At 39.0% G+C, this 71,904-nt stretch overlaps 5 protein-coding genes, 1 non-coding gene and 1 pseudogene across 8 annotated transcripts; all 7 read left to right on the top strand.

Annotated features, from left to right (window-relative positions):
- Positions 1–36,258: 36,258 nt before the first annotated feature.
- On the top strand, positions 36,259–40,869 carry LOC104222976 (putative late blight resistance protein homolog R1B-16). 3 transcript variants are annotated; one of them, XM_009774326.2, is made up of 3 exons: positions 36,259–36,454; positions 37,574–40,035; positions 40,409–40,869. In XM_009774326.2, the coding sequence occupies exon 2, from the start codon at positions 37,655–37,657 to the stop codon at positions 40,028–40,030; it is 2,376 nt and encodes a 791-aa protein (XP_009772628.2). In that variant the 5' UTR covers positions 36,259–36,454; positions 37,574–37,654; the 3' UTR covers positions 40,031–40,035; positions 40,409–40,869. The 3 variants fall into 3 exon arrangements, with proteins under 3 accessions (XP_009772628.2, XP_009772626.2, XP_009772627.2); XM_009774324.2 differs by having other exon boundaries at positions 37,567–40,035; XM_009774325.2 differs by lacking the exon at positions 36,259–36,454 and adding an exon at positions 36,856–37,290 and having other exon boundaries at positions 37,567–40,035.
- A 2,304-nt stretch (positions 40,870–43,173) lies between these two features.
- On the top strand, positions 43,174–43,387 carry LOC138872294 (small nucleolar RNA U3). Its single transcript, XR_011400757.1, has one exon. It is a non-coding gene; the product is annotated as a small nucleolar RNA U3 (small nucleolar RNA).
- A 405-nt stretch (positions 43,388–43,792) lies between these two features.
- Positions 43,793–44,438, top strand: LOC104222979 (putative late blight resistance protein homolog R1A-3; annotated as a pseudogene).
- A 2,904-nt stretch (positions 44,439–47,342) lies between these two features.
- Positions 47,343–48,798, top strand: LOC138872021 (uncharacterized). The gene is made up of 2 exons (XM_070149964.1): positions 47,343–47,504; positions 47,662–48,798. The coding sequence occupies exons 1-2, from the start codon at positions 47,343–47,345 to the stop codon at positions 48,796–48,798; spliced, it is 1,299 nt and encodes a 432-aa protein (XP_070006065.1).
- A 447-nt stretch (positions 48,799–49,245) lies between these two features.
- Positions 49,246–50,784, top strand: LOC104222978 (putative late blight resistance protein homolog R1B-12). The gene is made up of 3 exons (XM_009774327.2): positions 49,246–49,510; positions 49,650–49,898; positions 49,946–50,784. The coding sequence occupies exons 1-3, from the start codon at positions 49,246–49,248 to the stop codon at positions 50,782–50,784; spliced, it is 1,353 nt and encodes a 450-aa protein (XP_009772629.2).
- Positions 50,785–56,587: 5,803 nt separating this feature from the next.
- LOC104233548 (glucuronoxylan 4-O-methyltransferase 3-like) lies at positions 56,588–57,540 on the top strand. The gene has a single exon (XM_009786959.2). It carries the CDS (start codon positions 56,616–56,618, stop codon positions 57,423–57,425), a length of 810 nt encoding a protein of 269 aa, XP_009785261.2. The 5' UTR covers positions 56,588–56,615; the 3' UTR covers positions 57,426–57,540.
- A 1,344-nt stretch (positions 57,541–58,884) lies between these two features.
- Positions 58,885–62,258, top strand: LOC104233550 (uncharacterized). The gene is made up of 3 exons (XM_009786960.2): positions 58,885–59,204; positions 61,305–61,419; positions 62,060–62,258. The coding sequence occupies exons 1-3, from the start codon at positions 58,980–58,982 to the stop codon at positions 62,131–62,133; spliced, it is 414 nt and encodes a 137-aa protein (XP_009785262.1). The 5' UTR covers positions 58,885–58,979; the 3' UTR covers positions 62,134–62,258.
- The last annotated feature ends 9,646 nt before the right edge of the window (positions 62,259–71,904 follow it).

Genomic DNA, 71,904 nt, shown 5'->3' with positions numbered 1-71,904 from the left:
TTGGGCCCCACCACCCTGAACTACATCTTTGGAATGGCCTGCTGCTGGTTGCCCTCCACCTTTAGCGGTCTGAGCTCCACCTCTAATACCTCTACCTCCACCTCTAACACCTCTACCCCCACCTCTAGCTGGCTGGGTGGTCTATGGAACACCTGGTGCCTGAACCATGACATGGGAACCCTGATGCTGAGAGCTACTCGGTGCTCGAGGGCAAAACCTAACAATGTGATCCATATCACCACAAGTGTAACAAGCCCTCAGCTGTTGAGACTGCCGGCCCTGACGACCTGAATGACCACCTCGAAAACTCTAAAGTGGCAGTGCATTGATATGAGCAGGTGGTGCACTGTAGGACTGCTGATCAGAATACTACATCTGAGGACCACGACCACCTGAAGTACCGTGAGAAACCTGGAGTGCTAATTGAAAAGGCCTAGGAGGATGGCCCCTACCATACGAATCTCTACCTCCAGACGAGGTACATTGAATCGGCCTGAATGACGCGGCCTCTTGTCCGACCCATGACCACCTCCCTGTGATAGAACCATCTCAACTCTCCGGGCCACATTGGCCGCCTCCTGAAAAGATATCTCACTCCCAGCCTCCCTAGCCATCTGAAGACGAATCGGCTGAATAAGTCCATCAATGAATCTTCTCACCCTCTCTCTCTCGGTGGGAAGTATGATAAGGGCATGACGATCCAAGTCGATGAATCTGGTCTCATACTAGGTAACAGTCATAGAACCCTGTTGGAGGCGCTCAAACTGCCTCTGATAGGCCTCTCTCTGAGTGATGGGGAGAAACTTCTCCAGAAATAGCTGAGTAAACTACTCCCAAGTCAAGGCTGGTGATCCGACTGGTCTAGCTAAGTAATAATCTCTCCACCAAGTCTTGGAGGATCCAGATAAGCGAAAAGTAGCAAAATCGACCCCATTGGTCTCAACTATCTCCATGTTCCTGAGAACCTCATGAAAGCTGCCTAGATAATCCTGGGGATCCTCAGAAATGCACCGCTGAAAGTAGTAGTGAAGAGCTTGGTAAACCTATCCAACCTCCACAAAGCGTCGACAAACATAGTTGCTTCATCATCGGTCTGAGCTACCACACCCGACTGAACTGCTCCAACTGGTTGAACTGTTGGAATCTGAAACTGGGGAGCTACCTGCTCCGAAGTTCGAGTAGCAGGAGTCTGGACTTCTCCTCCAGCCTGAGAGACGGTTGGTGCTACAGGAAGCAAGCTTGCCCGGGTGACGCTCTCCATAAGACCCACTAGACGGACTAGAGCATCCTGGAGTACTGGGGTAGCAATAAACCCCTCTAGGACCTGAGCTGGGCCCACCAAAACTGCGGGGGCCGAAACCTCATCATCAAAGTCAACCTGAGGCTCCGCTGTGGGTGTTGCTGCTCTGGGCTGAGCTCTGCCTCTACCTCGGCCTCTAGCACAGCCTCTACCTCGCCCTCTGCCCCTCATAGAACTATTGTTGGGGGCTCGTGCTACTGGTCAGTGGATGAGAAATCACGTGTTCTCGCCATCTGGGAAAGAACAGAGTAGAAATTCAATTAGCATTGAGAAACCAAATCGCACGACAAAGTGTGAAGTGTTTCCTAACTCTGTAGCCTCTGGGGGATAAATACAGACGTCTCCGTACCAATTCCTCAGGCTCTACTAAGCTTGTCTATGAACTGTGAGACCCATGTAACCTAGAGCTCTAATACCAACTTGTCACGCCCGAATTTCCCACCCTTGGGAGTCGTGCTGGCGCCTACTAATGTGAGCTAGGCAAGTCAATCCTTTAAACCAATTACTTCATTATCCAATTATTTCCTTTTAGAAAACATAAAGCGATAACGTAATAACAGCGAAAATTTAAATTTAAGCGGAAGAAAACAATAAAATAGCCGAAATCTGTATCTATTACAACTTCTTAAACCTTAATTGCCCAAAACCTGGTGTCACAGTGTCACAGACGGTCTAAGATTCACTACATACAAAGTCTGAAGAAAAATAACAATACACTGTTTCTGAATTAAGGAAAATGAAACAGGGAACAAGGATAGAGAGAGACGCCAGGGCTTGCGGACGCCTGCATGTCTACCTTGGATCTCCACGTGGACTGAAGGTAGCCTCCAACTACGGTCCAAGAGCTGCTCCGGGATCTGCACATAGTGCAGAGTGTAATATCAGCACAACTGACCTCATGTGTTGGTAAGTGTCTAGCCTAACCTCGGCGAAGTAGTGACGAGGCTAGGACCATACTATCAAATAAACATGTGCAGTTCAAATATATATATACATCGGAAAAGAAATACAGAAATAACCAGTCAAGTATGGGAGGGGGAGCATATTGTGGGGAAGATGTTCATTCCAAACAGAAAGACAATCGGTAAATGGAAGAAGCAATAAATCTCATATATCAACCAAAAGAAACAGAAAGCAATAAATGCACGACATCACCCTTCGTGTTTTTACTCTCATCCTCACCAAAGCAGTCATATAATGAAAACATGCATGACATTACCCTTCATGCTTTTACTCTCTTTCCTCACCATATAATCAATATAATTGGCACGAAATAGTACATCATGCGGCACAACATCACCCTTCGTGCTTTACACTCTTTCCTCACAAATCATACACAGTACCACCCTTCGTGCTTTACACTCTTTCCTCACAAAACAATGCACGACATCACCCTTCGTGCTTTAACTCTCTTCCTCACCCAAACAACAATCACAAACAATAGGGCAAGGGAATAAATGAAATCATAATAAGAATCCTGGCAAGGGAACAACAATTCAACAATTTAGTCCCGGCAAGGGAACAACATCAATAATATCAACATCCCGACAAAGGGAGATAACAAATAAAGCAACAATAACCCGGCAAGGGTGGAAACATAATGATCTCTTCTCTTTCTCACTTTTACTTCACAATTCACTTCATAACTCAAGCCAATGCTCTAAAGGTTCAATTGTCACTTATACTTTCATAATTCGTTATACAACTTGAGCCAGCGCTCCTTAATGTTCATAGGTCACAATTCCTTCCACAAACTTTATACAATAAATAGGAACCATCACCAAGGCATGGAAGATACAACAAAGTCACGATAATCACAATGTAAAGACTCACGGGCATGCTAGACACCAATGTATAGATACTCGTCACCATGCCTATACGTCGTACTCAACAATTACCACATAGCAAATAGGACTCGACTCCTAATCCCTCAAGCTAAGGTTAGACCAAACACTTACCTCGAACTTCCACGGCCAACTCAAGCCTCAAACACCGCTTTTCCTTTTGAATTTGGCTCCAAATCAATTGTATCTAGACATAATCAACTTAATAACATCAATAAATGCTAAACAATCCAATTCCAATGCTTAATAATAGCTTTCTTATCATTCTTCCCAAAAAGTCAAAAATCTACCCCGGGCTCGCTTGATCAAAACACGAGGTTCAGACCAAAACCCGATCACCCATGTCACACCTCCTTTTTCACCTACACCCTCGTAAGGGCGTAAAGGAGTTTTTCCATTTAAAGGACAATCGGACCGAGGTTTAACTATTAATTATTCAGAGTCGCCACTTGAGAGATTAATGGTGTCCCAAGTCACCGATTGAACCCCGAACCGAGGCAAAATATGACTCTGTTAACAGTCCGCGAACCAGAAATCTGAGTAAGGAATTCTGTTAACCCGGGAGAAGGTGTTAGGCATTCCCGGGTTCCGTGGTTCTAGCACGGTCGCTTAACTGTTGTATTTGAATTTATCTAATTTTAATACATGCTAGCTCATGTGACTTTTATTAATTTTACACCGCTTTTATTATCATTATTTTTAATAATTGCGACGTCATGAAAAACGCATTTCGAACCACGTCGCAATCAATGCACCCGTAGTTGTCAACACATTTCGACTTCGTCGAGATTTGGATTTGAGTCGCATCAATGCGCACTCTAATTTTAAGAAGGTTATTTAATTAAATCGTGCCTAAAGATACTAACGTAGTGTTATTTTGGGGAAGAGCCATGATGTTCGCTAAACGGCCATCCCAAATTCTAATTGTTTCGATAATTATTTACTAAAGGCCCGCATTTATTTATATTTTTTTTCGGTGAGGCTCGTCTCAATTTGTGAAACTTTTTTCTATCATTATTTATTTTTAGGAATTACGACGTCATGAAAACATGTTTCGAACCATGTCACAATCAATGCACCCGTGATTTATCAACACATTTTGATTTTTGCCGAGATTTGGATTTGGGTCGCATCAATGCGCACCCGAGTTTAGGAAAGTAATTTTTTAGTAAGCCGTGCTTAAAGATTCTAACGTATTGTTATTTTGGGGAAGGCGGTAAAATTCACTAAACAACATTTCCAAGTCTACACAATGAAATAATTATGCTATTAATTACTTGAGGATCCTAAATGATTAGGCCTACAATTTGTTGAATTTGACTTTGAACATCCGGGCATGAATGCCGAATAAATGGGCTCTGAGCCCACAAAGCCCAACTCCTGCCATTGCACATGCTGCGGGCACAGGCCCTTAGAGCACTTAGGCGTTAGGTATAAAGCAGGCCCAAAATTTGGCTTGCAATCGTACAGCCCAGGGATCGAATCCTTGGGCTCCTTTTGATTTAACTAATTTCTTGGGCTACCTGCTAGTATGTCAGGCCCAAAACTGGCCCAATATGAAGCTGTTAAATATGCAATGCATACTAGACCAAACTTAAAGTCAGCCATACGTATGGACCTCCAAATCAACTACAACTTTGCAGATTTGACTTCAGCATACTATGGAACTTAAACAAATTGAAAATGACAATTACATAAACATGAAATGCATAATTTAAACAGTCCACAGCCTGGACTATATACATGAGTCTAAATACCCAAATATCCACTTACTACTCAGAATGAACATGCTTATACTTGACAGCTTATCAGCCCAATTCATACAGACCAAAATTAGTACAGTACCTAAATGACAAGGGTAAACTAATTGTTTCATACATTCAATTTGACAGTAACAACATAAAAATTTAGAGATCAACTTCAGACAGCATGTTTACTTCAATTTTCACAAACTTGAGAGTTACAGAACCAGTACCTGAAAATTGAAATGAAAATAGAGAAAAGGAGAAGAATCAGCTACTTTCAACAGCAACAACAACATACTCAGCAATGTTACACCACAGAAACACAGGCAGATTGCTTTGAAAAACCAAATATGCAAGCAGACTCCCACAGATCAGTTTAACATGCTTCAAATATACCCTTGACCCTTACAGCTGCACCTGAGTACCTCTGTAAGCAGGCTAAACCCCAAAGCCAAAATTGAAATCCAGGACTAGTGATGAAACTGTGAAGTTGTTTCGAATTTCTCCATTTTTGAGGTTTTTATTTTCTGAAAATCTTAGAATTGAAATGCTGACTGAAATTAAAAGTAGGAATGAAAGCCTAAATTGAAACTTAGGGCTGAAGGCAGGAAAATTGAGAGCAGCCCCCTTTCCAAGGCATTTTATGCCCTTTTATAGGCAACCCTAAAGAGAATAGACTAGATTCTGATTTTCCAATCAGTCCCTCCCTATTTTCAATTTGGTCCCTCTATTTTTATCTTGCTAAACAAGTAACTGCATTACAATTATCAAAATCTACACTTGCACCCCATTCTAGAAGGCCCTAAGGTATTCCTCTACCCATACAATACTTATACTTCCCTTCCCTATACCTTGATATTACTATTCCTATCAGAACTACCCTTTTCCCTACCCATATTACCCCTGAAAGCCTTTCAAAACCACTGAACCTACCCTCATCCTTAACAGCTATACCTAATATCCTAAACCATTCTGAAACCAACTGAAATTAATCAACTAGCATTCAGAAACTAGCTAATCAGACTGACTGGACCAATTATGTTCAATTATACCACTCAATCAAGCTAAACGAAATTAAATTGAGATTAAGCTACCACGATTAATATTGGATGAACTTAAAACTAATTTTTTAAACCATGAACTTATAATCATTCAACCAAATATCAAGCTCAGAATCAACAGTAATTAACAGAACTTAAACTAACCCATTCAAACCATAAATTTAACCGAACAAATAACGAAACAACAACTGTAAATAATACTTCAATCATGCGAGTAAAAGAAGCAGTAAAAAACTCACAAAGGCATAAGGGATCCCGGCCAGTCATAAACATCAGAATCCTTTCAGATTTTTGACGCGTAACATCCCTAACCATGTGTTATGACAAGAGAACACATGGTTAAGGATACTACGGTTCGAAATCAAAAGGATTTGGTTTTAGGGTTTGGCCAGAAATTCTTAGATCTAAGATTTGGGCCGCTTCATGGTGATTTGAAAGAAAACAACCGCGGATTAGTGTTGAGGAAGGGCTGGGGGTTGTGGGGTGTGATTTTGGACTGATTTGGACGAACTTGTCACTTGGCCGGAAAACTTCAAATTAAGATTCGAAGAGTTCCGGCCTTGTTCGAGGTGAACCAATGGGTGCAATGGAAAGAGGAGAGTGGGGGGGGATCTGTGGTGTTAATCTCACGGTGAACGGCATAGTTTGTGTTCACCGCCGGCAAGGGATTTAGGGCGGCACAGATTAGGGTTTGAGGAGAAGGGGTGGGGTGAAGAAGACGAGGCAAATGGGGGTAGGGGGAAGGTTCGGACACTTAAATACCGGTAACCTAGTTAGTTCCGGACCGTTGGATTGATGAGATCCAACGGTCCTGATCCTAGGACCCCGAAACGACGCCGTTTCGTTTAGAAGGGGGGCAGACCGGGTAAGGACCTGGGCTGGATTGAATTAAAATGCTTGAGGCGTTTGGGCCTGAAATGTTTTAGTGCATTTGGCCCAAATTTTGGGTCTCAAATAAGACCACTTTTATACTCTTATTATTTTTCATTTCCTTTTCTTGCTTTTACAATTTTTATAGTAATTTTTATAATTTTTATAAAGATGTAAAACTTAACACGAAATCCTGATTGTTTTAAAACAAAGACTAATTAATTTCTAAAATTGTTCAAAAACTATTTTGTGACAAATTCACAATAAAATCATTAAAATGCAAAAGTGAACTATTTTTGTGATTCTTCATGTTTTGTTCTAAACAAATTAATCCCTAATTGATAATAAAATATAAAACTAAAACCTAAATGCAAAAAATGCGTATTTTTTGTATTTTATAAAAATTAACACGCACAAATAAAATGCAACAATTATCAGAAGATGACACCAAAACGCACAAAAATTGTAAAAATAAAGAAAAATTATTTTGTTTGGGATTTTGGGAATTATTCATATATAGGGCAAAAAATCACATGCTCACAGCTGCCCCTCTTTGCTCGGAAATGCGAAAGGTTTCCGGGCAAAGACAAGTGAGCAAATACGAGCGATTTTTGCCCGTTCGAAAATTCTGTGCGAAGCATTTTTGAAAAGCTTGACCGCATCCTGCTTCGGAGGTTGCCTACATATCCTGAGCTAAACAGGAATCAGGTCAGTGTAGTTCGGGAGTGTCTGGTAGCTGGGACTACCAGGAACTGTGATTGCACTGCGCTTGTTGCTGTTACTGCTGCTGTTGCTGCTTGCTGACCTCACTTATTACATCGTGTCAAAGATAAAAGAAGCTAAACTAACTATGTTCTATGAATTGTAAAAATCCTATCTAAATTCTTCAAACTTGCTCTTGTACTTCCTTGTTGTCTTGTTCTTTCTTGTTGTCTCATTGTCTTGTGCTTTCTCGATAAAAATCTATATTGCCATTCCCTTAGGCAGACCCCCAACTTCCGAAACTTGAACTTTATGTATTCCTCTGTTATACATGCGGGCTCCTGACATGCTGGACTTAAAATCAAAACTACTCCTTTATTATCCAGGCGGGCTCCTGATTTCGACTGCTTAAAATATTCAACACCTCCATTTTTCAGGCGGGCTCCTGATTGCTGAACTTAAAATTGAAACTGCTCCTCTATTATCCAAGCGGGCTCCTAATTTCGACTGCTTAAAATATTCAACACCTCCATTTTCCAGGCGGGTTCCTGATTGCTAAAATTGAACCGTATGTCTCTATTCTCCAGTGGACTCCTGATTGCTAAAATTACATTGTATGTCTCTATTCTCCAGGCGGACTCCTGACTTTCCAAAATTAAATTGTATGTCTCTGTTTTCCAGGCGGACTCCTGATTGCTAAAAATTAAAATGTATGTCTCTGTTTTCCAGGCGGACTCCTGATTGCTAGAATTAAATTGTATGTCTTTATTCTCCAGGCGGACTCCTGATTGCTAGAATTAAATTGTATGTCTTTATTCTCCAGGCGGACTCCTGATTGCTAGAATTAAATTGTATGTCTCTGTTTTCCAGGCAGACTCCTGATTTTCGGGTATCTGAACTACATACTATTATCTAGGAAGGTCCTGACAACTTACACTTATTCTAATCATGCCAACTTTGTAATCAAATTCGATTCCCCTTATGCATTTCAGGGTTATCTTGTATTTAATCAAACCGCACTTTGCAATTAAACCGGGTTACTGCTTGTTTTCCTTCTTGGAGAGTTCCTTTTCAACGACTAACTTTCTGCACCTGTTATAATCAAAGAAAACTTCGTCAGTTTAAAATGGTGGTTAGTTGATGGCATTCTTGCTGAAAAACCCTTCCCCTGCATTGCTTTTGTGTTGACTGATTTCCACATACTGACCCTAAACCGCTTGACTTCCTGACCAAATTTTAAATTTTCCAACATCTGGCGACCGAAATGTTTTACACCCCTGCTGTTGTTTTACTTTTCTGACCTTTTTGTTTGAGCTTTTGCCTTTCCCACGACATTCCCCAATCATTTACCCGATGAAACTTCCGTTAATTCCCTGTATTCCACTTTACATCATGTTGTTTTTGACATGCTCTGACCACGTTGTGCTTTACAATTCCGGAAACTGGTAGTGATCTTTGAAGTCCCTTCTGCTTGCTTTGACCAAAACTAGCACTGGAATATCTCAGTTAGATAAAACCCTCAACAGAAAAATGAAATGCGACGATTTTTGAGTTAAGGATAAGAAGAATCCAAAACCAAATGATTGTTTTAAGAAGAGAAGGAAAAGAAACTTATCTGAGCGAGACAACTGGTACCCATGGTCATGACATGCATTTTGGATTAATCGGCCCAATCTGTCCAAATAACCAACTTTCAATTACCGTACTTTGTTGCCCAGAACTCCCATCAATGGTTTGAATCACCCAGACCTTACCCTTGTTTTCTTGCGGTACCTCGAAACATTTTTCGACCCACAAACCTTTTGCCTTTTAACCTTCTTTCAACTCCCTTTCGCCTCAAAGTGCCCGCGCGGGTTTTCACCAATAAGACTCTCACATTTATTTTTCTCTCGGCTCCCGTCGCCTTACGGTGCCCGTGAAGGTTTTCACCAGTAAGACTCTCTCATTTTACTTTCATTTTTTCTTGCTTGAACCAGAGTGTCGCCACTGATACGGATTACCGTCACATGCTCGCCCTGGCATTTCTTAGAAATTGATCAAAAGGTCTTTCTTTGGACCGTAATGTAGGCTTTTGGATTGGGTTAGAAAGAAAGGTATAAAAGGCTCAAAACAATTCGAATGGGTTCAAATTACAACTTTCGGAATCCAACTTTCATAACAATCACAACTTCTGCCCCAGTTTCTTGCTTGGGGATTTTAGGATTTCTATTTGATATGACTGAACCTCGGAGTAAGGCTGCCTACGTACCCTTTCGGGATCAAGTCAAACGTAGTTCGTATATTTAACCTTTGTTGTTGTGATTTTCTTTCTTTCCTTTTCTTTCGCTCTTCTTTCTTTTCCTTTTCTTCTTTTCTATTCTTTTCCTTCTTTTCTTTTTCTTTTCTTTCTTTTCTTTTCTTTTCTTCTTTTCTTTTTCTTTTCTTTCTTTTCTTTTTCTTCTTCTCTCTTTTTTCTTTCTTTTCTTTTGTTTTTCTCTTCTTTCTTTTCCTTTTGTTTTTCTCTTCTTTCCTTTATGTTTGGCACCTGTGTTACCTGATAGTGTCGCTGATTCCGAAAGAGGGGTATGAAAAATAAGTAAGGCTCGAAGGGGATAACAAGGGATAAGAGTGTTTGGATAGCAGAACAAAATGCCTTCATCATTTCAATCTTTAAGATATGCCAAATACGAACAGATACATTCAGAAAATAAAGAAATCATACATAATATCTCTTGACCGCATCGGAATTGATGGTCATTTCTACACATTTTCCTTCCACATCTGTCAAATACAATGCTCCATTAGACAACACTCTGGTTACCACAAATGGTCCCTGCCAGTTTGGGGCAAATTTTCCTTTTGCCTCAGCCCAATGAGGCAAGATCCGCCTCAGTACTAATTGCCCGACTTCAAATTTCCTTGGACGTACCTTTTTGTTGTATGCTCTTGCCATTCTTCGTTGGTACAGTTGGCCATGACACACTGATGCCAATCTTTTCTCATCGATCAAACTCAACTGCTCAAGACGGCTTTTCACCCATTCATCATCATCGATCTCAGCCTCTGCAATGATTCGCAGAGATGGGATTTCCACTTCTGCGGGTATTACTGCCTCGGTACCGTATACCAATGAGTAAGGAGTCGCCCCTATCGAGGTACGCACGGTGGTGCGATATCCTAACAATACAAAAGGCAATTTCTCATGCCATTGTCTAGATCCTTCAACCATCTTCCGGAGTATTTTCTTTATATTCTTATTGGCTGCTTCAACCGCACCATTTGCCTTGGGACGGTACGGAGTGGAATGCCTGTGAGTAATCTTAAACTACTCGCATGTCTCTTTCATCAGATGACTATTAAGATTAGCCCCATTATCTGTGATGATTACCTTTGGGATCCCAAACCGATAGATGATATTTGAATGCACGAAGTCAACTACAGCCTTCTTAGTCACAGACTTGAACGTCTTAGCTTCCACCCATTTGGTAAAATAATCTATAGCTACCAAGATAAACATGTGCCCATTTGATGCTGCTGGATCAATTGGCCCAATAACATCCATGCCCCACGCGACAAAAGGCCATGGTGCGGACATCGTATGTAATTCTGATGGTGGAGAATGAATCAAATCTCCATGTACTTGGCATTGATGACACTTACGCACAAAACTGATACAATCCCACTCCATCGTGAGCCAATAATAACCCGCTCGGAGAATCTTCTTTGCTAGAACATACCCACTCATATGAGGTCCACAAACTCCAGAATACACCTCAGTCATGATAGTTGTGGCCTGCCGTGCATCTATACATCTCAACAAACCGAGATCTGGATTTCTTTTGTACAGCACTCCTCCACTAAGGAAAAACCTGCTTGCCAATCGCCGAATCATTCTTTTCTGATCACCGGTGGCCTGTATCGGATATACTCCTGTTATAATGTACCCTTTGATATCATGGAACCATGGCTCTCCATCAATTTCCTCTTCTATCATATTACAGTAAGCATGCTGATCACGGACCTGAATCTGCAATGGATCAACATAAGCCTTATCTGGATGGTGCAACATTGACGCCAAAGTCGCCAAAGCGTCAACAACCTCATTATGAATCCTTGGGATGTGCCTGAATTCTATGGCCTGAAAGCGCTGGCAAAGCTCATGCAGACACTGCCGATACGGTATAAGCTTCAAGTCTCGTGTTTCCCATTCCCCTTGAATCTGGTATACCAGTAGGTCCGAGTCACCCATGACCAAGACTTCCCGTACACCCATATCCATAGCTAATCTCAATCCCAATATACACGCCTCATATTCTGCCATGTTGTTTGTACAGTAGAAACGAAGCCGAGCTGTAACAGGGTAATGCTAACCTGTTTCCGAAATAAGTACCGCTCTTATTCCCACGCCCTTCATATTTGCAGCCCCATCAAAGAAAAGTTTCCATCCCGACTTCTCAGCTTGTTCCAATTCATCAATGTGCATCACCTCTTCATCAGGGAAATAGGTTTTCAAAGGCTCATAATCTTCATCGACGGGGTTCTCAGCCAAATGATCGGCTAATGCCTGTGCTTTCATGGCAGTCCGTGTCACATAGATAATGTCGAACTCTGTGAGTAAGATCTGCCACTTTGCAAGCCTTCCTGTGGGCATGGGTTTCTGGAAAATATACTTCAATGGGTCCAAGTGAGATATAAGGTAAGTGGTGTAGGATGACAAGTAATGTTTCAACTTCTGTGCCACCTAAGTTAGGGCACAACATGTCCTTTCCAGATGAGTATACTTAACCTCGTAAGATGTGAACTTCTTGCTGAGATAGTAGATAGCCTGCTCCTTTCTGCCCGTAACATCGTGCTGCCCCAATACGCAGCCGAATGAACTGTCCACAACTGTCAGATATAGAATCAAAGGCCTCCCTGGTTCTGGCGGAACCAACACAGGTGGGTTTGACAAATACCCCTTTATCTTATCAAAAGCCTCCTGACATTCATCAGTCCATTTGACCGCAGCATCTTTTTTCAACAACTTGAAAATTGGTTCACAAGTTGCCGTGAGCTAAGCAATGAACCTGCTGATATAGTTCAATCTTCCCAACAAACTCATCACCTCAGTTTTGTTTTTTGGAGGTGGCAACTCCTGAATAGCTTTGATCTTTGACGGGTCTAATTCAATACCCCGCCGGCTGACTATGAACCCCAACAACTTTACGGATGGCACCCCGAAAGCACACTTTGCGGGATTGAGCTTAAGATTGCACCTGCGGAGCCTTTGAAAGAACTTTCTCAAATCTCTGACATGGTCAGATTGCTGTCTAGACTTCACGATCACATCATCCACGTATACCTTGATTTCCTTATGTATCATATCATGGAAGATAGTTGTCATGGCCCTCATATAAGTTGCCCCAGCACTTTTCAAACCAAACGGCATGACCCGATAACAATATGTTCCCCACGGCGTGATGAATGCCGTCTTTTCTGCATCTTCCTTGTCCATTAGAATCTGATGATAACCCGCATAACAATCCACAAAAGAGCCAATATCATGTTTGGCACAATTGTCGATCAGTATATGGATGTTGGGCAGTGGGAAATTATCTTTTGGGCTTGCCTTGTTAAGGTCTCGATAATCGACGCACACCCTGGTCTTGCCATCTTTCTTTGGCACAGGCACGACATTGGCTAACCAAGTGGGGTACCGCGTAACCTGAATGACTTTTGCCTCAAACTGCTTGGTAATCTCTTCTTTGATCTTCACACTTATGTCCGTTTTGAACTTTCTCAACTTCTGCTTGATAGGAAGGAGTGTTGGATCAGTGGGTAATTTATGAACCACCAAATCAGTGCTTAGACCTGGCATGTCATCATATGACCATGCAAAAACATCTTTGTACTCATGCAATACTTTAATTATCTCCTCCTTGAGTTGTGGCTCCAAATGAACACTTATTTTAGTTTCCCGCACATTGTCTTGGTCCCCTAAATTAATTGCTTTTGTGTCATTTAGGTTAGGTTTGGGTTTTTCTTCGAAATGCCTTAATTCTTTACTAATTTCATTATAAGCATCATCATTGTTACGATCCACCCCATCATCACACTCGATCTCTTGTATTACTACTTCTGAGCTAGATTGGCTTTTAAAACTGGGCCGAAGATTCCTCATGCATATCATATCATTGACACCCGCATAAAAAGAACTGTACAAAGAAAGAAAAGAAAAGAAAATGGAAAGATAATTAGGGACGAAGAAAATTGCATTTCATTAAATGTAAAGACAACAAGGTTTTAACTCGTCCAAACGGACGGAACATAGCAACTGGATTACAAATCCTGGAATAATCCAGGTGATAAAAAAGGAAAACAAAACCCACTACCACGACTCCCTCCGAACTGGAAGAGGAGTAGCTTCCCAATTGTTGATGTTAGCATGTGGTCCGATGTACTATATGTCTGCTCTACTTGACCCTTCCCCGGCCTCAACCATGTTTACTTCAGCAAATACTTTCTCAAACACCTCATCCAAACTCCCCTCTGCCCCAATTAACGAACCTGACATCTTTGCCAATGGCTGTTTCTTGATACCCGGCCTGACGAAGGATCTGGACAATCGAGGAATTGGTTTAGGCAGCACCCAAGGTTTCTTCTTCAATTTACGGGCCCTTCTGACATCTGCCGTTGTTGGTTTGAACCCTAACCCGAAGGTGTCCAGATTTTTGGGAAAAGACACAGGTTGAGTAATGCCCTGAAGTTCAACCCCTAAACCTTTCCCGGGCACGAACCTGTTATTCAGCATTTCTGACACTACCATGACGGTCGCAGTTGGCACCCTAGGACATGGCATGCTTTTACCCTCGGGCACCCTGCTCACCGGAACCGTGTTAAAGACCTGATAAACCCATGGTCCCCTATCATCTTCAGTCTCTATAAAGGGTACTACGGCATCATTCATGGCGCATGTGGGATCTTCCCCATGTAACACAATTTCTTGTCTGTCCCACTCGAATTTGACCATTTGGTGCAGCGTAGAGGGCACGGCTTTGGCCGCATGAATCCATGGTCGACCCAGCAAAAGATTATAGGATACTGCAGCATCCAACACCTGGAATTCCATCGTGAACTCGACTGGTCCAATAGTCAATTCGAGTACAATATCCCCTACTGTGTTTGTTCCTCCTCCGTCGAACCCTCGAACACAAATGCTATTTTTTCGGATTCTATACTCATCGATCTTTAACTTGTTCAATGTGGATAACGTGGAAATATTAGCGCTCGACCCGTTATCGATTAGAGCCCGAGTAACCATTGAACCTTCACATTTGACCATCAGATAGAGAGCCTTGTTATGTTCTGTGCCTTCCATAGGCAATTCATCATCAGAAAATGCTACCCTGTTCACTTCAAAGATCTTGTTGGCAATCGTCTCTAGATGGTTCACTGAAATTTTGTCAGGCACATGAGCCTCATTCAATATCTTTAGCAAAGCTCGACAATGCTCATCAGAGTGAATCAGTAATGACAACAACAAGATTTGAGCCGGTGTTTTTCTCAGTTGTTCAACAATGGAATAATCTTGTACTTTCATCTTTTTCAGAAACTCTTCTGCTTCTTCTTCCGTTACAGCTTTTTTGACTGGTACTGGATTGTCTTTAGCACCCTTAGCCTTTCTCAACTCTTCGGGAGCGAAACAACGTCCCGACCGGGTTAGTCCTTGTGCTTCACAACTCTCTTCCTTAATTTCCTTTCCTTTGTATGTCACCACTACCTTGTCATATTTCCACGGTACGGCTTTGCTATCAACCATGGGTAACTGGACTACCGGTTTTATGACAACCGGTTCTATATAAGCTCCCTTCACAACCACCACGGGCGCAGATACTGACCCTGGTACCACTATCTTGACTGGCTCCTACTTTTTCTTGGCCACAAACGGTCCCTTCCCCATTACTAATACTGGCTTGTCTTTTATTGCTTTTAACTGAACCACTGGCCTTGCACTCACTGTCTTTTCTTTGGTTTCCGTAGAATGAATCACCATAACCACCTGCGAAGGTTTCTTAGGCTCCTCCCCCTTATGTATCAGTTCGATCATGTTGGCCTCATAATGTGCTGGTAATGGATTTTGATTGATGTTCGGGGCCTCTGGAGCCTGTACTTCAATACGGCGATTATCAATGAGCTCTTGTATTGCGTTTTTCAACTTCCAACATTTTTGCGTATCGTGCCCCGGCATCCCTGAGCAGTACTCGCAGCTAATAGAATGGTCCAGGTTTCGGGGAAGGGGGTTTGGTGTTTTGGGTTCAATTGGGGTCAACATTCCCAATTGTTTCAATCTATGGAAGAGAGCAGTGTAAGATTCTCCCAACGGAGTAAATGTTTTTCTGTTTGGGGCCTTCTCACTTCTAAAAGCTTGGTTTGGGCGGAAGCTGGTTCCTGGTCTGTTTGCCCTGGGCGGTAGATAGGTGTTTTCTGGGGGTGGATGTGTGTTTTGGGGGTTTGGTGCATGCCATTGCGAGTGCACCGGGGGCTGAGTGTAGGTCTGGGCGTGGTGAATAGAAAAGTGTGGTTCTGGTGATGGATAATAGTGTTGCGGTGGGCCATATGGGGTATATTGGTAGTTTGGGTGGTGGGGTCTGGGTTGGTTGTAGTAGAGTGAGGGGTTATTGGGCCTGGACCAAGCATTAGCTTCAACTGCAGCAACTTCTTCTTTCTTCTTCTTCCCAAGCACACCACCAGTACCGCTTTGGATGGCCTGGGTGGTTGCTTTCAACGCCGAGTAGCTCAATATCTTGTTAGATTTCAATCCTTCTTCAATCATGGCTCCCATCTTTACCACTTCGTTAAACGACTTTCCGACAGATGTTATTAGATGACCAAAATAGGTAGGTTCCAATATTTGCAAGAAGTAGTCTACCATCTCACTCTCCCTCATGGGAGGATCAACCCTTGCAGCTTGTTCCCTCCATCGGAAACCAAACTCTCTAAAACTTTCCCCAGGTTTCTTTTCCAGTTTCAACAATGACAAACGATCGGGTACTATCTCGAGGTTATATTGAAAATGGCCAATGAATGCTTGTGCCAAATCATCCCATGTATACCATCGACCGGGGTCTTGCCTCGTGTACCATTCTAGCGCTGACTCACTCAAGTTTTGACCGAAATATGCTATCAACAATTCATCCTTTCCCCCAGCACCTCTCATTTTGCTACAGAAACCACGCAGATGGGCTATTGGGTCATCGTGCCCCTCATATAAGTCAAACTTCGGCATTTTAAACCCCGCAGGCAACTGGACATCCGGAAAAGGGCACAAATCTTTGTATGCGACGCTAACTTGGTTACCTAAACCATGCATATTCCTGAAGGATTGCTCCAGGCTTTTGACTTTACGAATCACTTCCTCTTGTTCTGCATTCTTAACCGGTTTCTCAACTTCTCCCGGGATTTCAAAATGGGGATAATAGGTATATGGCTCAGGCGCTTTGAAAGTGGGTTCGGGAGGGTAATATTGGGTGTCATGAGCTTGGAATAGCGGCTCACTGGATGATCTATGTAGTGGAGCTGGGGGAGGTGCCACAAAGACGGGAACCATGGGTGGTGGAGGGATCTGCTTAGGAGGTGGAGCTGGGGGAGCGTATGAAGTGGTACCATAACCCTGGGCCTGATAAGGGAAAGCTGAAGATGCGTGGGGAGTGGTAGGCTCCTGAGCTTGAGCCAGGGGTGGGATGTAAGATGGGTTAGCAGGATATAGTGGTGCTGGATGTCCTTGAGACCATGCCCGATGCATTTCAGCCATTTGTGCCTTTAATTTCCTCATCTCTTCTTTCATAGCACCCACATCTGTTACCTCAACCTCATTCGAAGGGTCTACAATGCTAATTTCCGAATCCTGCCCTATCATTTTTACTTGATCTTTTGACCGTGTGTTGTACGGGTGAGTTGTCAGAATTGCCAATCAACTAACCACATGCCTGGATTCACACATTTAGACAACCACTTTGTTAGCGATTAGGTCTTATCAGATTTTAATAATCGCACGTTGGCATGAATGCACTTATACAATTATTCATTTCTACTATGCGTTTGCTCGATTGCATGCGTCATCCCGGCATTTCGTTCCTTGTTCCCTTTTGCTATTCTTTCACCTTATCCCTCTCTTGTGCTTTTCTTTTCTCTCTATTTTTTCCGCTCTTTTCTTTCTTTCTCTTTTTCTCGGTTTTCCTTCTATTTTCCTTTTCATTTTTTGTTTGTTTTCTTTACGGTTATGGTCGAATCCTATAGAGATTGCCTACGTATCGTGACCCCGCACGAATCAGACCAAGTGTAGTTCGTGCAAATAAATGCAACAAAAAGGGTGAAAATAAAATTGTCAACTTTCATTAATAAAACAAATTCTTACAAACTCCACGTTTTTTGTTTTTGGAAAGAAGCTAACAGACGCAACCTAAAAGCAAACCAACAGACTCTAAGACTGCAAACATACTCAATCCAGAAAGATAACGGACATACAAAAGACTGACTCGAAACGGTAGAAACTTACAGACACGGACTATGCATATTCTAGTGCTTCAAACTTAGGTGTCCGCAGGGCGTCGTTCGGCCTCGCCGCGGGTCTAGGATCCAAATCCCTTTCAAGCTGCTCTAACTCGTTCATGGTTCGCTTCACATATATCACCACTGCTGAGACAAAAGTAGTACGGGTCATGTCTTCACAAACCCGGCATCTCCTGACAATAGCATGAGCAATGGCTCTAATCCTGTCTTTTGTTTGCTTCTTTTCTATGAGCAAGCGTCTTATCTGATCGCTGCACGTCTTTAAAGCTCGGGAGTCTTGCAAGTGCTGGTCTTGCAGCTGTTGCACTTCTGCCTCCATTTGGGCTAACAAGTTGTAACAATGTCCGCTCTCAGTTTCGAAGTCTCTAGCCTGCCTAACCGCTCTACCTTCAAGGGCAACTACTTTTCTCTTTAAATTGGCAACAATTTTCTCATGGTCCCTCTTCAACTGATTCAAGTATTGGCGACGCTCTTCGGTTCTTGTCGCCCATTGTGCTTTGAGTTCTGCCATGACATTTTCAGCTTTTCCTAGCTCATCCCGCCATTCTCTGACTTCGCTTTCCAATCTTTTTACCAATTGTTCATCGGATCGGCTCCTCGGTTGCTTATCGATGGTTATCTTCAACTGTCGGACTTGGGCTTTAAGAGCGTCATTTTCTCTGGCTAGTCTATTCTTTTCACCTTGATCCTCGGCAACCTGTACACTGCTCTCGAATTTCAGACTCTCGACTTGTTGCTTTAATTTACCAATCTCAACCCGATAGCTTTCTTCCTTTGCTAACCAATCCCACTGCTCTTGGGACGACTTGGCGAAATCTTCGAGATGAGGTCTTTTAGCCGGTCTTCCATATGCCACGTCACCTCTGAACCATTCGTGATACCCTGGAGCAATTTCCCCTCTGACCCTATCAGACACACAAGTGTTTGCCATCAGATATTGACACTCACTCCAAATTTGACGAACCTCTTCCTCGGGGAATCGACCGTCAGGACTAATTTCGATCACTTGGGTACTTAAATCTTCATCTCTCGGTATTACTTGATATCTACCGAGTTGCCTCAGAACCCGATATGGTGCATAAGGTTGTATGCTTTTGAGTCCCATTAACAAAAAATGCGGTCGGGCTGCTGGCATATATATGACTTCCTCGACAGACAACCATCCAAGCACCCACTGTATCTGGCTAGCCTCGAGGTTCCGAAATAATAATGCCCAAGCTGTGACTCCTTCAGGTAGACCAACCCCTTTGATTCTCGTACAAAATTCCCCTATACAAGTTTTCTCAGCCGAGCCATAACTCAATAACTGAGAGCGCGGGCACAAATGCTCAATCATCCACATTTGTAACAATAAGTTACATCCCTCAAAAAATTTGCCCCCAGCTTTGCACGCAGTGAGAGCTCTGAAGATATCAGCCACAATCATAGGTGCTAAAGTGCTTTTCCCCATGGTTTGCAAAGTACTGACGACGCCTGCTATTTTCAAATCAATATTACCATCTTTCCTTGGGAATATTACGAGACCCAAAAAAGCTACCATAAATGCCACTCGCCTGTGTTTCTCCCATTTTTGTCGGCTATTTCTGCTGCAAAGCTTAAAGTCTGGATTATTGAACCCGCCCACATGTCCATATCTATCATACACGAAGCGGAAACTGCAGAAACCCTTTGCAAAATCTGGGTGATGAACTGTCCGGGGTACTTTCAAGGAATCCAGGAATCGATGTATGGTAATGGCTCTAGGAGCAATCAAGTATTTGAATCTCAATGGAGCTTGGTCACTTCCAATGTACCCCGCTATTTCTTCTATTGTTGGGGTGAGTTCAAAGTCTGAAAAATGAAACACATTATGTGCCGAATCCCAATGGGCGACCAATGCCCTGATGATATCCCCCCGAGGCTGAATGTCTAATAAATCCGGAAGGTCTTTCAAATATTTTCTCACTTCGTCTTGCCCTTCTTTGCCCAAATCATTCCACCACAATTGCAGCTCAAAAGGGATTTTGGTCATTATTGAAAAAGGCTCATTTATTGTTGTGCTCATCCTGCACATTTATTAAAGCGTTTAAGCAAAAGAAAACTTTTATTTAACTCCAAAAACTACTATCTATATTATCGACTCAAAATTAACCCTATATTTTAAATGAAGAACTCAATTCTTCCCGTTTGGGAACATTTTGACAAAAAGGGCATTATCTGGTTTATTCATGACAAAATTTAAAATTTTGATATTTTTTGGTTATTTTTGCAAAGGGGAAGTTGGACCCGATGAGGGCTGCCTACGTATCTCACGCCCTGTGAGAATCAAACCATGCGTAGTTCGAGCAAATTAACCGAACTATTTTAAAACATGATTCTTTTCCATTTTTATTTTTGTCATTTCATAAACGAATAAAAACTATTTTTAGAAACAAGACTATCTTTTTTTTTTCTTTTTCTTTTCAACAAATAGAGTAGCCTATTTTTTCCAAACCAAAAATGAAAGACTCTTTTTTTCTTTTTATTTTCCACAGACAATAAAACAACATATTTTCCAAACTAAAATAAAAGACCTTTTTTTTCTTTCCTTTTCAACAAATAATGAAACAACTTATGTTTTTCAAACTAAAACAAAAACTTTTCTTATCCTTTTCTTTTTCAACAACCAACTTTCCAAAAATAAAAGACTCTTTTTCTATTTTGCTATTTTTCTTTGCTTTTTTTTTAGTAAAACAAAATAAAACATTTTCCCTTTTTTTTTATTTCCTCAAAATTTCGGCAGAGTTTCGCCAGTAATTTGTCATTGATTTTTATTTCAAAATAATCAATTAACCCCCTAACTGATATTTCTTTTTTTTCTCTTTTCTTTTTTTTTTCAATTATCCAACATTCCCGAGATTCAGAAACCGGTCAACATGCAGGTTTGAAACAAACATATGTACAGAGCAAGTAGGATGCATCAGGATGGTTTTTTCATTTCAGGTTGCTAGTCCTAGACGGACCCAACCCCTGTGTTGAGTCCCCTAAGTCAAATGAAACATGATGCAAATAAGCGTTCCTACTAGGGATCCGGCATGAAGTCACGTTATTCTATGTTCAAAACCTGGGTCGGTGTTCTAGACTGTGTACTCGAGCGGACAACTCGAGTCGAGGAGGGGGCAATTTACCGGGAACCAAAAGGTCATCCGGCTTCGTAACTTGTCCGGCCTCTTTCTTATTTCAGGGTATGACACTAACAGAATAGGGAGTCTCAACCAGTAAGCACATCCCCGGAGGTGAAGAGAGAAGGGTGTCAGCACAGTTTATATACAGTTCAGATAATATTAAAGCGGTAACATTTAGCACAAAACATGTAGGAAAATCAGATACAACCAAATACAACAATTTATCTAAGCTCGAATTCTGAACCCTGAACCAGAGATTCTGGGTTCGGTCCCCAGCAGAGTCGCCAGAGCTGTCACACCTCCTTTTTCACCTACACCCTCGTAAGGGCGTAAAGGAGTTTTTCCATTTAAAGGACAATCGGACCGGGGTTTAACTATTAATTATTCAGAGTCGCTACTTGAGAGATTAATGGTGTCCCAAGTCACCGATTGAACCCCGAACCGAGGCAAAATATGACTATGTTAACAGTCCGCGAACCAGAAATCCGAGTAAGGAATTCTGTTAACCCGGGAGAAGGTGTTAGGCATTCCCGGGTTCCATGGTTCTAGCCCGGTCGCTTAACTGTTGTATTTGAATTTATCTGATTTTAATACATGCTAGCTCATGTGCCTTTTATTAATTTTACACCGCTTTTATTATCATTATTTTTAAGAATTGCGACGTCATGAAAAACGCATTTCGAACCACGTCGCAATCAATGCACCCGTAGTTGTCAACACATTTCGACTTCGTCGAGATTTGGATTTGAGTTGCATCAATGCGCACTCTAATTTTAAGAAGGTTATTTAATTAAATTGTGCCTAAAGATACTAACGTAGTGTTATTTTGGGGAAGAGCCATGAAGTTCGCTAAACGGCCATCCCAAATTCTAATTGTTTCGATAATTATTTACTAAAGGCCCGCATTTATTTATATATTTTTTTTTTCGGTGAGGCTCGTCTCAATTTGTGAAACTCTTTTCTATCATTATTTATTTTTAGGAATTACGACGTCATGAAAACATGTTTCGAACCACGTCACAATCAATGCACCCGTGATTTATCAACACATTTTGATTTTTGTCCGAGATTTGGATTTGGGTCGCATCAATGCGCACCCGAGTTTAGGAAAGTAATTTTTTAGTAAGTCATGCTTAAAGATTCTAACGTATTGTTATTTTGGGGAAGGCAGTGAAATTCACTAAACAACCTTTCCAAATCTACACAATGAAATAATTATGCTATTAATTACTTGAGGATCCTAATTGATTAGGCCTACAATTTGTTGAATTTGACTTTGAACATCCGGGCATGAATGCCGAATAAATGGGTTCTGAGCCCACAAAGCCCAACTCCTACCATTGCACATGTTGCGGGCACAGGCCCTTAGAGCACTTAGGCGTTAGGTATAAAGCAGGCCCAAAATTTGGCTTGCAATCGTACAGCCCAGGGATCGAATCCTTGGGCTACCTGCTAGTATGCCAGGCCCAAAACTGGCCCAATATGAAGTTGTTAAATATGCAATGCATACTAGACCAAACTTAAAGTCAGCCATACGTATGGACCTCCAAATCAACTACAACTTTGCAGATTTGACTTCAGCATACTATGGAACTTAAACAAATTGAAAATGACAATTACATAAACATGAAATGCATAATTTAAACAGTCCACACCCTGGACTATATACATGAGTCTAAATACCCAAATATCCACTTACTACTTAGAATGAACATGCTTATACTTGACAGCTTATCAGTCCAATTCATACATACCAAAATTAGTACAATACCTAAATGACAAGGGTAAACTAATTGTTTCATACATTCAATTTGACAGTAACAACATAAAAATTCAGAGATCAACTTCAGACAGCATGTTTACTTCAATTTTCACAAACTTGAGAGTTACAGAACCAGTACCTGGAAATTGAAATGAAAATAGAGAAAAGGTGAAGAATTAGCTATTTTCAACAGCAACAACAACACACTCAGCAATGTTACACCACAGAAACACAGGCTGATTGCTTTGAAAAACCAAATATGCAAGCAGACTCCCACAGATCAGTTTAACATGCTTCAAATATACCCTTGACCCTTACAGCTGCACCTGAGTACCTCTGTAAGCAGGCTAAACCCCAAAGCCCAAAATTGAAATCCAGGACTAGTGATGAAACTGTGAAGTTTCGAATTTCTCCATTTTTGAGGTTTTTATTTTCTGAAAATCTTAGAATTGAAATGCTGACTGAAATTAAAAGCAGGAATGAAAGCCTAAATTGAAACTTAGGGCTGAAGGCAGGAAAATTGAGAGCAGCCCCCTTTCCCAAGGCATTTTATGCCCTTTTATAGGCAACCCCAAAGAGAATAGACTAGATTCTGATTTTCCAATCAGTCCCTCCCTATTTTCAATTTGGTCCCTCTATTTTTATCTTGCTAAACAAGTAACTGCATTACAATTATCAAAATCTACACTTGCACCCCATTCTAGAAGGCCCTAAGGTATTCCTCTACCCATACAATACCTATATTGTCCTTCCATATACCTTGATATTACTATTCCTATCAGAACTACCCTTTTCCCTACCCAGATTACCCCTGAAAGCCTTTCAAAACCACTGAACCTACCCTCATCCTTAACAGCTATACCCAATATCCTAAACCATTCTGAAACCAACTGAAATTAATCAACTAGCATTCAGAAACTAGCTAATCAGACTGACTGGACCAATTATGTTCAATTATACCACTCAATCAAGCTAAACGAAATTAAATTGAGCTTAAGCTACCACGATTAATATTGAATGAACTTAAAACTAATTTTTTAAACCATGAACTTATAATCATTCAACCAAATATCAAGCTCAGAATCAACAGTAATTAACAGAACTTAAACTAACACATTCAAACCATAAAATTAACCGAACAAATAACGAAATAACAACTGTAAATAATACTTCAATCATGCGAGTAAAAGAAGCAGTAAAAAAAACTCACAAAGGCATAAGGGATTCCGGCCAGTCATAAACATCTGAATCCTTTCAGATTTTTGACGCGTAACATCCCTAACCATGTGTTCTGACAAGAGAACACATGGTTAAAGATACTACGGTTCGAAATCAAAAGGATTTTAGTGCATTTGGCCCAAATTTTGGGTCTCAAATAAGACCACTTTTATACTCTTATTATTTTTCATTTCCTTTTCTTGCTTTTACAATTTTTATAATAATTTTTATAAAGATGTAAAACTTAACACGAAATCCTGATTGTTTTAAAACAAAGACTAATTATTTTCTAAAATTGTTCAAAAACTATTTTGTGACAAATTCACAATAAAATCATTAAAATGCAAAAGTGAACTATTTTTGTGATTCTTCATGTTTTGTTCTAAACAAATTAATCCCTAATTGATACTAAAATATAAAACTAAAACCTAAATGCAAAAAATGCGTATTTTTTGTATTTTATAAAAATAAGCACGCACAAATAAAATGCAACAATTATCAGATGATGACACCAAAATGCACAAAAATTGTAAAAATAAAGAAAAATTATTTTGTTTGGGATTTTGGGAATTATTCATATATAGGGCAAAAATCACGTGCTCACAACCCATTCACCCACGGGCCCGAATATATAATTTGTTTTGAAATTCGACCCCAAAACAAGGTCAAATTTCCAAATAATCAAAAAGCCCTAACTCTACCCAAATCCCTAATTTTCTACCCTTAATCTCATGTTTTAGGCTTAGAAATCTAGTGTGTTTTGATAAAAATGGAAGAAAACAAGCTTAGGATTACATACCTATGATGTTATGGTGAAGTTTCTCTTCAAAAATCGCCCAAGAGGTGTGAAGAAGAAGTTATGAAATTTTTGATTAAGTCCCGAATGTGCTGGTTTCTGTTTAAATGACTAGACAAATTTGTTCTCAGCGATCGCGGACAAGGGAATGCGATCGCATAGAGTAAATGTGACTGGGCACTACGATCGCAGACAAGGCTATGCGATCGCATAGAGTAAAATGGATTCCTTCCCAGGCTTAAGCTAACACATTGCGATCGCGGAGGAAATAGTGCAATCGCATAGAACAAAAATGGACCTCTCAGATTGCACTCTACGCGATTGCGGAAGGAACTATGCGATCGCATATCACAAAATAGAACCCCTGAAGTTTACACTATGCGATCGCGAGCTTCCCTATGCGATCACATAGCACAAACACCTGGACACCAGCAGACAACAGATTCTGCAACTTTCCTAAGTCCAAAACCACTTCGACGCCTATCCGAAACCCACCCGAGCCCTCACGGCTCCAAACCAAATATACACATAACCTCAAAAACATCCTACGGACTTATTCGTGTACTCAAATCACCAAAATAACATCATGAACATCGAATTAAACCTCAAGATCAGTGAAATTTCTCAAAACTTCTTTAAACATTAAATTTGCATTTAAGGTCCAAATCACGTCAAATGGATTTCGTTTCTTATCAAACTTCACAGAATTGTTTAAATCACATATAAGATCTGTACCAGGCGGCAGAACCAAAATACGGGCCCGATACCAACATGTTCTAATCAAAATTCTTTTCCAAATCCTTTAAATAATTTCAGAAAATAATTTTCTTTAAAAATTCATTTCTCGGGCTTGAGACCTCGGGATTCGATTCCGAGCATACGCTCAAGTCTCATATTTTCCTACGGACCCTTCGGGACCGTCAATCACGGATCCGGATCCGTTTACCCAAAATGTTGACCAAAGTCAAACTAATTCATTTTATAATCAAAATTTATCATTTTCACATATAGGCTTTCCGGCTACGCGTCCCGACTGTGCACGCAAATCGAGGTGGTGCTAAAAGATGTTTTTAAGGCCTCGGAACGTAGAATTCATTTTAAAAACAAGCGATGACCTAAACAATTCTTTGGGCTTTTACTTAGACTTTAAAGCTCCAAATCACTTTAATTCATTCCATAACATCTACATAGCTCGTAATCACTCCTACAAGGCATAAAATACATAATTAGTGCAAAACACTAGCGATCAAAGCTCAAATTCAATTAAAGTGCAGTACATTAGAGTGTAATAAGCGACTAAAATACACAATTATAGCCTATCATCATTTACTAACCGTTGTATTATTTTAATATTTCTTTCTCTTATTTTTTCCTAATTAAGAAAGCAGGTAAATGCTAATTATTTTAAAAATAGTGGATCAAGATTAAGAATAAGTGGCTTAACTAAAATGACTTGGGAGATTCTGAGTCACCTGATGGACTGATGAGTAATTTTTAAAAGTTTGCTAATGGTAGAAGTAAATTTAACCGAATAATATAATGATTGGGGTCAATTTCGCCAAATAGTATAATGAAGATTAGATGTAAACAACATTCAAAAGTAGAAGAGTAAATTTAGACCTTTTCCCTGTATAGTCCTGGTAAGTATTGAGTCGTAATAAAAACGAAAGGACAGATTATAAGATCAAAAGAAAATGTGATAAGCTCTTGACCTAGGGACAACACTGCTTGGAAATATACAATATATATAGTCGAAATAGCTTAATTAAAATAAAAAGGAAAGCTAGCAAAAGTACAGGCTATAATTTCAAAAGAAAATGTGATAAGCTCTAACCACTCCCACAGTCCCACTCCTCGACAAGTTTTATTCTGTGTCTCATACAACTGACACTAGTTGTATGAGGCTTCTTTTTGTCTCATAAATTTGTGGACCCCAATCTTACACTTCTGGGTCTACAGAAATCTGGGTCCACAAAACTGTGAGATAAAAAAGTTATCTCATACAACTAGTGTCTGTTGTACGACACACAAAATAAAATATTCCCCACTCTTCCGTTTAAATTAGAATTTTCTTTCTAGCTGGAAGCAACATTGTTCTTTTTTTAAATTAAACTAGACTTTGATGGCCCGTGTCAATACGGGCCCAATATTGTAAAAGTTGAAACAATAATTTTTTATCAACCTTATTTTAATATGAAATTGCAAATACTAAAAGTTAGTACATGTAAATTATTATCAAATCAAATATAGACAATACCATATGTCAACTGCTGGATAACACATGTAACATCAAGGCATAAAAACATTCAAATTGCCTTTCATCTAACTTTGAATGGATATTGTTCTCAAGAGGCCTTTATATGCCTGAATCCTGAGACCTTGGCATCAAGAACTTCCACCAATATGGTGCTTCCTTTTATGTTACGACGCATCTCACTTAGTCTAATTCTTTCATGCGGAATATTTCCCTGAAAATTAGATATCAGTTGAAATTATCATGTCATCTTTTATCTATCATCGAAAAAAGCATTAAAAACTTATCTTTTAGCAGGGCAACGAATTTAATCTATCATCTAAAAAAGCATTAAAAACATATCTTTGAGCAGGGCCACTGAATTTCATCTATCATCATCTTCTGCCTCCAAGCTCTTCTTCCTCCTCAGAAGATGTATTCCTAAGAATGTCAACTTTTAGTAGTACGTACTAAATCGTAAGACTGTGGCTTTGAGAGTGATGCATCGAACAACTGATTGAGAAATACTATCGTAAGATGCATCACTTCGCTCATTTGTTCGATGTTGTTAGAGATAGCTATGTAATTGTCCCACATTGGAATAAGAGTAGTATCTCCTTTGTATAGAGTAGCTATAAATAGCACCTCTTGTATTGCATCACACACAATATCAATATATATCATATTTTCTCCCGTGCCTTCTCACATGGTATCAGAGCTATCGTGAGAGATTTATCGCTGTGCATAAATTCCAGCGATTCCGGGAAGTAAAATCAGTCACCGGAACCTTTTTTTTTCGGCGACTTTCAAAGTTGTTTTCCGTCTGCTTTGTCTCGGTCAGTGTTGTGCACAAAATCCAACACTACCACAAGAGTAGTCAATGTCCGGCGACCAAATTCCAGTGAAAATCTCCGGCGGTACTGTAGTTGTCCAAAGAAAATTTTCCGGCAAAGTTCCAACGTTGCGTGGGCCACCTTCCGGCCATTTTTTGACGACGACTCTTCAGGACAGATTGTTTCCCTTGCAATTCCGAGCCTACCCATCCAGGTTACACCAAATTCCGACCATTTTTTTATTTTTCCGGCGTGAATAGTGATTTCAAAAAAAAAAGTGGACTTCCGGCCATTTTTTGAAAAAGTTCCTTCAGAACAGTTGGGTCTTCTGATAATTTCGATCATACCCCTACTGTTTTTATTTCATTCCGACCACTTTGAATATTTTCCGGCTGCAACAGTAACTTTCCAACTGCTACAGTAGTTTCCTATTCTGGTTCAGTGTTCCTTACTCTATTTTCAGTGGATTACAGTTGATTATTTCTCTTATTTGGTAATAATTTACAAGATGTCTTTGGGAATTGATGTTTTTGGGTCTAAAAGCATGAGTTCTGGAAACTCTAATGTTATGATTACCTCGGAACCTTTAATGGGAGGTTCAAACTACTTAGCTTGGGCTTCATCTGTCGAGTTGTGGTGTAAAGGTCAAGGTGTGCAAGATCATCTGATTAAACAGTCTAGCGAAGGAGATGAAAAGGCGATAGCGCTTTGGGCAAAAATTGATGCTCAATTATGTAGCATCTTGTGGCGTTCTATTGATTCTAAGTTGATGCCTTTGTTTCGGCCATTCCAGACATGTTATTTGGTTTGGGCAAAGGCTCGTACGTTATACACTAATGATATATCTCGCTTCTATGATGTGATATCACGGATGACAAACTTAAAGAAGCAAGAATTAGATATGTCTACTTACTTGGGTCAGGTACAGGCAGTCATGGAGGAATTTGAGACATTGATGCCAGTTTCTGCTAGTGTGTCAAAACAACAAGAGCAGCGACAGAAAATGTTTCTAGTTCTTACACTCGCTGGACTTCCTCATGATCTTGATTCAGTACGAGACCAGATTTTGGCGAGTCCGACTGTCCCTACAGTTGATGAATTATTCTCTCGATTACTTCGCCTTGCTGCAGCACCAAGTCACCCAGTGATTTCATCACAGATACTTGATTCCTCCGTTCTTGCATCCCAGACATTGGATGTTCGGGCATCTCAAGCTATGGAGAATAGACGAGAAGACGGTCGTTTTGGGAGATCTAGACCCAAGTGTTCTTATTGTCACAAACTTGGACACACTCACGAAATGTGTTATTCCTTAAATGGTCGTCCACCCAAAAATGCATACGTTGCTCAGAGCGAGACTACAGGTAACCAGGGCTTTTCTGTATCTAAAGAAGAATATAATGAGCTCCTTCAGTATCGAGCAAGTAAGCAAACATCTCCACAAGTAGCCTCAGTTGCCCAGACTGACACTCCTATTGCTGGTAATTCTTTTGCTTGTGTTTCCCAGTCTAGTACTCTTGGACCATGGGTCATGGACTCAGGCGCTTCTGATCATATCTCTGGTAATAAATCACTTTTGTCGAATATTGTATATTCACAGTCTCTTCCTACTGTTACTTTAGCCAATGGATGTCAAACTAAGGCACAAGGAGTTGGACAAGCCAACCCATTGTCTTCTATCACCCTAGATTCCGTTCTTTATGTTCCTGGTTGTCCTTTTAGTCTTGCATCTGTTAGTCGTTTGACTCGTGCCCTCAATTGTGGTATATATTTTATTGATGATTCTTTTATTATGCAGGACCGCAGTACGGGACGGACAATTGGTACAGGTCGTGAATCAGAAGGTCTTTACTACCTTAACTCGCTCAGTCCTTCCACAACATGTCTAGTTACAGATCCTCCAGATCTAATCCACAGACGTTTAGGACATCCGAGTTTATCCAAACTTCAAAAGATGGTGCCTAGTTTATCCAGTTTGTCTAGATTAGATTGTGAGTCGTGTCAGCTTGGGAAACATACCCGAGCTTCCTTTACGCGTAGTGTTGAGAGTCATGCAGAGTCTGTTTTCTCCTTGGTTCATTCTGATATATGGGGTCCTAGTAGAGTCAGTTCAACCTTGGGATTTCGTTATTTTGTTAGCTTTATTGATGATTACTCAAGATGTACTTGGCTTTTCTTAATGAAAGATCGTTCTGAGTTATTCTCTATATTCCAGAGTTTTTGTGCTGAAATCAAAAACCAATTTGGTGTCTCTATCCGCATTTTTCGCAGTGATAATGCCTTAGAATATGTATCTTCTCAGTTTCAGCAGTTTATGTCTTCTCATGGAATTATTCATCAGACATCTTGTCCTTATACCCCTCAGCAAAATGGGGTTGCAGAAAGAAAGAATAGGCACCTTATTGAGACTGCTCGCACACTTCTAATTGAGTCTCGTGTTCCGCTGCGTTTTTGGGGCGATGCAGTTCTCACAGCTTGTTATTTGATTAATAGGATGCCTTCATCTCCCATCAAGGGTCAGATTCCACATTCAATATTGTTTCCCCAGTCAGCCTTATACCCTCTTCCACCTCGGGTTTTTGGGAGCACATGTTTTGTTCATAACTTAGCCCCGGGGAAAGATAAGTTAGCTCCTCGTGCTCTCAAGTGTGTCTTCCTTGGTTATTCTCGTGTTCAGAAGGGATATCGTTGTTATTCACCTGATCTTCATAGGTACCTTATGTCAGCTGACATCACATTTTTCGAGTCTAAACCTTTCTTCACAACTGATGTCACTTCTGCTGACCACCATGACATATCTGAGGTCTTACCTATACCGACTTTTGAGGAGTTTAGTAATCCTCCTCCACCTTCAACCACAGAGGTTTCACTCATACCAACTTTTGAGGAGTCCAGTGTTATCCCTCCTAGTTCCCCAGCCACAGGAACACCACTCTTGACTTATCATCATCGTTCGCGCCCTACATCAGGCCCATCTGGTTCTTGTCCTGCACCTGACACGGCTCCTACTGCGGATCCTGCTCCTAGTACACCGATTGCACTTCGAAAAGGTATACGGACCACACTAAACCCTAATCCTCATTATGTTGGTTTGAGTTATCATCGTCTGTCATCTCCCCATTATGCTTTTATATCTTCATTGTCCTCGGTTTCCATCCCTAAGTCTACAGGTGAAGCATTGTCTCATCCAGGATGGCGACAGGCTATGAGTGACGAGATGTCTGCTTTACATACAAGTGGTACATGGGAGCTTGTTCCTCTTCCTTCAGGTAAATCTACCGTTGGTTGTCGTTGGGTTTATGCAGTCAAAGTTGGTCCCGATGGCCAGATTGATCGACTTAAGGCACGTCTTGTTGCCAAAGGATACACTCAAATATTTGGGCTAGATTACAGTGATACCTTCTCTCCAGTGGCTAAAGTGGCATCAGTTCGCCTTTTTCTATCCATGGCTGCAGTTCGTCATTGGCCCCTCTATCAGTTGGACATTAAGAATGCCTTTCTTCATGGTGATCTTGAGGATGAGGTTTATATGGAGCAACCACCTGGTTTTATTGCTCAGGGGGAGTCTCGTGGCCTTGTATGTCGCTTGCGTCGGTCACTTTATGGTCTAAAGCAGTCTCCTCGAGCCTGGTTTGGTAAGTTCAGCACGGTTATCCAGGAGTTTGGCATGACTCGTAGTGAAGCTGATCACTCTGTGTTTTATTGCCACTCTGCTTCAAGTCTATGTATTTATCTGGTAGTCTATGTTGATGATATTGTTATTACGGGCAATGATCAGGATGGTATTACTAATCTGAAGCAGCATCTCTTCCAGCACTTTCAAACTAAGGATCTAGGCAGATTGAAGTACTTTCTAGGTATTGAGGTTGCTCAATCTAGCTCAGGTATTGTTATTTCTCAAAGGAAATATGTGTTAGACATTCTTGAGGAAACAGGGATGACAGGTTGCAGACCTGTTGACACGCCGATGGATCCGAATTCTAAACTTCTGCCTGGACAGGGGGAGCCGCTTAGCGATCCTGCAAGCTATAGGCGGCTGGTTGGTAAATTAAATTATCTCACAGTGACTAGGCCCGACATTTCTTATCCTGTGAGTGTTGTAAGTCAGTTTATGAATTCTCCCTGTGATAGTCATTGGGATGCAGTTGTCCGCATTATCCGGTATATAAAATCGGCTCCAGGTAAAGGATTACTGTTTGAGGATCGAGGTCATGAGCAGATCGTTGGGTACTCGGATGCTGATTGGGCAGGATCACCTTCTGATAGACGTTCTACGTCTGGATATTGTGTTTTAGTAGGAGGAAATTTGGTGTCCTGGAAAAGTAAGAAACAGAATGTAGTTGCTCGGTCTAGTGCAGAAGCAGAATACCGAGCAATGGCTATGGCAACATGTGAACTAGTCTGGACCAAACAATTGCTCAAGGAGTTGAAATTTGGTGAAATCAGTCGGATGGAACTTGTGTGCGATAATCAAGCTGCACTTCATATTGCATCAAATCCGGTGTTTCATGAGAGAACTAAACACATTGAGATTGATTGTCACTTTGTCAGAGAAAAGATACTCTTAGGAGATATTACTACGAAGTTTGTGAGATCGAATGATCAACTTGCAGATATTTTCACCAAGTCCTTCACTAGTCCTCGCATTAATTATATATGTAACAAGCTCGGTACATATGATTTATATGCTCTGGCTTGAGGGGGAGTGTTAGAGATAGCTATGTAGTTGTCCCACATTGGAATATGAGTAGTATCCCCTTTGTATAGAGTAGCTATAAATAGCACCTCTTGTATTGCATCACACACAATATCAATAAATATCATATTTTCTCCCGTGCCTTCTCACAGATGCATCACTTGAAATGATAGTATTTCACTTGAAATACTATCAGTAGTACTATCGAACGTACTACTGATTCCTCCACAGTCTTACGATTGAGAAATACTATCAGTTGTTCGATGCATCACTTGAAATGATAGTATTTCTGTAGTTGATACCTCATTGATTGAGAAAGCAGAGGTGGAAGGTTTGGTTAATAAGAATGTTGTACCAAATGTTACTGCATTAGCTGGGAATGAAATGCCAAGTTCTGAAGACTCAGAGATGACTAAACCAATAACAGCTCATGCTACATTACCAAATGATGCAATTGAACAAATTGCGGGGCAGCAAATGCAATCTCAGTCGCAGGATTTCCAGAGTAGCAATTCAGTTTCAACTGTAGTTGCTAAGGACAATGGTACAGGAGCTGAATGCTCAATTTTGGAGAATTTTGTAGCATTAAAGACAGCAGGTTCAGTGAATGCGATCTGGGATAGAGATGTACAACCGACAAAATTGTCAAGCAAATATGCAGATGTGACTTTGAACGATACTGCAATACCATGTAAAACTGGTGCAGCTGCTACTGTTTCGAAGTTGGATGATACAATTGCATTAAATTCTACTGCTGATCGAGCTATATCTAAGAGTATTAAACCTGCTGTTGTGGTTGATTTTCTTGTAAAACCAGCAGGTCCTATAGCTACTGATGTACATAAGGAGCAGCAAGCTGGAGATGATCGTGGAGCTGCTGAAGTTACAAATTCGAAGGCTACTGTTGCATTGAAGGGAGCTGGTGATCGAGTAGCTGCAGGGGTTGCTAAACCTACTGCTGATCGAGCAACTAATGCCAAACCAGTAGGTGATCGAGATTCTGCAGTAGTTGATTTAGTTGAAAAATCTGTAGGTGAGGTGCATAAAAAAGATCATAGGACTGGGCAACAAGCAGTTACACAAAAGCCTCTTCTACGTGATGGTGAGGACTAGACCTTTGCAAATAAAAACAAGGGACAAAAGGGCACATCTTTGGATTATATATCTGGTGGTACAATTGAGGAGGGCAAGGTCAATAATGCAACCACAAAGGAAGGAACTTTGAACTTGGTATCAACTAGGAAATCACCTACGAAAAATGTGGTAACATCCAGGCAAAAATCCACAAATGCTCATCAAAATAATGCTAACATTATGTCCAACTCAAATGTTTTTGAAGCATTGGCAGCCGTAGAGGATGATCAACTGATACCAACAGCCCTTCAAGATGACATTATGAACAAGCAAATTGTTCCATGCACCAGCAACGAAATAAAACGACAAGGCAGTGATAAATTGGTCGAAAATTTTGGTGTTCCACGAAAGGGTTCGGAGAAGAATTTGACGGAACACCTAATAAGCAATCAGGCACATAGCACCAATGCTCCATCATTCTTTTTTTTCCAGTTCACAAGTTGAAAACATTATTAAACAGGCCCAGGCAGATATGATAATGAACACCACCTTGGTGAAACAACCAATGGTGACTTTGAACACCTCCGTGTTTGCTGTCCCTTCTCAATCAGTGGAGTCTTTTAGGGAGTTTGAAGGTGACTCTGGGCAGCTAGTCCTGTCAACTGGGAATAATAATGAGGTTACCCAAGCAAAGATAAGGGAAATGGGTATAAAGTCCAAGCTATGGCGTTACCAACGTGAAGAGGATGATGAAGAGGATTGGAGTGATGGGTTTGCTGGCTACTCATCTGAAGAATGTGAACAAGAAGTCGATCAAGAGAGTGCAGGTGAGGAGCTTGATTCTCCAGTAAAGTCAAAACTTTAAGTAGCAACAAAGTCAACTCCCACGAGCAAATGGAACCTCAATGCACCAGTTTTCGTTCCTAGAAACTATCCAACAGCTGGTATTCAAAAGGCAGTAGCAGGAAGTTTGATTCAAAATGCAGCAACATTTTCCAACCAAGGTACTGTAGGCGATACTACAAGCCAAAATGCAGTACCAACTACAACGTTTGTACTGCAGCAACAAAGTCATCGAAACACCACAGCTAGTAATCCTACTGGTGAATGCAAAGCAGTAACAATTCAAAGCTTGGGGCAGCAGCAAATTGTGACAACCAATCCACTAATCTCGTCAGAGGAGAGGAAATTATTGGATGCAATGCTAAGTTCCAATCTAATAAACTCCATAAATCCTATTGTTGGTAGCACCGGACGCATGAGTAGAAGCAGAAACAAAATGCAAATCACAAGAAAACAACAAACAAAGGCAATCATGACTAATTCTCATGATGGAAACACTTTGGTGACACAAGGTTTTGATCATGACATGCCAAATCCGGTAATTGTGGGCAGAGATACATATGAAGAAGGTGAGGAAGAAGATATTATAAATCAATGCCGGGCAGAGGCAACAAGAAAAGGGGATCTATCACCAATACATAGCGGCAAAGGTAAGAAGACTCATGCAAGGAAAAATAGTTGGGACGATAAGGTTAGTGATTTTTTAAATGTTAGGCGACCTCCAATGAGAGTTGTCAAACAAAAGTAGGCTGCTCCAACTACATCAACGAGGTCCAACCGTTCAAAAAAGAAATGATGATTTTTGAATACATTTTGAACACGGTTGAGGAAAACAACAAAGAATTACAAATTGAAGATTTTACGAGTTTGGACAAGAAAGGACAAGAATTTAATTCCTACTACATTCTATTTTATCATTTTATAAGTATTATCATTTGTAATATCATCACAGAGTATGTTATACACTCTGTGATGATCATTGAATATTTGGTCCATTCAAGTTCTTATTTCTTACATGCATGTTAGTAGGTGAGACATTTTTCTTTGCCTCAATAGGATTAGTAAGGTAAGGTTTAGCCCGGTTAGTGTTGTCTTGGTCCTATGCCTTTGGAAAAATATCCACACGGCCATGAGATTATATGCCCTCTTGAGACTTTGCCGGCAGCTACACCATGAATCCTCTACATGAGGCTGCCATCATAAGACAATGTGAGGCGCAAATGAGTGATTAAATAGCCAAGGCATATGGGTAACAATACCGGTGTTATTGTCCCCCTTATTTGTACTTTTCCTAATTATAGTATTTTTCTTTTCTTTTTTATTAATAAAAAACTAGCCCTAGACGTTTGCCTAGCGGATTGCCAAAAAAAAAAAAACTTAATTATGTAGTCTGCTAAAAATACAGGTGGAGCCATCTATAACTTACGCGTAGAGTTTGTATAAACAAACCTAGACACGTACTATATGCATATTGTAAGCGTTGAGAAGAATTACTAATATACCCTCGAGCTTTTTAAAAATGACATGAAACACACATGTCCAAACTCTTTCTCTTCTAAAGAAGAGAAACATAAAATTTCGCAAGTGGAAAGCCATTTCTCGGTGGCTATTTCAAGTTATTTTAGTTTTCTTTTGTATATCAGTATTAGTTGACCAAAGGGAGAGATCCGTGAGAAGTTTGAAGTTCTTTGTATGGTTTGCCTCTTCAGGACATGAAAAACTGAAACAAAATTCTGGTATCCGGATTATATTTTTGATATAATTGGAGGAGCAACTAATCTCTTGTTGCCACTCTCAGTAAAGGAAGGTGAGATTTCTTTTCAGGTTTCCACTTTTTTCTTTTTTGTTGCCACTCTCAATTTCGATTTCTTTTTTGTCCTACTGTTTTATGTAATTGTATACACTGGTTCTGCTCTGTTTTAAGTTGTTCGTTTACACTAACCCACTGAGTTTAAATTTTGGAGATATGTCTACTTTGTCCTTCAAATGATATTCACACCTTCTAATTTCCTTCTTACTTTATGAGAAGCTCAATGTTACAAGTTGTTCGTTGTTCTTATCCAAAATACTTAATAACTAGGAAATTTCCTTATGTTTCCTTTGTCTCCTACCGTAATTCAAATAATTTGAACATTGAAACTTTCATAATATTTTCATCAATTTAATACTATGAATTTGGAACTTCAAAATATTTCCTTAGTTCCCAATCTTGGACGTTGAAGGCAACTCTTCAACTTCGTCCTCCTTTCCCTCTTTCTTCTGTTCATTTTTAACTGATTACCAAAAAAAAGGCAAAGTTTTTCTTGTGGGAAATTTAATGCTAAATTGCAGGCTTTTTGAAATGTAATTAACCTTTTGCAAAATTATTAATGTTTACTTGCTTATATGGGCGTATATCTAAAACACACTTACTATGTAAAAGGGAGAAATAAACGGAACTATATACTCTCACACACATGTAAGGAGGGGCAGGGACCTGGCATACCTTCAGTGACGAAAAAAAAACATCCAACAGAGGTTAAGGTGTAATGTTATAAATTAAGATTTTGAAGGGCAGTCTTGACGTAACTGGTAAAGATAATGCCATGTGACAAGGAGGTCATGAGTTCGAGCCGTGGAATCAGCCTCTTACAGAAATACAGGGTAAGGCAACTTACAATAGACCTTGTGGTCCGACCCTTTTCCGGACACCGCACATAGCGGGAGTTTAGTGCACCGGGCTACCCTTTGTTATAAATTGAGATTTTTGGAGCTTGACTCCTTTAGTCATCTCGAGTATATATTGGTGGTCTGGTGGCCTTTAGACCCATAAGACTTCACATGTGGTACTACTTTATTACTATTACTATTATTTTTTGGTTTGGATTCTTTCTCTAAATTATGAAGAATGTTGATGTTGTTTTAATTTTTTTTATGAAGGTGACAGAGCTATAGCTCAAGGCAGTTAGATTAAAGTTACCACAATCGTGTGAAAGACACCAATTAGCAGTAGTTTTCAACAATTGAGATGGAGGTTGTTGAGACATGTGGAAAAGGAACTATTTATTCTGCACAACCTTCCACCAAACATAATTTTCCATCAACTGATGAGGAAGTTGTGGGCTTTGTGAAAGATGCAGAAAGTATAATGAAGAAATTGATTGTAGGAACAAAGGAGCTGGACGTTATCTCAATCTTTGGAATGCCGGGATTGGGTAAAACAACTTTGGCCAGGAAAGTGTACAACAATCCTTCTATTGTTAATTACTTTGATGTTAAAGCTTGGTGTTCTGTTTCGCAAGCATATAATAGGAGGACCTTGTTGCTTGAGATTTTCAAACAAGCAACACGTGATAAGAGCGAAATCAAAGAGGATGTTGACATAGCTGACAAGTTGCAGAAGACTCTAAAAGGCAGGAGATATCTCATTGTATTAGATGATATATGGGAAATCGATGCATGGGAAGATTTGGGGTTATGTTTCCCGAAGGGTGAAGATGGAAGTAGAGTAATGGTGACAACTCGAATTGAAGAGGTGGCTAAGCATCTTCAGCACCGCAATGATCCTTATTCTCTTAGATTTCTGACATCGGAAGAGAGTTGGGAATTGTTGCAGAAGAAAGTATTTCGAGGAGAGAGTTGTCCACCCAATCTATTGGAAGCAGGATTACAAGTTGCGGAACATTGTAAGGGATTGCCTCTTGTGATTGTCCTGATTGCTGGAATTATTGTGAAAATGGAAAGGAAGGCGTCCTTGTGGCTGGAGGTTGCAAATGACTTAAGTTCCCTTGCTTTAGGAGAGCAGGGTACGAAAGTAATACAATCGAGTTATGACCATTTAGAAGACCAATTAAAGCCTTGTCTTTTTTATATGGCATTGTATCCAGAAGACTATAAGATTCCAGTGTCTGATTTGCTAAAGTTATGGATAGCTGAAGAGTTTGTAGAGAATATTGACACAGAGAATCTAGAAGAAACATCTAGAATTGTCTTGAATGATCTACTTAAGAGAAGCCTAGTGATGGTCTCTGGCCGACAGGAAATTAATGGTGCCATAGAATACTGCTCACTTCATGATTTAGTGCGTGAGTTTTGTTTGAGAAGACTTGTAGAAGAAAAGTACTTTATGCAACTCGCAGTGCGATGCAGTTCAAGTCAACATTTGTATTCCAAGGAATCACGGTTATGCATTTATATTCATGATGAACTTGTTAAACAATTAGATCATTATGAATATCGGTTGGATAAGATTCCAATGTTCGAGTCCAAGCAGTTAGATTATTATGAATATCAGTTGGACAACATTCCAATGGTCAAGTCCAAGGAAACAAAGCGTTTTGGTCAATGTTCGAAGTTTTTTCAGTTCATTGCTCATCCAAAATCCAACATATGGAACCGATTAGATTCTTTGCATTCACTTGTTAAATTAAGATTTGTTCAGGCGTTGCATTTGACTGAAAGGGAATTACCAAGTTCTTGGATTACGGCAGTACAATCACTAACTCACTTGAGGTACCTTGCAATTTTTGTCAAAAAAATTGATTTCAAGTGGGTATCACACCTACTCTATCTCCAAACTCTAGTGGTAGATTATTCAAGTTATCCATTTAGGACATCGACTGCTGCATTCTGGAAAATGACCAAGCTAAGGCATGTGAATATAAACTTATTTTCCTTTACGGGCGAATGGGATGATAAAACTGGTCAACCAATTTTAGAAGAACCTTCAGAAAGTATGCTAGAGAACTTGAAGACTTTGCACACTTGTCGTGTTGCTGTGAGCGATGCGGCTCGGAAGGTCTGGTGGAGGTGTCCGAATCTTGAAGAACTCAGCCTCAATATTCTAAGTGTACCTAGTTGTTCTTTGTTTCCCATACCAGAACTTCATACTCGGCTTCAATCTCTTAAACTAGAAGCCGGGCGCTCATATGAAGAAAAATATGAAGTTGGATGGTCCAGCTACATTAACTTCCCTCCAAATCTTAGGAAGTTGTGCATTCGCAACATTTTTCTAACAGAAGAAATAGTTTCAAATATCGCAAAACTGCAGAAGCTTGAGAGTCTCGAAGTATATAGAGGATATCTTGTGGGGAATGGTCAGTGTTTAGACGTCAGATATGTCGAGTTCCCTGCACTCAAATTCTTCACGTTATTTGTGCTCTTTATGGAAGAATGGAAAGCTTCAGAGGAATCCTTTCCCATGCTTGAGAAGCTAGTTGTACTAAATTGTGAAGACCTCGACGAGATCCCTCTTAGCTTTGCCGATATTCCAACACTCCAACTTATTGAAGTGATAAACTGCATGGAGTCTGTTGAGGATTCAGCTATGGATATTAAAAGAGAAATAGAAGAAAACACAGGCTGTGACACTCTCCAAGTTCGTATATCATACAATGGCTACTAAAGCTGGTAAGTCATTTTAGTTGCAAATTTTAGTAACTTGTGTCTTGCATATTGAAACTCAACTCTATACTCGGCATTACTATTTATATCATACTTGAGCGGGCAACATTTGGGAAAGTATAATAGTTTAATGATTCTCATATGTCATATATCCTTATTCTCAAAAATTACGTTATGCCAATCAATACATATAGCATAGCAGGTACTCCCTTTTTAGAAAGAATTTAAGTAAACAATACTATCATTATTCATTCATACAACTCATTTGGCATTTCTATATATAGTTTTCTCTCAATCGTTTGACATTTAATTTGTAGATGTAGCTTTGTTGCAATAATTGATTTCATTTTCCTAACATTGTTCCATATTTCGTTTGCAGACTCCGACATATCCATCCTCGGGTCTGCGACCTTCTCAACAGAGGAGACAACCATTCTTATTTTTTGTTCTGCGCCATATCTGAGCATTTGTTAAAGAGATGAAGGGAATTCTTCTGATTTCTGTATGGCTTCGTCCTGAATTAAGGTTGGCTTTTCACTAGAAACTCAACCTAGAGTTGATCGACCAATTCCCCCGAGCTTAGGGGTTAATTACGGGAGAGTCGGAAACTATTGCATCTTTTCTAAAGCGGCATTCTCCCTTCTGTCTATCTTATGCCATCTATGAACTAATGTATGTATGTGATATCCAATATTCTTATAATGTTGTTATAAGGATAGTCGTCACTATGTTTAGTCAGTCAGACTCAATTAATGTCACAGTTCAAGATTACTCGTAGGCATTCTCAAACGTGAGCTTATATGGCTCAAGATTAATTTGAATAGTCCCAGGTCAGCTTTGTGATAATCACGAATCATGGATGTGAATGCGTGCACATTCAATTTCTCTATTCTTTTTCTTAATCCTAGATCTAGAATAAGATATATTGATGTTACTCAACTCTAAATTATTACTTAAAACCAAGTTTTACTATAATCTTATTATTCAAGCACCACCAACAATGTATTCTAACTCTAGAATGAGTCATTAATATTAGTCTATTTAATCTTGGGAGTTGGGAAGTAAAATTGGACAATCATTTTTGAATTGAAGGTAGTACTCCTTAGGGGTCGTTTGGTAGGGTGTATTAGAATAGTGCGGAATAAGGTGTATTAGTAATGTATGGATTAGTGATGCATGGGTTAGTAATGCAAGCATTAGTTATGCAAATATTATTTCTTATCTATTGTTTGATGTGGTGTATTAAAATTATAATGCATTGCATAATTTTTAAGAAAAATAGTTGCTGACAAAAATGCCCTCCATATTCTCTAGCTTTAAGGGACTTTAAGGAATGCACCATGTTAATGCATGCATTAAAGCCTTGGTATTACTAATGTCATGGTTTTCTATGCATTACTTATGCATAGGATAATGTCAAGTATGATGTATAACTAATACAAGTATTAGTTATATACAAGTTGAAACAATGTACCAAACAAGTTATTAGTAATGCATAGAACTAATGCTTGCATTATTTTTTCTAATACCTCCTACCAAACGACCCCTTATAGTTAATGTTTGCAGAAAAACATAGAGTACAGTGCAATTTTGAATTATATATTCCACTTAAGTCGCATATCATGTGCGAGACGTACATATAATTATGTGCTTGGGAGTTCTAAATTGTAGTCAGATCTAATCTTAAGTTTGTATACCTTCTTAACGTGTAGGATTAATTAACATGTACTCCATTTATTTGTTTACTAATTTACTTGTTATTCCCACAACAAAACTATATATATCACTCTTCATTTTTCAAGATTGAAGTCCACCATCTCCTATAATATTCTTTCTCATTTTTTATTTCTCTAACCATCAAATTAAGCAAACTTGGAGCAATTAATTTCTCTGTTTCCACTCTCAATAACGGAAGGTGAGATTTCTTCTTAGCTTTCCACTTATTTTATGTCAGTTTGCTATTTCTTCTATTCTGATTTTTTGTAGAAAAATGTTAAGTAACATTTTTATGTCTTCTTTATGTTGTGATTATGGGTTTCTTTTCTTTCCAAAATTCACCCACCAGATCTAGAACTATATATAAAGTTAGGCAAAGAAAAGGTAAAAATAGCACGGGCTAGCCAGTTTTCGGACTGGTCATCAAAAAATAGCCAGCGTTTGCAAAGTCATTGAAAAATACCACTATTTTCCTGAAACACGGAAAGTTCCAGCATAATATACTGGAGATTGGTGCACCTATGTATGAACTTCCAGCATATTATGCTGGAACTCCAACACACAGAAAGTTCCAGAATACTATATTGGAGATTGGAACACCTGTTATGAACTTCCAGTTCCAGCATATTATGCTGGACTGATATATTATACTAGAAATCCAGTATATTATGCTGGAAGTCCAGTATATTATACTGGAACTCTTCTTCTCGTTTTAATGTAAGATTGAACCTTCTTTCTTTTTTATTTTACCTGCTTTTTGTTCTTTGACTCCCAATATTTATATATCTCTATGAAGAAAGCACGTTAATTTGTATTTGAATATTATTGAGCCCAAACTTGGTAGCATATAATATGGATCAACTGTAATATACCACTTGTATTCTAAAATATACACTACAATAATTCTAAAATCAAATACTTTCACTCTCTTATTATTGAAATCCTACACAAATTAAATATAATATTTATCCAGATATTTCAAAGCCCAACACTTAAAAAGACATAAGATCCTCACAAGAATAAAAAGCACTTTCTTTTGCAACAATTCTAGGTAATTAAGCCACCATTGATTATAACTGATTTCTCGAGCATTTAAAATGTGAGTTTCTTAAAGGCGGAATTCCATGAGTATATTAAAAAGAAACTTCGGATTATTTATAAATCCCTTAAATTTGCAACTAAGAATTCACATGAATTAATTGGAAACCGAAGAATTCTGCGCAGCCACAAATTAAACGTCTGAACTAAAACATCCTTCGACGTAGACAAAAACATGGTTGTACTTTTCCTTCTTTGTCAGCATTATCGACTTGTAGAGACAATAAAATAATAATTAATTAGTCCTTTCTTTTTTTGGCCAACGTACCACATCGACAAGCAACCTAGGTAAGGAACTATTTATATATCAGTGAAGCAACTTGGATGGATACGACCTTACTTGAACAGGATCTGTTCTATAGGCTCGTACCACTGTATCCTTGAGTTCTAAGGAGACAGGAAACCAAGTCTGGTTGATGAGACATGGCCACTAGACTAGAGCGTGATTAATAGCTCCATGGCCCTCGGGTCATTGTGTTGTAGATGATCGTTCTCAGTCCCTAATTATAGGTGTTGGGATGGTCTAATGGCTGTCTGACAGACTCTTCCAATTTTTTTGCTTGCCCTCGGGTCATGGTGTTGTAGATGATCGTTCTCAGCCCCTAATTATAGGTGTTGGGATGGTCTAATGGCTGTCCGACACTCTTTCAACTTTTTTGCTATGTTACATGCGTGAATATGAAAAGAAATAATTATGTGGAAATACATGTGAGGTATTTAAAAAATAAATGTTACAGTAAGGAAATAAAGGTAATCAACCAAATTTAGCATGTATTCTCTTTTCTTACATAATTTAGCCTATTTTATGTATAATCTGAAACTTCATTTTACCTATTTTATGGATTGTTAATCTTGTTTTCATTGCTCTTATTGAAGCTGATAAAGCTATTAAATATAAGACCATTGGACTTTTGTTTCCACAATCGTGAGAGACACCAGGCAAATTGACATGGAGCCTTCCACCAAACGTAGTTTCCCATCAACTGATGAGGAAGTTGTGGGCTTTGTGAAAGATGCAGAAAGTATAGTGCAGAAATTGACGGGAGGAACAAAGGAGATAGATGTTATTTCAATCTTGGAATGGCCGGACTCGGTAAAACAACTTTGGCAAGGAAGGTGTACAACAATCCCTCTGTTGTTAATCACTTTGATATTAAAGTATGGTGTACTGTCTCACAAACATATAATGTGAAGACATAGCTGACAAGTTGCGCAAGAGTCTAATAGGCAGGAGATATCTCATTGTGTTAGATGATATATGGGAAGTCGATGTATGGGAAGATTTGGGATTATGTTTCCCTAAAGGTGAAGATGGAAGTAGAGTAATGGTAACAACTCGAACTGAAGAAGTGGCTAAGCATCTCCAGCACAATAGTGATCCTTATTCTCTTAGATTTCTAAGATTGGAAGAGAGTTGTGAATTATTGCAAAAGAAAGTATTTCGAGGAAAGAGGTGTCCTCCAGATCTACGGGATGTAGGGTTACAAGTTGCCCAACACTGTAAGGGATTGCCTCCTGTGGTTGTCCTGATTGTTGGAATTATTGTGAAATGGAAAGAGAGGCATGCTTGTGGCTGGAGGTTGCAAATGACTTAAGTTCTGTCATGGGCGGCTTTCCAGCCATGCCCCATGACCTCTTGGACGCGCCCTGTGGCGTCCTAGCAAGCCTCCCAATGTCTAGAGCCACGGACGGCCCTGTGGTCTTGGCTGCGCCAAGTGACAAGCGTGCATGTGCCTCTGTCGCCCCACCAATATCCCTCGCCAGCGCCCAACTGCAGGCAGATGCCAACAGCGTCGCGCGCGCAGATAACGTCGTGCGCGCAGACCCTGATGCCAAAGACTATGCTGCTGACAACGGACATGTTTCTGCCTTGTAGAAAACTCATTGTAAATATAAAGTAGTTTTATTCCATGTACTTCCATTATGTTTCTCTAGCTTAATCAAGTCTAGTCTTGTAGCTTTCGTATATTATTTTTAAGCATTATTAGGGGGGATCAAGCATTCGGAACTTTCTAGCAAGCAAACAATTCTCTGTACTGGTGTCTCTCCCCCTCGACACCGCGTTGACTTTCTGTAATAGCTTTCATTAATGCAATTAAGCTTTATTTCATTCTCAATTCTCACTTCTGTTCTCTCAATTGCTCTTGATATTGGTTTTCCCGTACGACACTGACAATCTGGTCTAGCGTACGGAGGGGACCTTAGTTGGCGGACAATAACTGCACTGACATCAGTTGCTTAGCCTTACGTCGCCCTTCCAAGGAATCTCAGGAAGGCGCCGCGTAACAGTTGGTATCAAACCCTAGGCTCGACATCGGACGAGGAAACGTATTGCCATTACCACCATTTCTGACCATGGTGAATTATGGGGACCGCATTGCGGCCCTTGAACAGACGGTTGACGAATTACAGCCCATCGTAGATACGGTGCCTGAACTAAGAACCAGCCTAGTGCAAAGTTTGGACGACCTAGACCGCAGGGTGCTCCAGGCCTAAGTTGACATAGAAAACATCAGTCGCGACTCCGAGGGAGACCGGAAAATGGCAGCCACATAGGCAGCCAAAATTTTTGGCAAATTCGAGGGACTCCAACAGGAGTGTGCCGAGGATTTAGCTTACAGGGCACAAGAGGCAGACCGGGTGACTGCCATGCAACAAACTATTGACGACTTGACAGAAAAGCTCAATGCTGTCAATGCTGCTTTACAGGGCCTGCTTCGAGGAGGTGGAAACCAAATCGGGGGCACTGTGAACCCCCCTTCCGCGACACAAAAACTGAAAATTCCTGAGCCAAAGACATACCGTGGATCTAGGAATGCCAAGGAATTGGAAAACTTCATCTTTGACATCGAACAGTACTTTGATGTTGTTGGGGGCCTAGAAGAAGCTAAGAAGGTAGCAACTGCTGCCATGTATCTTCAGGGTGATGCTAAACTTTGGTGGCGGGTGAAGTATGAAGCCATCAAGACCGGTGAAGATGCTCTCGAGACATAGGCAGAACTGAAGGCAGCCATACGCCTAAAATTCTTCCCCGAAAATGTTGAATACAATGCAAGGAGAAAGCTATGGGAGCTCCACCAGACCAAATCAGTACGGGACTACGTGCGGGAATTCTCTGCGCTTATGCTAAACATACATGACATGGGGGACAAAGACAAGCTCTTCACCTTCCTAGAAGGGTTAAAACCTTATGCCCGTATGGAACTACAAAGACAAAGGGTAGATACCTTACCAAAGGCGATCCAAGCAGCTGAATCCTTTGGGGACTATCAAGTGGAAGCTCGGAAGGATAGGCCTCAGCCGCCTGCCCGAGCAAGATTCAAAGGGGGCCAACCTAGCAATGGTGGCCCTAGCAGAAGTGGGGGAGATCGGAGTGCAACCAAATCTAAGGCTCTCTCCTCATGCAGCAATAGTGATGCGTCAAACACCAATGACAGGGAAAGAAAGCCTCATTCAGGGTGTCGTCATTGTGGCGGACCACATTAGAATAATGAGTGTCCACATGCACAGATGAACTCCCATCAAGCCTTTGATAATGGGACAGATGATGACACAGACGATGTAGACCAGACCGAACCAGTAGGTGCCTTTAATGCAATTGTTGGCTCCATTTCTAAGGCCTTTGCGGGAACTAGTGCTAGTATCTATAATAAGAAGGACCCCTGCCCAAGCACCAAGAAAGGGAAAAAGAAGGCGGATGAGAGGACTCCTCCTAAACAAGAGAGGACCTTAATGTTCGTTGAGATAAAAGTAAATGGCAAGCCCATTCGGGCGATGATAGACACGGGTGCTACCCACAACTACTTAGCCTCGACTCAGGTGGAGCGCCTTGGTCTAGTTGTAGGAAAAGGCAGAGGTAGTGTCAAGGCTATCAACTCACTTCCTCAGCCAGTGGGTGGGATAGCCAAAGAGGTACCAGTGAAGCTTGGCCCTTACGAAGGAAAATTCAACCTGCGTGTGGTGATCATAGATGACTTCGAGTTGATAGTTGGATTGGAATTCCTGAGGCAAACCAATACCATGCATGTACCGTATGCTGACATGTTACTAATGATGGGAGCAAACGGGACCAAGCCCTGCATTATCCCGTGCATGACCATGAAGATGGCCATTGAGAACATTTTGGCCTTGCAGTTGAAGAAGGGGGTCAAAAGACATGAACCTGCATTCCTGGCATCCCTCTGCATTGAAGATGTAGAACACTCCTCGGGTCCCATTCTTGAGCCCGTGAAGGAGCTACTACTGGAGTTTGAAGATGGCATGCCACAAGACATGCCAAAGCGACTACCGCCTAGGCGCACTGGTGCCAGGCGCGAAGCCACCCGCCCGGGCGCCTTACAGAATGTCACAACCCAAACTCACTGAGCTTCGGAGACAATTGACGGAAATGCTAGACACCGGGATCATCGTTCCCTCCAAATACCCATACGGGTCCCCTGTGCTTTTCCAAAAGAAACATGATGGTAGCCTGCGACTCTTGGAAAAAGGACTTGTCTAGTATGGCGGAAGGACAAGTCAGACCGCTTGACACAAGCGGGACTCTTGGAACCACTAGTTGTCCCAAAGAGACCTTAGGAAAGCGTTTCCTTGGATTTCATCACCGGATTGCCCAAGGTCGGAGATATCACAACTATCTTGGTTGTGGTAGATCAGTTTTCCAAGTATGCTACCTTTATTGCCGCCCCACAATATATATCAGCAAAAGATACAGCTCGACTCTTCTTCTCTCATGTCGTCAAATATTGGGGCCTGCCCAAAGACATTGTTAGTGATCGCGACTCACGCTTCATTAGCAACTTTTGGACCCAACTCTTTAAGTGCCTTGGGTCAAAGCTGAGTGACAACTCAAGTTTTCATCCACAATCTGATGGCCAGACGAAGCGGTTCAATGGTATGTTGGAGGAATATCTTCGCCACTTTGTAACCAAATCGCAGAAGAATTGGGTGAAGCTTCTGGATGCTGCTCAACTATGTTTCAATTCACAAAAGAGCTCTAGTACAAACAAAAGCGCTTTTGAAATTGTTACCGGACAGCAACCGCTACTCCCACACACAATCAATACACCAAATATGTCTAAATATCCTCCAGCTGCTAGCTTCTCAAAAGAGTGGAAGCAAAATTTGGAGATAGTGCAGAGCTATTTTGTCAAAGCTCAAAAGCGGATGAAGAGGCATGCTGATCGGAATCGTCACTTTGTTGAATACCAAGTAGGAGACAAAGCGATGGTCAAAATTCCAAAGTGGTACTTATTTGCGGGGGTCCATGACCCTCGCCTATTGCAAAAATACATTGGACCCTTGTCCATTGAAAGGCGCATTGGGAAAGTTGCATACTGTGTGGATACCCCAGCTTGGTGGAAAATTCATCTTGTCTTCCATGTCATCCTCCTGAAACCTTTTCTGGAAGACACGGAGGATCCTTCACTGAGCCATCTCACAATACCCAGTATTCGAGGTCCCAATTCAACCGGAAAAAGGCGTGTTAAAGCTATCCTTGATGATAGAGTGATACATGCCTCAAGGAAAGATCACCAAGAGTTCGTGGTGAAATGGCATGGTTGTGATGCAGAGGAGAACACTTGGGAGAGGGGAACAAACCTCAAAGCCTACAAGAGCCTAATTGAAGATTATTTTGCAAGTACGGCCCCGAGGACGTCTCCAACTCAGCTGGGGGAGAATGTCATGGGCGGCTTTCCAACCATGCCCCATGACCCCTTGGGTGTGCCCCGTGGCGTCCTAGTAAGCCTCTCAATGCCTAGCGCCGCGGACGGCCCTGTGGTCTTGGCCGTGCCAAGTGACAAGCGCGCATGTGCCTCTGTCACCCTACCGATATCTCTCGCCAGTGCCCAACCTCAGGCAAATGCCAGTAGCGCCACACACACAGACAATGCCATGCACACAGACCCTGATGCCAAAGACTATGTTGCTGACAACGGACCTATTTCTGCCTTGTAGAAAACTAAGTCCTTTTCATTGTAAATATAGAGTAGTTTTATTCCATGTACTTCCATTATGTTTCTCTAGCTTAATCAAGTCTAGTCTTGTAGCTTTGGTTTATTTTTTTAAAGCATTATTAGGGGGATCAAGCATTCGAAACTTTCTAGCAAGCAAACAATTCTCTGTACTGGTGTCTCTTCCCCTCGACACCGCGTTGCCTTTCTGTAATAGCTTTCATTAATACAATCAAACTTTTTTTCATTCTCAATTCTCATTTTTGTTCTCTCAATTTCTCTTGACATTGGTTTTTCCGTACGGCACTGATAATCACGTCTAGCGTACGGAGGGGACCTCAGTTGGCGGACAATAACTGCACTGACATCAGTTGCTTAGCCTTACGTCGCCCTTCCAAGGAATCTCAGGAAGGCGCTGCATAACAGTTCTCATGTTTTAGGCATGAAGGTAATGCAGTCAAGTTATGATCATTTGGAAGATCATTTAAAGCCTTACCTTCTGTACATGGGATCGTTTCTAGAAGACTATAGGATTCCAGTGTCTGATTTGCTGAAGCTTTGGATGGGTGAAGAGTTTGTACTGGATGTTGTCATAGAAAATATGGAGGAAGCAGCTAGAGTTTGCTTGAATGATCTGCTTAACAGAAGCCTAGTAATGGTCTCTGAGAAGAGACTCGATGGTGACATAAAATACTGCATATTGCACGATGTTGTGTGTAAGCTTTTTGGTGGAAAACTTAGAGAAAAAAAGTTTTAAGTGGCTCGCAGAGCCATACAATCCATATCAACATTTGCAATATTCCAAGGAATCGCGGTTATGCATTTATATTCATGATGATCTGGTTGAATAATTAGATCATTCTGAATATCGACTGGATAAGGTTCCATTGTTGGACTCCGAGGAAACAAAGTCATTGGAGTACATTGCTCATCTAGTATTCAACACATGGAGCCGATCAGATCCTCTACCTTTACTTGCTAAATTAAGACTTGTTCGGGTGTTGCATTTCTTGGATGTGGAGTTTCCACGTTCTTGGGCTACAGCTGTAAAATCATTAACTCACTTGAGGTACCTTGCAATTAAAGACTTTGATTTGACTTCAAGTGGGTATCTCACATGCACGATCTTCAAACTCTAACGGTTCATTCAGATAGATGGGGTTATTTAAAGACATCGCCAGCAACTATCCGGAAAATGATCAAGCTAAGGCATGTGAATCTAACCGAGCTTCTCTTGTTATGGGAAGATAGCTGTGACCTAGTATTGTTTGAAGAATCTTCAGAAACAATGCTGGAGAATTTGAAGACATTTAGCACTTGCACGATATATGAGGATGAGAAAAATCCAAGGTTTTGGTGGAGGTTCTCGAATATTGAAGAACTCAACCTCGGGATTGTAGGTATATCTGCTATTCCATTATTTCCCATACCAGAAGTTCATACTCAACTTCAATCTCTTGAACTATATCTCCTGGAAGCGTCAGGATTCGAGTCTTCAGTTGGATGGACCAGTTGCTTTGTCTTCCCTTCAAATCTTAGGCAGTTGTCCCTTCTTGAAATTTGTCTAACGGAAGAAATGGCTTCAAACATTGCAAGATTGCGGAAGCTTGAGAGTCTGAAACTGACTAAGACAGATTTTTTGGGAGAAAACAGTTGGGATGTCACAGATGTCGAGTTCCCTGCACTCATATACTTATCATTACTATCTCGTGATATCAGAGGACGGAATGCTTCAGAGGAATCCTTTCCCATGCTTGAGCAGCTAGTTATCCACGGTTGTCGCGACCTCGAGGAGATCCCTCTTAGCTTTGCCGATATTCCAACACTCCAACTTATTGAAGTGGAAGACTGCTTGAACTCTATTGGGGATTCAGCTATGGATATTAAAAGAGAAGTAGAAGAAACCAGTAGATGTGATAATCTCCAAGTTCTTATATCGAAGAAGTACAGACAACTAATTAAAGCTGGTAAGACAGTTCAACACTGCTAGCTTTGTTAATTACATGTGATATGGAAAACAATTTTTAGTAGTCTCTCATCTCTTGCATAACAATTTTCAGTAACTTGCATCTTGCATACAGAAGTTCTACTATCCAATCGGCATTACTATTATTTATATCATACTCAAGAAGCATATTGGAAAGTATACATAGAAGTTTCATGCATATACTTCATCAAATGCTTATGTTTGTGCTTCGTCATAGCTACACAAAGATGAATTGAGTTGTTCTGATATGCTTCATTCTGTGTTATTTCAGGTTAGCAATGGGTCATCAACGAGCTAATTATGTCTGTTGGATTCCAATGTCTTTTTAGTTCTGTAATTTGCTGAAAATTAGGCTGGATTAATCAATGCCTTTTTTTAGTTCTTTTATTGTTTTTATCAATGCATATGTTTCAATCGTGTAATGTTGTTGTAACAGTAATTTGTGAAAGTTCTTATTTGGTGGGAAGACAGAATTTGTCGACTCCATATTCATTTGCTTATTTGAATGTAATAATACAGCCCCTTAAATCTTTCATATTTGTGGATTTTTAAACTAAAAAAGATGTATGATTAAATATTATCGCTTCTAATTTTATGAACCATAAGGCTTTGGATAGCCACTTGAAAACTGGAAACTTGCAAAAAAATCTGCAGATAAATCTTCAGCAAACTAAAATATCTCAACAATAATAACTATGCTTTAGTCACAAATAAATTGGCATCGATGATATGAATCTTCGTTTCTTTCTTTAAGCTCAACATATCATCAACGGAATTTTAAATTTAAAAAGCCTAGACATTAAAAATAAAACTATACTTCTCCTACAACTAAATAAGTTAATAGACCTAATAAACAATTCACCATTCTTTTTTTGGGTTAAAGTTTTGCAATGGAGTTAATGTTAGTAAACTGTATATGTAAAATAATTCTGGAAATATAATTAATGAACATAAACAGAAATGAACATAAACAGAAATGAACAACAAAATAATAGAAAACCAATTCGAGCCCACTGAATTCACAATGTTTTCTTAAGGAATTTAATCCCCTCCTAGTACCCAAGGTTATGGATTATTTTCTCCCAGGATAAAACGAATTACACACTGGTATAGTGGTATTTCAAACCCCAACGTCTCAGCGAACACAAAGTTCGGTAGCAAATCACACTTACTGTTGCTTTGTTTGATGCTAAAAGTATGCAGAAGAAGGAGGAGAAACTCAGGAAATCGTATGACAATTCTGAGCAGAATAGTTGTAACAACCCGACCGGTCGTTTTGAGCTTTTGCACTTTGCTTGCCAGTTCTTGGGTATGACTAGCCCCGTGTGATGTATTATGACTTATTTAAATCATCGGTTTGGCTTTCAGGATGATCAGAATGAATTTGGAATAACCGTTTTCAGTTTGAAGCTTAAAAATTTAAAAGGTTTGACCAAGTTTTGACTTGTTAGCATATGATCTCATATTGGAATTTTTATGATTTGGTTAGATCTGTTAGGTGATTTGGGATTTAGGAGCGTGATCGGAATGTGTTTTGGAGGTCCGGAGTAGATTTAGGCTTGAATTGGCGAAATTGAAAGTTTTCCGGTTGATAGGTGAGATTTTGATATATGGGTCAGAATGGAATTCCGGAAATTGGAGTAGGTCCGTTGTGTTATTTGTGACGTGTGTGCAAAATTTCAGGTCATTCGGACGAGGTTTGATAGACTTTTTGATCGAATTCGGAATTCGGAAGTTTTGGAATTCTTAGGCTTGAATCCGAGGGTGATTCGATATTTTGATGTTGTTTTGAGCGTTCCGAAGGGTGGAACAAGTTTGAATGATGTTTTAGGATTGGTTGGCATGTTTGGTTGAGGTCCCGTGGGGCCTCGAGTGAGTTTCGGGGTGGTTCCGGACCATTTCTAAGCTATTTTTAGCTACTGGTTTTTGGCTACAGCAGTGTTCTACGCGATCGCGGGGAATTGGATGCGATCGCGATGAGTAAAAAAAGAAAAAAAATGTCAGTGCTTCGCGATCGCGGATGAACCTTCGTGATCGCATAGAGTAAATATTATGCTGCACTGATCCAATTTTGGAAGCTTATATCTCACAATCTATAAGAAATTTGGAAATGATCCAAAATTAAAGTTGTAGCCCTTTGTGTCTAGTTTTCAGAAATGTAAATTAATTAGAATTTTAAGTTGTGTACAAAAAGTTATGCAGGTTACACTATAGGCAGTCCGGGAAGGGTTTAGGAATCTCTAATGCACAGGGCTGACTTTGGAAGCTTTTATATCACAATATATTAAGAGTCAGGAAATGAGCAATATATGAAATTATATCTCTTGGTGTCTAGTTTTCAGAACATCAAACCATTTATCATTTGGAGTTGTGTGCAAAAAGTTATGACCATTACACTGGAGATTGTCTAGAAAAGCGGAGAACTTGTTCTTCGCGATCGCGAAGAGCAAAGTTTGGGCTGAGAAAAGTTGTGCTTTGTGATCGTAAAGCATTTTCTGCGATCGCGAAGAGTATATACCTGGGCAGAATGTTTTAAAGACCTGTTCCGCAACTTTGAACCCTTTTTATACCATTTTTGAACGGGAAAAGAGCTTGGAGGCGATTTTGAAGAGAGAAAATCATTGTTCTTCATTGAGGTAAGGATTTTGGACTCTTAAACTTGATTAGTTGTGATTAAGGTACGAAAATATCAGTGTAAACTCATGAAAATCAATAGAAAAAGGTGGAGTTAGGGCTTGAGATTATGAGACCTTCTAGGAATGATTTGAGGGGTCAAATGAACTCCGATTTTCGAGTTCTTTATATGTACGGACTCGTGAGATGATGAAGAACATTTTGGTATAAAGTTTTTCTAGTTCCGGGATGCTGGACCGGAGGCCGGGTTTGAGCAATTTCGGGATTTTGATGTTAAATTGGATATTTTCAAGTGGGCTTCGTTCCCTTAGCATATTTTAATGATTATGTACTGATTATGGCTAAATTTGGAGCATCCGGAGGTCGATTCATGCGGGCGAGGCATCGCGGGCTAGATTTTGGATCGGATCGAGGTAAGTGATGATTGTAAATACTGTCCTAAGGGTTTGAAACCCCGGATTACACATCGTGGTGTTACTTTGAGGTGACGCACACGTTAGATGACAAGCGTGGAGTTGTGCACCGTTGGGGATTATGACTTGGTCCGTCCCGTATGACTGTTAAGTCGCGTATTTGATTCGATATCTTATGATATTCTATATTTTAGAGATTGATATTATATTTTTGGATGTATGCCATGTTTGGGGCCTTGTGCCGACCTGTTGAGACCCTTAGGGGCATTTTTACTATTTTTCCTCACTCTATGTGTTTGATAGCATATCCTCAGTCATGTTTTACCTGTTTATTGTTTAAAATCTGGTTTTATCACTATATTTCTTAAAAATGTAAAAACTGCTTGGGCTGAGTTTCCTGTTTTACTGATGGTCCAAGTGATCGTGAGTTGATGACTGAGATAGACCGAGTGTCTGATTGTGAGGTTGATGACTAAGATAGACTGAGAGTCTGATGGTGAGGTTAATGACTGAGAGAGGTCGAGGGCTTGGCTGTGAGAATTATATATCTATGGATCGGGCTGCACGCCGCAACAATATATATATATATATATATATATATATATATATATATGTATGTATGTATATGGATCGGGCTGCACGCCGCAACGATACTTATATGGATTGGGATGCATGCCGTAGCGATATGTTGGATCCGGCTGCACGCCGCAGCGATATAGCGCTTGGGTTGTAGGAGCCCCTCCGGAGTCTGCACACCCCCCAGTGAGCGCAGTCGACTATATATATGGATCGGGCTGCACGCCGCAGCGATATGTGGATCGGGCTGCACGATGCAGCGGTTACTATATGGTACCTATTGAGCGTAAGTGCTGAGTGTGAGCGCTGATTGGTAAGAGTTGAGTCACGAGTGACTGAGAGGCTAGCCCAAGGGGCGATAGATATATACATGCACATGAGTGATGCTTGCCTGAGGGGCTTGGTTATGAACTTATTGATTTTCCCTCCTCTTTAAGTGAGTTTCTATCGAATATGTTGAATTATTGACTGCTTTCACTCATCTTTACACTTAGCCTCTGTCGAAAACGTTGAATAAATGTTTTTAAACAACTTTCATTTAAGATGGGTTTTATGAGATGTTCAGAAATTAATCACTGATTTGGCTTTTGTTATTTCCACTGAGATTTTCTTGTTATGAGGTGTTTATGACTCCTGTTTTGCTCGAGGGGCTGTTTACGAACTATGTTTTGCCCGAGGGGCCGATTATGATTTTTCATCTCTTTTATCAAAAATGGTATTGAATCCCTACTGAAACTGTCGGAAGGCATTTTAAATAATTTTTACCAAAAGCTGGATTTTAAATGAGGCGATTGACTCGTATTCTGATTTAGCAGCATGTGTGCTTATGGAGTTTAACATAAATGTGGATTCATTGTTTCCTACTGCTCGGTCTTTATTTACTCTTATTACTTACTGGGTTGGAGTACTCACATTACTCCCTGCACCTCGTGTGCAGATTCAGGTATTTCGGAACCCGGTGGCGAGTGTTGGTTGCTCAGACGCGGAGTCATCAGAGTTAGCAAGGCGTGACTGCACGACGTTCGCAGCACTGATACCTTCCTCTCTTTTTTTTCATTTCTGTACTAAGTACATTTTGACTGTTTTTGTTGTTCCAGACGTTGGTAGATGCTCATGGCTAGTGACACCCCGATGTCGGGCTTGTATGTTATTCCGCACTGTTTATTCAGACGTATTATGAAATATTGTTTAACTAAAGGCTTAAAAATGACTCTAGATGATTAAAGGGTTATATGAGTGTTGTGTCGGCTGGTCTTGTCTTCACGAGAGGCGTCATCACGAACGGGCCGGTTTGGGGTCTTGACAATAGTGTTGTATTTATAGCCAAAGTTGGGTTGAAATCTGAAGAGGTGCAACTCTTTAGAATGGTTGTTTATGCAAAACACGGCCTCTCTTTTCAGCAGCTTTGTTGTCCTCTTCGATACTCAACAATAAAGAGGAAAAATAAAGTTAATATTAATATTTATTTTAATATTAATATTCTGTTATTAAAACAAATATTTAATAATATTTCTGTTAATATTTTACTATTAACAAATAAATTTGGTCAAAAAAATTAATCAATGAAGTCGAGCGAGCGACGACGGCGCGAGACTTGCCTTCTTCTCAACTCTTTAAGAGCTAGAAGAAGAGCAATTGCTTATATACCCATAAAAAAACCTCTTCCTCTTCCAATATGGGACAATGTCCCTTTGCCAAGGGGGAAAACTTAAAATTTCACTCAAAAATTTCATTTTCCTCCATTTCTCATTCACCCTCTTTTAAGTGTTTAATATAATTAAATACATAAAACCCAACAGTTAATAGTTAAGAGTATTACTGCCATTGGACTAGCAATTCTCGTTATCGTATTAGACTGTCTACTACTGAAATATCCCTGATATTTTGTTCCTAGACATGGCTTGCTCCAAATAGTTTATATGTCATAACAAACACGTTATTAATTAATTTGTTAGGGTCATGCACTTAAGTATTGAATTTGAGCTTGATTAACGCATTTGGATGTTACATAGGCAAAAGACAGTGCATCTTTTTCATTTCAAATTAAGAAACAAATCATGTGAGATTAATGTTTAATTGAGGATTCTTTCCCCTATCCATTTCAAAACTATTTAAAAAAACAAATCATCTAGCTCCAAATACTCTCAAATTCCTCATCTAGTCCCTATTACCATGAAAGAACACCAAACAACATCCAAAAACAAGCACACTATGATTATCAATAAGCTCATATTATCTTGTATGTTCTTCATATTTCTCTTATATTTGATACTAAGAACAAATTCTCCATCTTTCAACCTAAAAAACCTACCAATACACTCATCAACTTCCTCAACATGCAACAAAATTCCACCATCTCTAGCTGAAGCACTTTTCCACTATGCAGCTACCAATATTACACCCCAACAAAAGCACGACGAAATTTCGATGACCTTTAGGGTACTTGAGAAGAAATCACCATGCAATTTCTTGATCTTTGGACTTGGATTTGATAGCTTAATGTGGAGTTCATTCAATCATAATGGACGAACTATCTTTATCGAAGAAGATAAAGATTGGATCGAGAAAATTACTAAAGAAGTACCTACAAAAATAGAAGCATATCATTACACATATGAAACTAAACTTGATCAAGCCACTGAACTTCTAAATATTGGTAGAAGGGAAGATTCTTGCAAAATAGTGGGCGATCCAAGAAATTCTAAGTGTCCACTTGCCCTAAAAAATTTGCCAAAACAAGTTTATGAAATTGAGTGGGATGTTATAATGGTAGATGCACCAACAGGTTCTTCATTTGATCAACCTGGTCGAATGAATGTGATATATACTGCTGGATTATTGGCTAGAAATAAAGAAAATGGAGAAACTGATGTATTTGTGCATGATTGTAAAAGGTATGCTGAAGATAAATTTTCAAGGAGTTTTCTTTGTGAGGAATATATTAGAGAGGAAGTTCGTTATCTTAGGCACTTTACTATCCCAAGTTATAGAAGTGGTTTAATTAAATCCTTCTGCCCTTGAGTCCTAGTCTTGTCGAGGGTGAAATTTTATCACGTTGAATTTTTTGTTTTTTCCTATAGTCTTTTAATTAACATATAGTTTCAAGTGTGGGATAATATATATTGAGTCAAAAAATACACGAATGAGGGAATTCGTATGTGGAAAGCCAAACTACTTGTATTTGTTTTAATTTTCTTGTTTTATGTATTTTTGAAAAGTATTGGTGTGAGTTGATGCAAAAAATTCTGCATTAAGTATAGTTGAATTTATCATAATCCATTGAATAAGAGCGACTCAAGATCGTGAGGGTTCAAAAAAGAAAGAAATGAAGTAATTCTTCTATATGAATCAAATAAAAAAAATTACCTATTCACTTTGAAGGTCTTTCATAATATATTTTGCAAATTGGCTTTTGGTGATATCATTTGATTCTTGGAATGTTTTAGACAAATATGTGATTAGAATTTTTAAATTAAATAAAACATGTGATATAAATTAAATGGAAATGAAATAAAAATATAACTAAAAGGAAATTAATGCTTCATCTTGATAATTGTTTTGATTGAAAGATCAATATTAGGTTTAATTGGAGTTGGCAAGGATGATATACTGAACTGTTAGGATTTTGCCCTAAATTTTTAATCTATTAGGACTCTCTTTCTTTAAAAAAAGGAAAAAAACTTTTAAACGGATTAAATTTCCTTCATATGCCTTATACTTTTCTTGGTAGAGAAATTTGGCACTTCTATAAACTGAGACTTCCTTCTCAAACAACAACAACAAAAAAAAAATCACAATATAGTCATTAAAGAGCCTTGTTTAAGAAGAGATCTTCTCTCAATAGTTTTTATAATTTTTATACTAGTTTTTATACGTAGGTCAATTGACTAAATCCTATTATAGTATCCTATTTTAGTATATTGTCATCTATTTATTGTCCACTAAATTTTATATTGTTAGTTTTCGCATGCACCATGTTATTTCGATCCTAACATGCACATCGAGTTCTTAGAAAATGGAAATACCGCTATTTTACCTTAAAATAAATTAGATATATAAGTTTGGAGAATTCTTAATGCATAATTAACAATCGTATATAACAATTGCACCAATTACTTGATCTAACTGATTCATTTTATTCTTTGGATATCTTTCTAAGCTAATAACTCGATTTTTTGGCCATAACAATTACATGCTTCAACTAATAGTAACAGAAAAAAATTACAGCACATGACATAAATTGATGTATATCCTACACTAATAAGCAAATAAATCAAGCATCCCACGTGATTAGGATAGTTTAATAAGACCACATGTATCTAATTTTGGCATATAACTAGCTTACCAATTTTGGTAAAAGTAATAGTTTAACTGGGAAAAGTTTCTCAAAAGAACTGTAATTATATTAACATAGGTGTCCAAAATATGCGCTTTGACCAATTTGAAGTACTTAATTGTTAAATTGTGAAATTAGAGGTCTGGATTTGAAACGACGTCGTTTGCTTCTCCAATTCTTCTCTCCTTTATCTTCTTGCATCGGTTGTCGTCCTCATAGTAACACTGCAATTTTTGAGAATGGCGAAAGGGAAGAAAGAGCTGCTAGCGTCAGCACCATGGAGGGTAGAGTCAGAACAAGACGACAAATTCAAAGACGCAAGGCTCAAAGTCACTAGCCAACCAGGTCAAACGCCGACTATGCACGTTCCTGGTAAAAAATCCGTGAAATCCAATGTTAATGAAACTGATGATTCTCTTGAAATTGACCCTGAACTTCGTTACAGCTTCCAACGTAACTTTCAGGTCCCTCTCTCTCTCTCTTTCTGTGTGTGTGTGTGTGTGTGTGTGTGTTATGTAGATATGTACAGATAGGTTACAGGCAGTGTAATTTATGTAGCCGGCCCTAAGCTTGTAGATGAATTTGTAGAACTAATAGCAGCAAAATCAACGACCGGTCCAAGTTATCCAATGTTGACCATGGCATTTTCCATCATGAAGACAATATGGAACTTGAATTGGGTCTTCTAGTTAAAAGATGGAGAGCTGAATTGGGTTCCACAACCTAAAGTGGTCATATGTGTGAGATTAGCATACCTCATATGGTTTCACTTTCGTAGAGAAGGATTGTTAAATCATTATGAGGTGGAGGTGGTTTAAAGGTACTAACATTCATTTTGGTGAAGTATTTTGGTTGTCATAGAGCGCATAGGCCTTAATTTAACAACTTAGACAACTCACTGTAGCATCAAAGTGGCTTTCAGTGTATTGCTTGTGTCAGGAAAAGCAGTACATTTAGTAGATAATATATATTAGGGTAGATTTGTAGTAGTTCTGCGCAACGAGGAAACTTGTGCTTTGTTATGGTTCAATTGCAGCTCTATGCCCTTCTATGTAAGTGGAGGGACAGTAAGTTACTATGTGTCAAAGTACTAAATTAGTTCCTTGTCTATAGTTGAACTCGGGCGGTTTTCCCCTTATACCGGTTTTTTTCTTATTTAGTCCTCAACGTTGAGAGCAAGACAATAAATAATTGCAGCAACTTGAAAATACATGAAAAATAAAGTGAAAAAGAAAGGGAAACTATTACAGTAAAAGGAAAATATAAAGGCACAAGGAAGAATCTAAGGACAGCGATGATATTGGGATTTGGGAAGCTCCTCCATTCGTACCTATCCCTTCTCATTGCAATTAGCTGCAGCCACCTCTGTGCTTCAGTACACCATTGTCTGCTTTGCTTCTCCTTCGTCTCTCATCCTTTTACTCTTCAACCACCCTTGTCCACTCCTTTGAGCTCTTCTCCAATGCCCTCTATTCCTCTCCTCACATTTGTTACTTCCGCAGTTTCACTCTCTCTCATCGCCTGGCTGCTTCTTACAGATGCCTTGCTTAAACTTACTTTTTAGCATTTAATCAAGCATATCATGAGTCTCATTTGATAGTGCAAAAGTCTGTGCTCAATGGTTTTGTCCCATGATCTCCTAGTGCTTAAGTTTAGGGTTTTGACAAGGATACTCGCTATGGTTTTGGGGTTTTTTTCATGCATCAATGAATCATATGTTGAAAAATATTTTGCGCTTTTGGATGATAGCAATATCAGATTAGCTTTAGGAGGTTCCAGATGGTCTTTCTGTGTCGAGAATCCTTGGAGTTGAAATTTTGGGCATATTTTCAAGCGAATACATGAATCATTTGGGGTAATAAAATAATCAAAGCTGAAGAAGGATGAAAATGGAGAGTATTGTATAAAACCAAAATAAATGGATGTGTAATAGAGGTTTGATTGAAGAATTGAGTGAAGGAACTGTGGCATATGGATGGCGAAGCTAGGGAGCAGATGTATGGTCCAGGGCTTTGGTCTAGTGGTAGGAGCAGAATGTGTGATGTGTAGATTAGGTGCACATCACGGGTTCGAATCCTCCCGCGGACAAAAGCCTGTATTTTAGTACAGAAGGGTAGAGGGGCGGACTCACTATCAATCGAGTTTCAAACCATGCGCCACTGATCCTCAGGGATTTCTCTTATCAAAAAGAAGAAGAAAAAAAGATGGCAAAGTGCATAATCCAAACGTTCTTGATGATTCATTCTTCATATGTTTGTCTAAATCTTATTACAGAGATTTGCATTTTCAAAACCAATTGCAGTCTAAATCTAAAATTAAAGCTGCAGAGATTACAGTCAAAAGGGAACTCATATCTGATTCTAAGAAGTACAGGACGTAGGAAATTTGGAAAATTAAGTGGTTTCTCTGTTTTGATAAAGGATGACTACCTTCAATATCAGTATCTACTATACTTAACAAAAAAAGAATATTTCTGTGTTTGTTGTACTCTTAAATTCTATTGAGCCTTTGATTTTTCTTGCTTGGTTACAAAATATTTATACGGTTCTGGCATTTATTTGCAGTTTCTTCAACGTGTCTTCAGCATTGACACTGTTGTTAAACCTCTGCCTCCTGCAATGGCATATAATGTTGCTCGTAACTTGACCTTCTTCACGAGTATCTTTACACAATTCTTTGGTAAGTCTATTTGTCTGTTGCATATTACTAACTTTTTTCTAGGGGAAAAGGGTCCTTCCTTTGTGGTGTCCCCTTGGGAGCTACTTTTGGCTAGTTGGTTCTTATCATGTTTCCACTGAACTGTTTGTTCTTCTCATGAAGACTCCTTTGTTTGCTTCTTTTGGGGTTTCTGTCCTTGTATCTTTTTGTTTCGAGGTTGGGGATTATTTGGAGGTTTTTCTTTTTGGTTTGCAAGTAAAGCTTAGCTGGGCTTGAACTTTGGAGTTTTGGGTGTTAGGCTGGGCCTTAAAACAATAAGCATTATTTATTTAGTTGTATATATGCAAGCTGATGGAAGTTGCAAATTTAAGGTGGGGATGTATTCATGACAAGCATAATCTTCTGCGGTTTGAATAAAAGATGAAAGGTGAAAAAAGATTTTCTTTTGTTTCCACCTTATCAAAAAAAAAAAAATTTCTTTTGTTTCCCCCTTTGTTCTTTTGGATCTTCTTTTGCTATCGAGGGGTGGATAGTACAAGGAAAGCAGATGAAGCATGAAGATCATCTGTTTCCTTTTCCGCCCTCTTCTTTTTTGGCCGTTCTAAAAACTTTTAGACATCTTTCATTTCCTTTCTTTAATCGAAAATTTTCATTTTGGCAGATCCAGAAGGAATAGCAAATGCACAAAAATCTCTTGGCTTAGGACAGGAAGAAAAAGTTCGTAAGGTCCGTTAACGGAGTCTCTGCAAGGAGTGTTGAGTTTTCTTTTTCCTTTGCTGTACCTCATATTTTCTGGAGACTCAGGCAGTTTTGTACTCTATATGCATTTGCTGATAAATGACAAGTAATCTTAAAGCTCATTAGTTTACCAGCACAAGTGCTAATGACCTCCTATTCAGATGAGAATCTCTACGCGACTAGCCCCATTTAGTCATTCCACATTTTGATATGAACTTCTGATAATAGGGGCCCAATTTAGCTTAAAACATGTGAGATCTCTTCTGAATGGAAAAGTTCTTTGTCTTCTTGATCCTTGTCAACAATTTTTTCTGGATAACAGGTGTTTCTACATCTGGATTTTACAATATTAACAGCACTGCTGTTTTCTTCTGCAAAGGTTCACCTTCATAGTAGAATAATTTCTGCAGAACATCAGGTGATTTCTTATATCTGTCCAAACCGTAATGGACAGAGTTACCCGGTATCTCTGTTGGGTATCTGTGCTAGTGGAATGTAGCAGGTACCCTGTGCAGAGGCAGATCCAGGATTTGAAACTTGTGGGTTCAGTATTCTAATTCTTTTAAGTTACTGGGTTCTAAATTAATAATTTATGCATAATTCAATAAATTTGTAAAACAAATACAGAGTTTGGATAAAAGTTATTGGGTTCAGCCGAACCCGTATCGGAAGGGCTAGCTCCGCCCCTAACCCTGTGGAATTAGTCAAGGTGCATGCAAGTGGCTTGGACGCCACAGTTATATATATTATATAAATAAATTAAAGAAAAGATAGAGGAGAGTGAAGTGAAATGCACTCGAATCTATTGAACTTCTGCAAAACCTCCGATGTTTACTTTACTGTGTTTTAATCTAGAACTACAAGGCACTGTAACTCTTCGTTCAGTACTGTAATAGTTTAGTTTTTGTTTATCAATAAAAAGCTTTCCTTAGCAAAAAAATACGAGTTACTCATGTTATTTCAGCTTAGTAAAAAAGGTCCCCTATTTGAGTTTATCTTTCTGAAACAGCGGGTGCATATGTACCCATTGTATCAAACGTGAACTATATACGTAGTGTTATAAATATATTATATTATGGATGTTCATTTAGTACTCCGTTGTAAATAATTTTCCTGAAGAAGCTTATTCATATGGGACTCCACCGTAAATATGTTTATCTATTTAGTACTCTATTGGAAATAAGCTTCCTGAAGAAGATTATCACTTCGGTACCCGGTTATGGATAAACATTATCCTAGGTAGAAGATTATCCATATCGGGTATAATAAGCTTATCCATTCAGTACTCCGTTATGGATAAACATTGCTCTCAGTAGAAGATTATCCATATCTGGTATAGTAGCAGCTTACACAACAGCTTGTAGTAGCAGCTTGCAGTAGCAACTTACACAGCAGCTTGCAGTAGCAGCTTACACAACAACTTTCTTTCTTCTATAAATAGAAGAGATTTCAGTTCATTATATACATCAGTTTGAATTCGAATAATATATCAGTTTCTCTCTATACTTGTCTTTACTTTATAGTCTTTATTTTATAACACGTTATCAGCACGAAGCTCTACCATCTCGAGCAAATATTTTGAAAGTATCTGAGGTAAGAACTTTCTTTTCCTAAATAATGTCAAATCTTTCTAAACTTGAATTTGTAGCCCTGGATATATCGGGCAAAAGCTACATGTCTTGGGTGCTTGATGCTGAAATTCATCTTGATGCGATGGGTCTGGCAGACACCATCAAAGACAAAAATCAGGCATCAAACCAAGACCGTGCCAAAGCAATGATATTCCTACGCCATCACCTTGATGAGGGCCTGAAAATGGAATATCTTACTGTTAAAGATCCAGTCATACTGTGGAATAATTTGAAAGATAGATATGACCACCTGAAGATGGTCGTTCTTCCACAGGCACGATATGATTGGACTCATCTAAGGCTACAAGATTTTAAATCTATCAGTGAGTATAATTCTGCTATGTTCAGAATTATTTCCCAATTGAAGTTATGTGGTGATAATATTACTGATCATGATATGTTGGAGAAAACTTTCACCACTTTTCATGCCTCGAATATGCTCCTGCAGCAGCAATATCGAGAGATGGGATTTAAAAAGTATTCTGAACTTATCTCACATCTTCTTATAGCAGAGCAACATAATGGGCTATTAATGAAAAATCATGAAAGCCGACCTATTGGTTCTTGTCCATTCCCTGAAGTGAATGAGACGAACTTCCACCAGGCTAAACGTGGAAAAGGTCGTGGCCCCAATCGTGGTCATGGTCGTGGTCGGGAAAGAAACTCTAATCATGGTAATAATAATGCACCAAAGAACACTCCTCACCACCAGCAGTGGAAAAGAAAGGAACAAAAGCATGAAGCGGTGCAAGCACCAAATGCAGAAAATGCATGCTATAGATGTGGAGAAAAAGGGCACTGGTCACGTACCTGTCGTACGCCAAAGCACCTGGTTGAGCTTTATCAAGCCTCCCTAAAGAAGACAGAGAAAAATGTTGAAGCAAATTTTATTTCTGAAGATAATTTAGACTTCATGCATTTGGATGTAACTGATTACCTTGCACTCCCAGAAGGAGAAACAAGTCATGTAATCGGTGGTGAATCTGTAGAAATGTAAATATTTTAATTTTTGTTATTTGTAATAGATAGTATGGTTATGTAATTGTTGTACATAAAGAAAAATTATGATTTGATAATGATGTTTACTATAATATATCTTGTTTATGTCATTTTGAAGAATATGGATAACATTATTAGATCAACTTAAACTCTAGCAGAGTTTGCAAGAAATATACAACCACAAGAAGTGGTTATATTTCGTATATCTCATTGTAATTATATTTTGTTAACTACCAGAAGTGGTATATGCCTATGATCACCAGAAGTGATAATTTAGGCTTTCTATGGTTACAATTGAAGATAAGCTACATAAATATTCTCTATATTAAATGCACGCCTCGATTTGCTCCTGAAGTAGTAAATATTTTAAAAGAGGTTGAGGCATCACAATTTGATGTGATTAATGCGCATTCAGATAATTATGTTCGATTTCCTGAAGGATGAGAACTTTTGATAATATTAATCCATTCCCTGAAGTGAATGTGACAATACTAATAAGTCGGGTAAATATGAACGCGCTCTTGATGTGAATACATTACAATTCACCTCCAGAAGAGTTAATATAATTGAGAGAATATATACTCAATATTTCGTATTTTAAATTTGCTCCTGAAGAAGTAACACAATTGAAATTGCCTCCTGAAGTGGAAAAATATTATGAAGAGGAGTTTTCGTGTGCTTAAACAATTGTTTTACATTGTTTATTTGATTGTGATTTTCTCTCATGACACCAGCAGTGTCTGAGCAATATTTGATAGTACAAAATGTATCAACAACTCCTGAAGAGCTAAATGTTTGCCTAAAGAATACATGACACCAGTAGTGCCAGATAAATATTAGATTGTGGATAATAAATGAAGGCTCTCGAAGAGCTTATATACAAATATGTCATTCATATTATATGATTATGGTCAAAACATATGTTGTAGTAAACCTGAAGTTTACTAATACAAATGGCTATCATATTGAGACTACAAATGATTGGAAGATTGATAATCTTCATGTTTCCACAATCATAGAGGGTAAAATAATATGTATGTGAGAAATTACCCACCTTATTCTTTAATTTGTACTATATCATGTATCACAGTAAACCAGAAGTTTACTAAAGCAAAAGTTTATGCCATAGTAAACCAGAAGTTTACTAAGAGATAGCACATGACATGATAAACTTGAAGTTTTCATTTGCCATTTTTAAATGAGCTATTTGAGAATTCAGATAAGCATATACTAAAGAACTAGAAGATTCTTCAGGAATTCTCATGTGTTGCTTGTTCTCATAATGAATTGATTATACCAGCTAAAGTTGGGACTAAGACCCCTGATTCTGAAATATATAAAAGGTGAATATGGGCCCGTTCACCTATCATGTGAACCACTTATAGGTGCATATATGAGATGGTTACATGTGTAATTATTGTCAACCTGCAGTTTGGCATTTGGAATTGCTTTTCTCGATTAAGAACATAATTTTCAGATTATGAAATCAACACAGTTCATCTTGATAATGCTGGTTTATATCCAAGCTGGTTTAGCATTGAATACCTCTTATTAATGGCTAAACCATTGCTTATGAGAACAAAGCTTCATGTGTTGGTCTAAGATTTTCTAAATTGCATATAGCAGCACTTGTATGCATCAGATCAACAATATATGATAAGTCCTCCCTTCACAATTGGTTTAGGATCAGAAACCAAATATTTTTACTATCTTTTGTTGTGTGGTATATGATTAATTTCTCTACCATAATACACAAAGATATGTTTCCCAAAGATGATTGGGGATATATGTTAGTTTTTCTAACATTTGGGGGATGGAATAAACAGTTGAAAAATATGCTATATGAATCGAATTATCATGATCCTCACTTAGAAGATAATTCAAGTCGAATGCCAGAAGCATTTGCTGATCCAAAATTAAATATCATATTTCAGCTGCAAATGCTCCTATTAAAATTAAAGTCCCTGAAGGATAGAGTTTACTGTACGCATGAAGCGTGGTAGACCAATCGGTTCCAAAGGTAACAATCCTTGAAAAATAGTAGGAGCTAATGATCAAAATGAGGAGGAAATAAGCTCTAGAAGAGCCCACGACATAACATTTCATGAAACTCCCGAAAAAGTTCAGGTACCTGAAAATAAAGAAAGTGATGAGATCTCCACAAGTTATGTCGCTTCGGAACTGACACAAAATGATCGTCGACGATATATTTAATACAATATAGTGCACAATATTGTAAAAGATTGTGAGGATCGGACTAGCAGTCCAGACACTTGAAGATGTCATACCATTTAGATACAAGTCTTAACCTATATGACTTATTTGGCTAAATCTATATGAAGATCCTTGAAGGATTGAAAATGCCCGAAGCATATAATTCAAAGTCTTGAGAAATGTACTCGATCAAATTATAAAGATCTTTGTACGGTTTAAAGCAATCTGTGCGCGTGTGGTATAATCGCCTCAGTAAATATTTGCTGAAAGAAAGTTACATAAATTATGTTATTTGTCCATGTATTTTTATAAAGAAAATGTCATCAAAATTTGTTACACTTGTTGTTTTATGTTGGTGACATAAATCTTATTAGAACTCCGGAAGAGCTCCAAGAGGATCTTAAAAATACTTTTACATGGACAAAGTGTACCCATTAAGTACACCAATGAATATACTTGAAGTGAATAAGGATCCGTTCCAACCTCTAGAAGAGGATGAGGAGCTCCTTGGTCCTGAAATACTCTATCTCGATGTAGATGGTGCACTTATTTATCTTGCTAATGCTAACAAAAGTGGTGCAGATCGTATTGGTAATGCAGATGCAGGTTATTTATCCGATACCATAAAGCTCGATTTCAAACCGGCAAACAGGGAGTACATATGATTGAGATCAGTGATTCATTCGAGAAACATGTGGGTTGGAATGTGATAAAAGACCCACAATATTATACGGAGACAATGTTTCATGCATAACACTATTAAAGGGAGGATTTATAAAAGGAGATAGAACGAAGAACATTTTACCAGAATTATTCTACACACACGATCTTCAGAAAAGTGGTGACATTGATGTGCAACAAATCCGTTCAAGTGATAATCCAGCAGATTTATTCACTAAATCTTTACCAACTTCAGCTTTTGAGAAGATGGTATACAAGATTGGAATGCGGAGACTCAAATATTTGAAACAAGGTTTTTCATCAGTGGGAGTAAAATACGCGATGCACTCTTTTTCCCTTACTAAGGTTTTTTTCCATGGGATTTTCCTTATAAGGTTTTTAATGAGGCACCTAGCAATGCGTATTACTAAATATGTGTACTCTTTTTCCTTCACTAGGATTTTTTTCCACGTGATTTTTCCTAGTAAGGTTTTAATTAGACACATTATCTTTTAATGAACATCCAAGGGGGAGTATTATAAATATATTATATTATGAATGTTCATTTAGTACTCCGTTTTAAATAATCTTCCTGAAGAAGCTTATCCATATGGGACTCCATCGTAAATATGTTTATCTATTTAGTACTCTATTGGAAATAAGCTTCCTGAAGAAGCTTATCACTTCGGTACCCGGTTATGGATAAACATTACCCTAGGTAGAAGATTATCCATACCGGGTATAATAAGCTTATCCATTCAGTACTCCGTTATGGATAAACATTGCTCTCAGTAGAAGATTATCCATATCTGGTATAGTAGCAGCTTACACAGCAGCTTGCAGTAGCAGCTTACACAACAACTTGCAGTAGCAGCTTACACAGCAGCTTGCGTAGCAGCTTACACAACAGATTCCTTTCTTCTATAAATAGAAGAGATTTCAGTTCATTATATACATCAGTTTGAATTCGAATAATATATCAGTTTCTCTCAATACTTGTTTTTACTTTATAGTCTTTATTTTATAACACGTAGAAAATTTAAAGAAAATTTTCTATAAAAATATTATATATAGAAAGGTACGTACATCCACTGTTTTTTAAATCATGAATCTGATTCTTGCTACAAGCATGCATTATTGAGAATATAATAAGTCGTGGTAGTTGTCCTGCATCCACAAACTCAAAATCCTAAATTTGCCTTATTTGTAGTTCTACACCTAATAGCAACTGGCAGATAGTACGAGGCAGCGATTGTGACAACACTCGTCATATTTAAAACGAGCCCGTTTGGATTTTCTGATTTGGAGTAGCCGATAAGCATTAGGTGCTGAAAAGTACTTTTAAATATTGAAATTGATTTAATAAATAAGCAGTTACGTGTTTAGGTATAAGTGCTGAAATTGATAATAAGTTGTTGTAGTACTTGATAAAAAAGTGCCGATAAGCTCTTTTTCTGTTAAAATGACTTAAATAACCTTAGAACTGTTTACACATAAGGGCATAATTTCTTCAAAATTTTAGATTCCAGATCGATTCAAAACAAAATATTCTATTTGTCATTTTATTTTAAATACAACTGTGCTTAGATAAGATAAGTTTTATGATAAATATAATTTATTTTATGATAAGCATATAATCATAAGTTATAATAATTAATAAATTAACAAAAGTTTCTCAGTAAAAAATAAACCTAAATAGGATAAATATTTGAAGAAAAATAAACATTGTCTTCATCGCCACAAAACTTAGAAAGCAATACACCAAAAATTTGATATGTCCTCATTTATTACATACAGTTTAAAGATTAATAAATAATCACATAGATATAAATATGCAAAGGAATAGAGAATTTGCTTATCTTAAATAGTCAATGAAAATTGCAGACTTGAAGAGGGGGGAGGGGGTGGGGGGAGGAGGTAGGTTGAAAAAATACTTGAGGCAGTGAGTATCGATATAGGAGTTTTGTTCTAAAAAGGAATATTTTAAGGATAAAATAGTAAAAATCTTGGTCAAACTTAAAGTTGTTATAAGCTACTCCTACAAATTTATAAGCTGGGTATGACCAGCTTAAGGTTTTTTTTCTTATTTTTGACTTATAAATACTTTTAACTTTACCAAACACGTATATAAGTCAAAAATTGCTTATAAGCTAGTTTGACCTTGTTACAACCCATATTTTTGTACCTGAAAGTACGTCGTGAGTCAATTGATGTAAGCTCAAAAAGGATGAAATCCTTCTACAAGAATAAGAAAGGTTTGCCAAAGTGTTAAGCAAGTTAAGATGAATATGAAACTTGTTAATCATGATTTAAATGAGTTTAAAGACATGATATGACTATATATGATGTTTGTTTATGAAGTATAAAGTTTGAGAAAAATCGGATTTAAGTTGCGGAAAAACCGACAAAGGATTTGCCTTGTAATGGAGCTTTTTGAGTAATAAACTTCATGTGTTATATGAGGTCTTTTTGGGACATGTTATATACCAAATTGAAGGTCTTGGAATGTAGTTTCCAATGCTCTTAACCATTCGTTCATACAATATCCGGATAAAAAGATATGAGCGTTTAAAAAAAGGGCCAATGAAATGGTGCCAAGTAGCACCTTCTGACTTTTCAACAAAATGGAAATTATCTCCTTTATCTCGTCTCTTTCTGCATATTTCCAGAGAGCATCACCAAATAAGACCCTAACATCACCCTTAATCTCTCTACAAGGATTTCAAACAATACCATCATCCCGGGAACGAAATCAAGAAGCAATAAAACTAGAACGATTCCCACAGCGTTAGTATTGCTATATTGCCTCTCTTTTTCTTTGTAGTTTGAAATTTGGAAGGTATTTTGAAATTAATAAAAATTTCTAATTTCTGGTTTTAAGATCTTAAATATCAAGAAAGGTTGATTAATTCATTTCATAATAGTTAGAACTCACGGGATGGCGATCGGAAGTCGTGAGTTCGAGTTATTTGATTTGTAATGTACTATTTTATGGGCTGTTTTGTGTAGCTTTTGGTTTGTATATTTTGCTTCTATTTAATGGAGTTTTTGGAGGATAAATGGTGTGGAGAAACACCACTTAATGGCGAAATGATGGATTAGTCATTCTTTGTATTATTTTCGGGGTGTTTGACACTATTATAGTCGTCGTTTTGGGTATGAATCGATTGGGGTGTGTTGGGCTGTTGTAAGCTAAATATAACATGGATTTCGACTTGCATCTACTGTAGGAGGTAATTATATTGTGTTCCTACAGGTGCTTAAGGTTATATTGATATCGGTTAAGTTAAATGGATGAAGTAGACATGAACTAGTGAATAAAGTTGCTAATTACGAATAATTGGTGTTGTGGATCAGTTTCTTTGTTATGGATATATGGTATAAGTCTGGAATTATTGATGAATGACTTCATTATCATGTTAATGATACTATTAAATTAAAGTAAAAAGTCTATAAGGGATGATATGGGGTATACGAATTCCAATTGGAGCTTGTCGCTCATCTTAAAATAGTTATGACTTGTTGTTATTTTATGGTGTCTTGTTATTGATAATTATGTATTGCTGGATTTCTCTGGTAATTGTTGTTGGTATATGATATTGGAGGAGGCTCTTGTTACAGGGGAGATGCTGCCCGAATTTATATAAACGAGCTACAAGTTTAAGTTGCAGACTTAGCCTTTATTCAACACTAATTTGAATCTCCTTATGCAATGGTATATTGAGTTGAGTTGTCTGAAGAGTAGCTTGGGAGTTATTAAGGACTCACCATGGTTAAGGTATGTTAAGGCACTTCCCTCTTTCTTTTGGCATGATGTAAAGTGAAATGAATACGTTATTTCATAACGGATCTACTCCTAGAAACTAAGGTTGTCCATGTTGTTCTTTCCTTATAAAGTTATTTTAAGCAAGTATGTATGATCCTTGAATCCTATAGAATCTCATATTGATGGTATAATGTCCATAATGTTAATCGAAGGTGCAACAACCTTAAGTCACTCCAAAAGGTTTAGAACGTGATTCTATGAGTCTAGCATGCAATATATATAGTATCTATTTTACTCTACCAAGCCACGCTATAGTAGGCCGGGTACGACACCTATTGTGCAACCACTGATCAGTTGGATTTATCGAGCTCCATGTGGCCAGGTACGATTCTACCGAGCCTTATGATGGCCAGGTACGTTTTTACCAAATCCTCTTTGTGGCCGGGTACGATATGATGATGATGATAATGCCTATAGAGGGTTATGTTTTAAATGTTT

The sequence above is a fragment of the Nicotiana sylvestris genome, chromosome 6 (assembly GCF_000393655.2).
Source record: "Nicotiana sylvestris chromosome 6, ASM39365v2, whole genome shotgun sequence".
NCBI classification, from domain to species: domain Eukaryota; kingdom Viridiplantae; phylum Streptophyta; class Magnoliopsida; order Solanales; family Solanaceae; genus Nicotiana; species Nicotiana sylvestris.
This window is presented reverse-complemented; position numbering and strand designations above follow the sequence as displayed.

What these genes read in the sequence shown, in the direction of transcription:
- LOC104233548 (XM_009786959.2), top strand. Translation starts at nt 56,616, where the DNA reads ATGATTATCAATAAGCTCATATTATCTTGTATGTTCTTCATATTTCTC.
- LOC104222976 (XM_009774326.2), top strand. Translation starts at nt 37,655, where the DNA reads ATGGAGGTTGTTGAGACATGTGGAAAAGGAACTATTTATTCTGCACAA.
- LOC104222978 (XM_009774327.2), top strand. Translation starts at nt 49,246, where the DNA reads ATGCAGTCAAGTTATGATCATTTGGAAGATCATTTAAAGCCTTACCTT. An exon ending in CATATTGCACGATGTTGTGT is followed by an intron (nt 49,511 to 49,649) that starts GTAAGCTTTTTG and finishes TTGAATAATTAG; the next exon opens with ATCATTCTGAATATCGACTG. An exon ending in AGACTTTGATTTGACTTCAA is followed by an intron (nt 49,899 to 49,945) that starts GTGGGTATCTCA and finishes CGGTTCATTCAG; the next exon opens with ATAGATGGGGTTATTTAAAG.
- LOC104233550 (XM_009786960.2), top strand. Translation starts at nt 58,980, where the DNA reads ATGGCGAAAGGGAAGAAAGAGCTGCTAGCGTCAGCACCATGGAGGGTA. An exon ending in GCTTCCAACGTAACTTTCAG is followed by an intron (nt 59,205 to 61,304) that starts GTCCCTCTCTCT and finishes ATTTATTTGCAG; the next exon opens with TTTCTTCAACGTGTCTTCAG. An exon ending in TATCTTTACACAATTCTTTG is followed by an intron (nt 61,420 to 62,059) that starts GTAAGTCTATTT and finishes TCATTTTGGCAG; the next exon opens with ATCCAGAAGGAATAGCAAAT.
- LOC138872021 (XM_070149964.1), top strand. Translation starts at nt 47,343, where the DNA reads ATGGCGGAAGGACAAGTCAGACCGCTTGACACAAGCGGGACTCTTGGA. An exon ending in GTGGTAGATCAGTTTTCCAA is followed by an intron (nt 47,505 to 47,661) that starts GTATGCTACCTT and finishes CAACTCTTTAAG; the next exon opens with TGCCTTGGGTCAAAGCTGAG.